The following is a 72,089-nucleotide window of genomic DNA, read 5'->3' on the forward strand; positions in this document are numbered from 1 at the left end:
ATCAGCAACTGAATCATCTCCCAAACATTCTCCTAAGAGAACTCGATATATCCCTGATGAGATGATTCAGACTCCGCCAACCCAACGAGTAACTAGATCTAGGACTTCGACACCTATCGTCCTCCAAACAGTTACTACAACCATTGGTGATACGGACCAAGACCTAGAACCAATTAGGTCACCTTCACCCATTTCCGTATCACATCCAATAATAATAGTAAGCCCTACGCTAAATGAAGCGCAAGCTTCGGTAGGCAAGAGATTTAAAAGCACGGATGGTAAAAAGACCACTAAGCCCATCCAATCTAAACAGGACTTAAGAATAAATCCTACTAAGCAAGGTGCTTCGGCATCTAAGGAAGTAAAGTGTTCCTCTGCAGTAAAGTCTGCGTTGACTCAATCGATTGAGGAAACTCAATCATTGAAGTCCAGAACGGCCGAAGGGGAGCCGAAAAATCTTGAAAAGGCACCCTGCGTATCGGCTGGAAATCCTCTTGTGCCTCAACGTAAAACAGGGTCTGGAGGTCCGGCTTATCTTAATGAGGGAGATCTGTCGCGTCCCATGAAAACGAGTCAACATGACAATCCTTCGGGATATTTATCAGACTTCCAGCAGACTGTTCCTTTGGTTCAAGAAATTGATCCTCTGGTTCAAACCACTTCTCTTTCGGATTCTGAAACTCAGAGTCTGGGGGAAAAGTCTTTAACTGAAAGAGATGTGCACCTCATGGTATATCGATGATTTCAGGAGTCGGAGATAGCAATATCTCTGTGAGAGCTAAACTGACGGGTAGTTCTGCTACTCTGTCAGAGTCCCATGAGACTAAAGTCATGGAGGCTGATGCTTCGAAAGAATCTTCGCCGGTGACAACTCCGGTTGTTGCCCAACCTCCATCAGAAGGGGATATCACGAATCTGACTAGTAGTATGTACAGCCCTACATATAAGAATAATACCGTACAATCATCCTTACATGCCCTCACGGCAACTCACACACTTCCACCGACATCGCCTTCAACCGATGTTGCTGCTGCTCATGGTTACACTGTTGTTTCACCAATTGGGTCACCCACCCGGATTTTGAATAAATATGGTTTTAGATATCTCTCTGATAATGCGATTGAGGAGCTCTATCTTGCTGAATTTTCATGAAGAACGGATCTTGACAAAATTCGTGAAACAGTGCTGCTTTATCTCGAACAAGCAAGGGTTGTGTATCCTCTTTCTCCTTGTAAATCACCTGACACACTTTATATGCCTGAACATGATGATTTCGATCCCGATAATCTTCATGAGGGGGAGAATAGACATGGTTCACGTTCACGGTCATGTGCTTTTCATCAATCAACTTATGAAGCTGGTGGTTCGTCTAGTCAACATATGGGAAAAGATGATATAGTTGATATCTCCGAATCTGAAAGTGATGAAATTGAGGAGATTCAATGTGGAAGTTTTCTAGATGAATTGGAAGAACAGAGAGAGGGTGACTCAGGGATGTTAATGATTATGGATTCAGCTGATCAAACAGAGAACAAGTCAACTCAAGCGGACAATCAAAACTTTGACAATATTGAAGATATTTTGAAGGGGTCGTCGAGTGTCGCCAATGAATTCAATGATCATCAATTTGTCAACTTGTCATCTCCAACTGATGAATTTGGAATACACTTCGAAAAGGAGATTTTCTCTAATGGCAAAAAAGATACTACGACTCCTCTAGATTTGAATGTTCCATTTCAAACTGCAGAGATTGTTCTTGAGCGTGATGCTGATTTCCAACTAAGTGAGGATGAGGAGAAGATGATTCTTCATTCACCATTCATTGAACAACAAGCGTATAGAATCTATGGTGATTCTGATCTCGTCCTTTCTGCATCAATGAGTGTTCTGGGTGCATGGAAATATCATAAGAAACCAGAATATCTCAAAGCTTATCTGAGTGTTCATGACAAATATAAATTGAAGAATGAAGAGAAACTTCAAGTTCAGCGAAATTCAGAGATCAAAAGCATAAATAAGATTTTGATGATTAACAAGGATGGAGCGAAGATGCCATTGTTTCAGGTAACAAGAATGGATGATGAAGATTATCAATTCTCTAAGACAGATTTTGATAGATTGAAGATGGACGACATTATTTTCCTTTACAACCACTTGATTAACTTGAATGAATCTGCAACAATTTATCATGCTACCGCGATGAAGGCAGTTTACAGATTTATTCTTGATTCGATGAGATGGATGTCCGTTCATGATTTTCAGATGGGATTAGAATCTGGACATAAAAAGCTCGGAATCAAACCGCCAAATCAATTGATTGAAGAGCTAAGATACATGTCCTTACTTGAAGTGAGCGACTGTCCATATGGGTTTGCATTTGTCAATTCTTACTATACAAAGGTCTTTATCAGAGTTTCAGACTTCAGAAGATATTCAGACGGAACATTGATGTATGCTTTCAAGTACTTACAATGGAAACTGATCAACAACTGTTATTCAACTGAAGATAATGAGATTGTCAAATATATTCTCACAAGATTGAAAAGTCGTCTCAAAACAAGAGTGAACATACGAAGATATGAGAATCTTAAAGGATTCAAATCCAAAGTTCACTTCAGAGGAACAAAGTTCCTTAAGATTTCACAATAGGATTATATTGTAAATTTCACAATTAACACTAAGGGGGAGATTGTTAGGACCCCGAAGTTGTATAGTGTTAATGTGAAACATGCTTAAATGAAGGTTCCTTAGAAGAGGGCTATATAAGGAACCTAAGTAGTCCTAATTAGATAGCCATTGTATTGTAACTGAGTTCTAGAAGATGTGGAATGTAAATTGTATCGATTCTCTCTCATACAGAATCTCCTTCTTACTTACCGAATCTCATTCTATCTTATCATTTCTCTCAATCTCAACATGATCTGACCTATCACTCACATTTGGTATTAGTGACTGGTTATACACTAAGTAAATGGGTGCAGTAAGATCGGGTCTACTTTCAGATATGTCAGCTATGAGCTGGTCAAGCTTGACATGAAATGTCCCGTTCTTATTGATTAAAAACGTTCCATATTAATTGATTTCGTTGCGAGGTAGCCCGATGTTCTTGTTCTCACTTTGGTGAGAAGCGAACATTACTAATCCGTAAGCATAACATGCTTCTTTATGTTGCATGTTAGCCGCTTTTTCTAAATCACGAAGTCCTATATTCGGATATACTGAGTCAAAATAATTTCTTAACCCGTTGCGTAAAATAGCATTTGGGTTCCCCGCAACTTATGGATTTCCCAATGTGATATCCCCCATCTTTCGAACTAAAGCCTTTTATAAACCAAGGCATTCTTGGAACGTTCTTCGAATGTCTTACAAACTGATCTCGCCTTAAATAGTTGTGCCGAGGAATTCTGACCGACTCTAGACAAGATTTCATCAATCATGTCTCCGGGTAGGTCTCTTAAAATATTGGGTTGTCTATCCATTTTGTGTTTTTATACTGTAAAATAGACAAGAGTTAGATTCATAAAAAAAATACTTATTAATACAAGCAATTTTTACATATATCATAAAGCATAAGCACACTATATTACATATATTACACCACACGAATAAAACTATCTTATTCCGACTCGCTCGTTTCTTCTTGTTCGGTTTTGGTTCGTTTTGCCAAGTTTCTAGGGATATATGATGTTCCCCTAATACGAGCCGTCGTTGTCCACATTGGTTTAGAAAAACCTGGTGGTTTAGAGGTTCCCGGGTCATTGTTACAACTTAAGGACTTCGGGGGTTGACGATACATATAAAGTTCATCGGGGTTGGAATTAGATTTCTCTATTTTTATGCCCTTTCCCTTATTATTTTCTTTTGCCTTTTTAAATTCAGTTGGGGTAATTTCTATAACATCATCGGAATTCTCGTCGGAATCCGATTCATCGGAGAATTGGTAATCCTCCCAATATTTTGCTTCCTTGGCGGAAACACCATTGACCATAATTAACCTTGGTCGGTTGGTTGAGAATTTTCTTTTACTTAACCGTTTTATTATTTCCCCCACCGGTTCTATTTCTTCATCCGGTTCCGATTCTTCTTCCGGTTCCGATTCTTCTTCCGGTTCCGACTCTTCTTCCGTTTCCTCTTCGGGAACTTGTGAATCAGTCCACGAATCATTCCAATTTACATTTGACTCTTCATTATTATTAGGTGAGTCAATGGGACTTGTTCTAGAGGTAGACATCTATCACATAATATCAAACACGTTAAGAGATTAATATATCACATAATATTCATATGTTAAAAATATATAGTTTCCAACAAAAATGTTAAGCAATCATTTTTAAAGAAAACATGGTCGAAGTCCAGACTCACTAATGCATCCTAACAAACTCGATAAGACACACTAATGCAAATTTTCTGGTTCTCTAAGACCAACGCTCGGATACCAACTGAAATGTCCCGTTCTTATTGATTAAAAACGTTCCATATTAATTGATTTCGTTGCGAGGTTTTGACCTCTATATGAGACGTTTTTCAAAGACTGCATTCATTTTTAAAATAAACCATAACCTTTATTTCATAAATAAAGTTTTAAAAAGCTTTACGTAGATTATCAAATAATGATAATCTAAAATATCCTGTTTACACACGACCATTACATAATGGTTTACAATACAAATATGTTACATCGAAATCAGTTTCTTGAATGCAGCTTTTACACAATATCATACAAACATGGACTCCAAATCTTGTCCTTATTTTAATATGCAACAGCGGAAGCTCTTAGTATTCACCTGAGAATAAACATGCTTTAAATGTCAACAAAAATATTGGTGAGTTATAGGTTTAACCTATATATATCAAATCGTAACAATAGACCACAAGATTTCATATTTCAATACACATCCCATACATAGAGATAAAAATCATTCATATGGTGAACACCTAGTAACCGACATTAACAAGATGCATATATATAAGAATATCCCCATCATTCCGGGACACCCTTCGGATATGATATAAATTTCGAAGTACTAAAGCATCCGGTACTTTGGATGGGGTTTGTTAGGCCCAATAGATCTATCTTTAGGATTCGCGTCAATTAGGGTGTCTGTTCCCTAATTCTTAGATTACCAGACTTAATAAAAAGGGGCATATTCGATTTCGATAATTCAACCATAGAATGTAGTTTCACGTACTTGTGTCTATTTTGTAAATCATTTATAAAACCTGCATGTATTCTCATCCCAAAAATATTAGATTTTAAAAGTGGGACTATAACTCACTTTCACAGATTTTTACTTCGTCGGGAAGTAAGACTTGGCCACTGGTTGATTCACGAACCTATAACAATATATACAAATATATCAAAGTATGTTTAAAATATATTTATAACACTTTTAATATATTTTGATGTTTTAAGTTTATTGAGTCAGCTGTCCTCGTTAGTAACCTACAACTAGTTGTCCACAGTTAGATGTACAGAAATAAATCGATAAATATTATCTTGAATCAATCCATGACCCAGTGTATACGTATCTCAGTATTGATCACAACTCAAACTATATATATTTTGGAATCAACCTCAACCCTGTATAGCTAACTCCAACATTCACATATAGAGTGTCTATGGTTGTTTCGAAATATATATAGATGTGTCGACATGATAGGTCGAAACATTGTATACGTGTCTATGGTATCTCAAGATTACATAATATACAATACAAGTTGATTAAGTTATGGTTGGAATATATTTGTTACCAATTTTCACGTAGCTAAAATGAGAAAAATTATCCAATCTTGTTTTACCCATAACTTCTTCATTTTAAATCCGTTTTGAGTGAATCAAATTGCTATGGTTTCATATTGAACTCTATTTTATGAATCTAAACAGAAAAGTATAGGTTTGTAGTCGGAAAAATAAGTTACAAGTCATTTTTGTAAAGGGAGTCATTTCAGTCGAAAGAACGACGTCTAGATAACCATTTTAGAAAACATACTTCCACTTTGAGTTTAACCATAATTTTTGGATATAGTTTCATGTTCATAATAAAAATTATTTTCTCAGAATAACAACTTTTAAATCAAAGTTTATCATAGTTTTTAATTAACTAACCCAAAACAGCCCGCGGTGTTACTACGACGGCGTAAATCCGGTTTTACGGTGTTTTTCGTGTTTCCAGGTTTTAAATCATTAAGTTAGCATATCATATAGATATAGAACATGTGTGTAGTTAATTTTAAAAGTCAAGTTAGAAGGATTAACTTTTGTTTGCGAACAAGTTTAGAATTAACTAAACTATGTTCTAGTGATTACGAGTTTAAACCTTCGAATAAGATAGTTTTATATATATGAATCGAATGATGTTATGAACATCATTACTACCTCAAGTTTAGTAGGTAAACCTACTGGAAGTGACAAGAAATGATCTAGCTTCAAAGGATCTTGGATGGCTTGAAAGTTCTTGAAGTAGGATCATGACACAAAAACAAGTTCAAGTAAGATTTTTACTCGAATTAAGATAGTTTATAGTTATAGAAATTGAATCAAAGTTTGAATATGAATATTACCTTGAATAAGAAAGATAACCTACTGTATATAACAAAGGTTTCTTGATCTTAGATGATTACTTGAAATGGATTAGAAAGCTTGGAAGTAAATTAGTAAACTTGAAGGGATTTTTGAAGTGTTCTTGAAGTGTTCTTCCTATGATGATTATAGCTTGATTCTTGAAATGATTTTTGATGAAGATGATGATTAACTACTGGAAAAATACGTTCATAATAGTGTGTGTGTGTGTGTTGAGAGAGAATTAGAAAGAGAATTGGAAGTGAAATGGAGTGAATGATGAGTGGTAATTGGTGAGTGGTGAGTGGGGTTAAAAGGAGTTCTAGTTAGTTGACTAGCTCATGGTAGAAGTTAAAATTGATTAGTCATACATGACATAATCAAGAGTGGAATCCCATGCTAGTTCCTATTGGTATATACTCATAGTAAGTACGTTTTGAAGCTGTGTATAATACGGGTAAGAATACGACTAGAATTCTTGATGAAAGAAAAGAATGGAAAAGTAACTGTAACCATTTTCGTTAAGTATGAGTGTTTTGATATATGTCTTGAAGTCTTCCAAAAGTATTTTAATACATCTAAATACACTACATGTATATACATTTTAACTGAGTCGTTAAGTCATCGTTAGTCGTTACATGTAAGTGTTGTTTTGAAACTTTTAAGTTAACGATCTCAATTAATATTGTTAACCCATTGTTTATTATATCTAATGAGATGTTAAATTATTATATTATCATGATATTATGATATATTAATATATCTTAATATGATATATATACATTTAAATGTCGTTACAACGACAATCGTTACATATATGTCTCGTTTCGAAATCCTTAAGTTAGTAGTCTTGTTTATATGTATATAACTCATTGTTAATATACTTATGGAGATACTTACTTATCATAATCTCATGTTAACCATATGTATATCCATATATATATCGTCATGTCATTTTTACAAGTTTTAACGTTCGTGAATTGCCGGTCAACTTGGGTGGTCAATTGTCTATATGAAACATATTTCAATTAATCAAGTCTTAACAAGTTTGATTGCTTAACATGTTGGAAACATTTAATCATGTAAATATCAATCTCAATTAATATATATAAACATGGAAAAGTTCGGGTCACTACATGACAGTCATTATCTCAGTGATAGATGACTCAGCACATGATTCCACAATTTGGTTCACTTTAGCTTTTCCCTTAAGGAGAGCTTTCTTTTTGGAACCAGTACCATAATCATGGTAAACTTCTTTGCCTTTGTTGTTCGATGAGCCAGTGTGGGAAGTTACTGACCCGTCAGCTGATGCTGGACGATTCGTGTGAATCTTGATTGCTGCATTTGACTTGCCAGTATTGCGTTTTGCTGGCTTGTCAGTAGCTACTGGTTGACCAGTACAATTTTCATCTGCTGGCTCAGCATTGGTGGATTTTGAACATGAAGGGGAATCAATTGTTTTTGACTTTCATTGGTTGTTTTCAGTGATTTCCCATTTAATGCGTCTTTCCTTTGGAGTCATATAGTAAATGCTTGATGGATCAGTAGTTTCATCAATTGAAGTACTGATTTGCTTGGCTTTTACTTCATCCTCCAAAATTTCTTTCATGGACGGTGGTGGGGTCACTGTAGGTCTGACAAACTTATTTGCTAAGACCTTTTTACCCTTAACTATCTTGCAAAAGTATTTGGCAAGACAGCTTCAGGATCATTTTCGAGAATGGGGTCCATGTAAGTAACTTCTGCAAGAGGAGTAGCAGCAGCATAGTCACCAGCAAAGAATGCTTCCACTTGGGCAGGTACCTGCTCATTTACACACTTAGCTGTGCGTTGAGCAGATGTATACCATGAAGCAACAACCTTCTTGAGGTCGTTTAGCTGGTTCTTAACATCTGCTGCCTCAACATGAAGAGACTTTAAAGCAAAATTTTATTTTTCAAGTTTTGAAATTTCATCCTTCAAGATCTTAATTTCATCAGTTTTGCTTTTAAGTTTATCATTTAAAGATTTGTTATCATTTTTTAAAACTTCTTCACGTTTACTGCCTCTACATAAATCAACTCTTAGGTAGTCAAACATTTCAGCTTTTTCATCATCAGTATAAGTTCGAAAATTATCAACCTTATACAGCATTTCAGATTTCCATTGAGGTGAATCCTTTTTCCGATCAGCTTCCCTCATATCATCCACAAACGTACTACCATTATCATCCTCATCAGACTCCTCGACCTCCTTGGCCATCAAACACAGCTTTTTACCAGAAGCATAACCATCATCATCATCATCAGTATTGTAGCGACCCGAACCTTTCCATGTTTATATATATTAATTGAGATTGATATTTACATGATTAAATGTTTCTAACATGTTAAGCAATCAAACTTGTTAAGACTTGATTAATTGAAATATGTTTCATATAGACAATTGACCACCCAAGTTGACCGGAGATTCACGAACGTTAAAACTTGTAAAAACGACATGACGATATATATATGGATATACATATGGTTAACATGAGATTATGATAAGTAAGTATCTCCATAAGTATATTAACAATGAGTTATATACATATAAACAAGACTACTAACTTAGGGATTTCGAAACGAGACATATATGTAACGATTATCGTTGTAACGACATTTAAATGTATATATATCATATTAAGATATATTAATATATCATAATATCATGATAATATAATAATTTAACATCTCATTAGATATAATAAACAATGGGTTAACAACATTAATTGAGATCGTTAACTTAAAGGTTTCAAAACAACACTTACATGTAACGACTAACGATGACTTAACGACTCAGTTAAAATGTATATACATGTAGTGTATTTAGATGTATTAAAATACTTTTCGAAGACTTCAAGACATATATCAAAACACTCATACTTAACAAAAATGGTTACAGTTACTTTCCCATTCTTTTCTTTCATCAAGAATTCTAGTCGTATTCTTACCCGTATTATACACAACTTCAAAACGTACTTACTATGGGTATATACCAATAGGAACTAGCATGGGATTCCACTCTTGATTATGTCATGTATTACTAATCAATTTTAACTTCTACCATGAGCTAGTCAACTAACTAGAACTCCTTTTAACCCCACTCACCAATTACCACTCATCATTCACTCCATTTCACTTCCAATTCTCTTTCTAATTCTCTCTCAACACACACACACACTATTATGAACGTATTTTTCCAGTAGTTAATCATCATCTTCATCAAAAATCACTTCAAGAATTAAGTTATAATCATCATAGGAAGAACACTTCAAAAATCCCTTCAAGTTTACTAATTTACTTCCAAGCTTTCTAATCCATTCCAAGTAATCATCTAAGATCAAGAAACCTTTATTATATACAGTAGGTTATCTTTCTTATTCAAGGTAATATTCATATTCAAACTTTGATTCAATTTCTATAACAATAAACTATCTTAATTCGAGTAAAAATCTTACTTGAACTTGTTTTTGTGTCATGATCCTACTTCAAGAACTTTCAAGCCATCCAAGATCCTTTGAAGCTAGATCATTTCTTGTCACTTCCAGTAGGTTTACCTACTAAACTTGAGGTAGTAATGATGTTCATAACATCATTCGATTCATATATATAAAACTATCTTATTCGAAGGTTTAAACTCGTAATCACTAGAACATAGTTTAGTTAATTCTAAACTTGTTCGCAAACAAAAGTTAATCCTTCTAACTTGACTTTTAAAATTAACTAAACACATGTTCTATATCTATATGATATGCTAACTTAATGATTTAAAACCTGGAAACACGAAAAACACCGTAAAACCGGATTTACGCCGTCGTGGTAACATCGCGGGCTGTTTTGGGTTAGTTAATTAAAAACTATGATAAACTTTGATTTAAAAGTTGTTATTCTGAGAAAATGATTTTTATTATGAACATGAAACTATATCCAAAAATTATGGTTAAACTCAAAGTGGAAGTATGTTTTCTAAAATGGTCATCTAGACGTCGTTCTTTCGACTGAAATGACTACCTTTACAAAAATGACTTGTAACTTATTTTTCCGACTATAAACCTATACTTTTTCTGTTTAGATTCATAAAATAGAGTTCAATATGAAACCATAGCAATTTGATTCACTCAAAACGGATTTAAAATGAAGAAGTTATGGGTAAAACAAGATTGGATAATTTTTCTCATTTTAGCTACGTGAAAATTGGTAACAAATCTATTCCAACCATAACTTAATCAACTTGTATTGTATATTATGTAATCTTGAGATACCATAGACACGTATACAATGTTTCGACCTATCATGTCGACACATCTATATATATTTCGGAACAACCATAGACACTCTATATGTGAATGTTGGAGTTAGCTATACAGGGTTGAGGTTGATTCCAAAATATATATAGTTTGAGTTGTGATCAATACTGAGATACGTATACACTGGGTTGTGGATTGATTCAAGATAATATTTATCGATTTATTTCTGTACATCTAACTGTGGACAACTAGTTGTAGGATACTAACGAGGACAGCTGACTTAATAAACTTAAAACATCAAAATATATTAAAAGTGTTGTAAATATATTTTGAACATACTTTAATATATATGTATATATTGTTATAGGTTCGTGAATCAACAGTGGCCAAGTCTTACTTCTCGACGAAGTAAAAATCTGTGAAAGTGAGTTATAGTCCCACTTTTAAAATCTAATATTTTTGGAATGAGAATACATGCAGGTTTTATAAATGATTTACAAAATAGACACAAGTATGTGAAACTACATTCTATGGTTGAATTATCGAAATCGAATATGCCCCTTTTTATTAAGTCTGGTAATCTAAGAATTAGGGAACAGACACCCTAATTGACGCGAATCCTAAAGATAGATCTATTGGGCCTAACAAACCCCATCCAAAGTACCAGATGCTTTAGTACTTCGAAATTTATATCATATCCGAAGGGTGTCCCGGAATGATGGGGATATTCTTATATATGCATCTTATTAATGTCGGTTACCATGTGTTCACCATATGAATGATTTTTATCTCTATGTATGGGATGTGTATTGAAATATGAAATCTTGTGGTCTATTATTATGATTTGATACATATAGGTTAAACCTATAACTCACCAACATTTTTGTTGACGTTTTAAGCATGTTTATTCTCAGGTGATTATTAAGAGCTTCCGCTGTCGCATACTTAAATAAGGATGAGATTTGGAGTCCATGCTTGTCTGATATTGTGTAAAAACTGCATTCAAGAAACTTATTTTGTTGTAACATATTTGTATTGTAAACCATTATGTAATGGTCGTGTGTAAACAGGATATTTTAGATTATCATTATTTGATAATCTACGTAAAGCTTTTTAAAACCTTTATCTATGAAATAAAGGTTATGGTTTGTTTTAAAAATGAATGCAGTCTTTGAAAAACGTCTCATATAGAGGTCAAAACCTCGCAACGAAATCAATTAATATGGAACGTTTTTAATCAATAAGAACGGGACATTTCAGTTGGTATCAGAGCGTTGGTCTTAGAGAACCAGAATTTTGCCTTAGTGTGTCTTATCGAGTTTGTTAGGATGCATTAGTGAGTCTGGACTTCGACCGTGTTTACTTGAAAAATGATTGCTTAACAAATTTTGTTGGAAACTATATATTTTTAACATGTGAATATTATGTGATATATTAATCTCTTAACGCGTTTGATATTATGTGATAGATGTCTACCTCTAGAACAAGTCCCATTGACTCACCTAATAATAATGAAGAGTTAAATGTAAATTGGAATGATTCGTGGACTGATTCACAAGTTCCCGAAGAGGAACCGGAAGAAGAGTCGGAACCGGAAGAAGAATCGGAACCGGAAGAAGAATCGGAACCGGATGAAGAAATAGAACCGGTGGGGGAAATAATAAAACGGTTAAGTAAAAGAAAATCCTCAACCAACCAACCAAGGTTAATTATGGTCAATGGTGTTTCCGCCAAGGAAGCAAAATATTGGGAGGATTACCAATTCTCCGATGAATCGGATTCCGACGAGAATTCCGATGATGTTATAGAAATTACCCCAACTGAATTTAAAAAGGCAAAAGAAAATAATAAGGGAAAGGGCATAAAAATAGAGAAATCTAATTCCAACCCCGATGAACTTTATATGTATCGTCAACCCCCGAAGTCCTTAAGTTGTAATAATGACCCGGGAACCTCTAAACCACCAGGTTTTTCTAAACCAATGTGGAAAACGACGGCTCGTATTAGGGGAACATCATATATCCCTAGAAACTTGGCAAAATGAACCAAAACCGAAGAAGAAGAAACAAGTGAGTCGGAATAAGATAGTTGTATTCGTGTGGTGTAATATATGTAATATAGTGTGCTTATGCTTTATGATATATGTAAAAATTGATTGTATTAATAAGTATTTTTTTTTATGAATCTAACTCTTGTCTATTTTACAGTATAAAAACACAAAATGGATAGACAACCCAATATTTTAAGAGACCTACCCGGAGACATGATTGATGAAATCTTGTCTAGAGTCGGTCAGAATTCTTCGGCACAACTATTTAAGGCGAGATCAGTTTGTAAGACATTCGAAGAACGTTCCAAGAATGCCTTGGTTTATAAAAGGCTTTCGTTCGAAAGATGGGGGATATCACATTGGGAAATCCATAAGTTACGATGTGTTTACTTTGACGCATATATTGCGGGGAACCCAAATGCTATTTTACGCAATGGGTTAAGAAATTATTTTGACTCAATATATCCGAATATTGGACTTCGTGATTTAGAAAAAGCGGCTAACATGCAACATAAAGAAGCATGTTATGCTTACGGATTAGTAATGTTCGCTTCTCACCAAAGTGAGAACAAGAAGATCGGGCTACAACTATTAAACAAAACGTTCCCACAAGTGACAGAGTCGGTAATTAGGGTAAGAAACGAGGTTTTTAGATTGTTACGGGACTGTTGGACATTACGTAACCCTCGTCCCTTTGATGACGTTACAACACGCTGTCTTATCAACGGCCATAACGGTTATGTTCCACAAGACCAAGGATGAGAAGTAATCCTAGTAAAACCAGAATGCATGACTTGTTTCTGGACGTATGAATTACGTGTCTTTATTGCCTTTGCTGAACGACTTGTGTACTAGCTAGAATTATCTTCACAACCATCTTGTATCAAATTTATTGTGTGCTATATTTCATGCTATTTGTAAAATAAGCGGTATTGTAAGTTTATAAAATATTGTGTAAAAGTTTGAACGCGAAATATTATTATAATCAGTTTTTCATATAGAATTGTAGTAGTTGAATTGTATATTAGCTACTAAGTATGAACTTAACGGGTAGGTACTACCCGAATTTAACTTATAAAACGCTAATATGAAGAAAAAGCTTTTATAAATGAGTTCATATTATGCTAGGAAATACTATTAACTACTCTTAATATTCTGTATAATTAACTTGTTCCATTTGACTATTTTGAAGGAAATGGCACCGACTACTCGACACACCGTGAATATGAATGAAGAGGAATTCCGTACTTTTCTAGCTTCAAACATAGCCGCAGTACAGGCTGCACAACATACCAACAATAACCTTGGATCTAGCAGTACAGGAAATCGTGTAGGATGCACCTACAAAGAATTCACTGCCTGCAAACCTTTGGAATTTGATGGAACCTAAGGACCGATCGAATTGAAACGGTGGACCGAGAAGGTCGAATCGGTGTTTGCCATAAGTAAGTGTACTGAAGAGGACAAAGTGAAGTACGCTACGCATACCTTCACAGGTTCTGCGTTAACATGGTGGAATACCTATCTAGAGCAAGTGGGACAAGACGAAGCGTACGCACTACCGTGGTTAGCATTCAAGCACTTGATGAACGAGAAGTACCGTCCTAGAACCGAGGTCAATAAGCTCAATACAGAACTTAGAGGGTTACGAACCCAAGGATTTGATATTACCACGTACGAAAGACGATTCACAAAATTGTGCCTATTGTGTCCGGGAGCATTCGAAGATGAGGAATAGAAAATCGACGCGTTTGTGAAAGGATTACCGGAAAGAATCCAAGAAGATATAAGTTCACACGAGCCCGCCTCCATACAACAGGCATATAGAATGGCTCACAAACTAGTGAACCAGATTGAAGAAAGAATTAAAGAACAGACTGCTGAAGAGGCCAATGTGAAGCAAGTCAAAAGAAAGTGGGAGGAAAACGGTGATAAGAATCACCAATACAACAACAACAACAATTACAACAATAATCGCAACAATTATCCCAACAATCGCAACATCAATTGCAACTACAACAAACGGCCCAACAACAACAACAACAACAACAACAGCAACTACAACAATCATCCCAACAACAATAATAACCGCAACAACAACAACAACAATCAGAAGCAGCTATGCCAAAGGTGTGAAAAGTATCACTCGGGGTTCTGCACCAAATTTTGCAACAAGTGTAAAAGAAATGGTCATAGCGCGGCGAAGTGTGAGGTCTACGGACCAGGGGTTAATAGAACGAAAGGAACAAATGGTGTCGGAACGAGTAATGGCGGAGCAAGTAGTGTCGGAGCAAGTTATGCCAATGTAGTTTGTTATAAATGTGGAAAACCGGGCTACATTATTAGAAATTGCCCGAACCAGGAGAACACGAATGGAGAAGGCCGCGGAAGAGTTTTCAATATTAATGCGGCAGAGGCACAGGAAGACCCGGAGCTTGTTACGGGTACGTTTCTTATTGATAATAAATCTGCTTATGTTTTATTTGATTCGGGTGCGGATAGAAGCTATATGAGTAGAGATTTTTATGCTAAATTAAGTTGTCCATTGACGCCTTTGGATAGTAAATTTTTACTCGAATTAGCAAATGGTAAATTAATTTCAGCAGATAATATATGTCGGAATCGAGAAATTAAACTGGTTAGCGAAACATTTAAGATTGACTTGATACCAGTAGAGTTAGGGAGTTTTGATGTGATAATCGGTATGGACTGGTTGAAAGAAGTGAAAGCAGAGATCGTTTGTTACAAAAATGCAATTTGCATTATACGAGAAAAAGGAAAACCCTTAATGGTGTACGGAGAAAAGGGCAACACGAAGCTAGATCTTATTAGTAATTTGAAGGCACAAAAACTAATAAGAAAAGGTTGCTATGCTGTTCTAGCACACGTCGAGAAAGTACAAACTGAAGAAAAGAGCATCAATGATGTTCCCGTAGCAAAAGAATTTCCCGATGTATTTCCGAAAGAATTACCGGCATTACCCCCACATCGATCCGTTGAATTTCAAATAGATCTTGTACCAGGAGCTGCACCAATAGCTCGTGCTCCTTACAGACTCGCACCCAGCGAGATGAAAGAACTGCAAAGCCAATTACAAGAACTTATAGAGAATGGTTTCATTCGACCAAGCACATCACCGTGGGGAGCTCCTGTTTTGTTTGTCAAGAAGAAAGATGGTACATTCAGGTTGTGTATCGACTACCGAGAGTTGAACAAACTTACCATCAAGAACCGCTACCCATTACCGAGAATCGATGACTTATTTGATCAACTACAAGGCTTGTCTGTTTATTCAAAGATTGACTTACGTTCCGGGTATCATCAAATGCGGGTGAAAGAAGATGATATTCCAAAGACTGCTTTCAGAACACGTTACGGCCATTACGAGTTTATGGTCATGCCATTTGGTTTAACTAATGCACCAGCTGTGTTCATGGACCTTATGAACCGAGTGTGTGGACCATACCTTGACAAGTTTGTCATTGTTTTCATTGATGACATACTTATTTACTCAAAGAATGACCAAGAACACGGTGAACATTTGAGAAAGGTGTTAGAAGTATTGAGGAAGGAAAAATTGTACGCTAAATTTTCAAAGTGTGCATTTTGGTTGGAAGAAGTTCAATTCCTCGGTCACATAGTGAACAAAAAAGGTATTAAGGTGGATCCGACAAAGATAGAAACTGTTGAAAAGTGGGAAACCCCGAAAACTCCGAAACACATACGCCAGTTTTTAGGACTAGCTGGTTACTACAGAAGGTTCATCCAAGACTTTTCCAGAATAGCAAAACCCTTGACTACATTAACGCATAATGGGAAGAAATTTGAATGGAAGGATGAACAAGAGAAAGCGTTTCAGTTATTGAAGAAAAAGCTAACTACGGCACCTATATTGTCATTGCCTGAAGGGAATGATGATTTTGTGATTTATTGTGACGCATCAAAGCAAGGTCTCGGTTGTGTATTAATGCAACGAACGAAGGTGATTGCTTATGCGTCTAGACAATTGAAGATTCACGAGCAAAATTATATGACGCATGATTTGGAATTAGGCGCGGTTGTTTTTGCATTAAAGACTTGGAGGCACTACTTATATGGGGTCAAAAGTATTATATATACCGACCACAAAAGTCTTCAACACATATTTAATTAGAAACAACTGAATATGAGGCAGCGTAGGTGGATTGAATTGTTGAATGATTACGAATTTGAGATTCGTTACCACCCGGGGAAGGCAAATGTGGTAGCCGACGCCTTGAGCAGGAAGGACAGAGAACCCATTTGAGTAAAATCTATGAATATAATGATTCACAATAACCTTACTACTCAAATAAAGGAGGCGCAATAAGGAGTTTTAAAAGAGGGAAATTTAAAGGATGAAATACCCAAAGGATCGGAGCAGCATCTTAATATTCGGGAAGACGGAACCCGGTATAGGGCTGAAAGGATTTGGGTACCAAAATTTGGAGATATGAGAGAAATGGTACTTAGAGAAGCTCATAAAACCAGATACTCAATACATCCTGGAACGGGAAAGATGTACAAGGATCTCAAGAAACATTTTTGGTGGCCGGGTATGAAAGCCGATGTTGCTAAATACGTAGGAGAATGTTTGACGTGTTCTAAGGTCAAAGCTGAGCATCAGAAACCATCAGGTCTACTTCAACAACCCGAAATCCCAGAATGGAAATGGGAAAACATTACCATGGATTTCATCACTAAATTGCCAAGGACTGCAAGTGGTTTTGATACTATTTGGGTAATAGTTGATCGTCTCACCAAATCAGCACACTTCCTGCCAATAAGAGAAGATGACAAGATGGAGAAGTTAGCACGACTGTATTTGAAGGAAGTCGTCTCCAGACATGGAATACCAATCTCTATTATCTCTGATGGGGATGGCAGATTTATTTCAAGATTCTGGCAGACATTACAGCAAGCATTAGGAACTCGTCTAGACATGAGTACTGCCTATCATCCACAAACTAATGGGCAGAGCGAAAGGACGATACAAAAGCTTGAAGACATGCTACGAGCATGTGTTATTGATTTCGGAAACAGTTGGGATCGACATCTACCGTTAGCAGAATTTTCCTACAACAACAGCTACCGTTCAAGCATTGAGATGGCGCCGTTTGAAGCACTTTATGGTAGAAAGTGCAGGTCTCCGATTTGTTGGAGTGAAGTGGGGGATAGACAGATTACGGGTCCGGAGATTATACAAGAAACTACCGAGAAGATCATCCAAATTCAACAACGGTTGAAAACCGCCCAAAGTCGACAAAAGAGCTACGCTGACATTAAAAGAAAAGATATAGAATTTGAAATTGGAGAGATGGTCATGCTTAAAGTTGCACCTTGGAAAGGCGTTGTTCGATTTGGTAAACGAGGGAAATTAAATCCAAGGTATATTGGACCATTCAAGATTATTGATCGTGTCGGACCAGTAGCTTACCGACTTGAGTTACCTCAACAACTCGCGGCTGTACATAACACTTTCCACGTCTTAAATTTGAAGAAATGTTTTGCTAAAGAAGATCTCACTATTCCGTTAGATGAAATCCAAATCAACAAAAAACTCCAATTCATCGAAGAACCCGTCGAAATAATGGATCGTGAGGTTAAAAGACTTAAGCAAAACAAGATACCAATTGTTAAGGTTCGATGGAATGCTCGTAGAGGACCCGAGTTCACCTGGGAGCGTGAAGATCAGATGAAGAAGAAATACCCGCATCTATTTCCAGAAGATTCGTCAACACCTTCAACAGCTTAAAATTTCGGGACGAAATTTATTTAACGGGTAGGTACTGTAGTGACCCGAACCTTTCCATGTTTATATATATTAATTGAGATTGATACTTACATGATTAAATGTTTCCAACATGTTAAGCAATCAAACTTGTTAAGACTTGATTAATTGAAATATGTTTCATATAGACAATTGACCACCCAAGTTGACCGGCGATTCACGAACGTTAAAACTTGTAAAAACGACATGACGATATATATATGGATATACATATGGTTAACATGAGATTATGATAAGTAAGTATATCCATAAGTATATTAACAATGAGTTATATACATATAAACAAGACTACTAACTTAGGGATTTCGAAACGAGACATATATGTAACGATTATCGTTGTAACGACATTTAAATGTATATATATCATATTAAGATATATTAATATATCATAATATCATGATAATATAATAATTTAACATCTCATTAGATATAATAAAACAATGGGTTAACAACATTAATTGAGATCGTTAACTTAAAGGTTTCAAAACAACACTTACATGTAACGACTAACGATGACTTAACGACTCAGTTAAAATGTATATACATGTAGTGTATTTAGATGTATTAAAATACTTTTCGAAGACTTCAAGACATATATCAAAACACTCATACTTAACGAAAATGGTTACAGTTACTTTCCCATTCTTTTCTTTCATCAAGAATTCTAGTCGTATTCTTACCCGTATTATACACAACTTCAAAACGTACTTACTATGGGTATATACCAATAGGAACTAGCATGGGATTCCACTCTTGATTATGTCATGTATTACTAATCAATTTTAACTTCTACCATGAGCTAGTCAACTAACTAGAACTCCTTTTAACCCCACTCACCACTCACCAATTACCACTCATCATTCACTCCATTTTACTTCCAATTCTCTTTCTAATTCTCTCTCAACACACACACACACTATTATGAACGTATTTTTCCAGTAGTTAATCATCATATTCATCAAAAATCACTTCAAGAATCAAGCTATAATCATCATAGGAAGAACACTTCAAGAACACTTCAAAAATCCCTTCAAGTTTACTAATTTACTTCCAAGCTTTCTAATCCATTCCAAGTAATCATCTAAGATCAAGAAACCTTTGTTATATACAGTAGGTTATCTTTCTTATTCAAGGTAATATTCATATTCAAACTTTGATTCAATTTCTATAACTATAAACTATCTTAATTCGAGTAAAAATCTTACTTGAACTTGTTTTTGTGTCATGATCCTACTTCAAGAACTTTCAAGCCATCCAAGATCCTTTGAAGCTAGATCATTTCTTGTCACTTACAGTAGGTTTACCTACTAAACTTGAGGTAGTAATGATGTTCATAACATCATTCGATTCATATATATAAAACTATCTTATTCGAAGGTTTAAACTCGTAATCACTAGAACATAGTTTAGTTAATTCTAAACTTATTCGCAAACAAAAGTTAATCCTTCTAACTTGACTTTTAAAATTAACTAAACACATGTTCTATATCTATATTATATGCTAACTTAATGATTTAAAACCTGGAAACACGAAAAACACCGTAAAACCGGATTTACGCCGTCGTAGTAACATCGCGGGCTGTTTTGGGTTAGTTAATTAAAAACTATGATAAACTTTGATTTAAAAGTTGTTATTCTGAGAAAATGATTTTTATTATGAACATGAAACTATATCCAAAAATTATGGTTAAACTCAAAGTGGAAGTATGTTTTCTAAAATGGTCATCTAGACGTCGTTCTTTCGACTGAAATGACTACCTTTACAAAAACGACTTGTAACTTATTTTTCCAACTATAAACCTATACTTTTTCTGTTGTGTTTCATAAAATAGAGTTCAATATGAAACCATAGCAATTTGATTCACTCAAAACAGATTTAAAATGAAGAAGTTATGGGTAAAACAAGATTGGATAATTTTTCTCATTTTAGCTACGTGAAAATTGGTAACAAATCTATTCCAACCATAACTTAATCAACTTGTATTGTATATTATGTAATCTTGAGATACCATAGACACGTATACAATGTTTCGACCTATCATGTCGACACATCTATATATATTTCGGAACAACCACAGACACTCTATATGTGAATGTTGGAGTTAGCTATACAGGGTTGAGGTTGATTCCAAAATATATATAGTTTGAGTTGTGATCAATACTGAGATACGTATACACTGGATCATGGATTGATTCAAGATAATATTTATCGATTTATTTCTGTACATCTAACTGTGGACAACTAGTTGTAGGTTACTAACGAGGACAGCTGACTTAATAAACTTAAAACATCAAAATATATTAAAAGTGTTGTAAATATATTTTGAACATACTTTAATATATATGTATATATTGTTATAGGTTCGTTAATCAACAGTGGCCAAGTTTTACTTCTCGACGAAGTAAAAATCTGTGAAAGTGAGTTATAGTCCCACTTTTAAAATCCAATATTTTTGGGATGAGAATACATGCAGGTTTTATAAATGATTTACAAAATAAACACAAGTATGTGAAACTACATTCTATGGTTGAATTATCAAAATCGAATATGCCCCTTTTTATTAAGTCTGGTAATCTAAGAATTAGGGAACAGACACCCTAATTGACGCGAATCCTATAGATAGATCTATTGGTCCTAACAAACCCCATCCAAAGTACCGGATGCTTTAGTACTTCGAAATTTATATCATATCCGAAGGGTGTCCCAGAATGATGGGGATATTCTTATATATGCATCTTGTTAATGTCGGTTACCAGGTGTTCACCATATGAATGATTTTTATCTCTATGTAAGGGATGTGTATTGAAATATGAAATCTTGTGGTCTATTGTTACGATTTGATATATATAGGTTAAACCTATAACTCACCAACATTTTTGTTGACGTTTAAAGCATGTTTATTCTCAGGTGAATATTAAGAGCTTCCGCTGTTGCATACTAAAATAAGGACAAGATTTGGAGTCCATGTTTGTATGATATTGTGTAAAAACTGCATTCAAGAAACTGATTTCGATGTATCATATTTGTATTGTAAACCATTATGTAATGGTCGTGTGTAAACAGGATATTTTAGATTATCATTATTTGATAATCTACGTAAAGCTTTTTAAACCTTTATTTATGAAATAAAGGTTATGGTTTGTTTTAAAAATGAATGCAGTCTTTGAAAAACGTCTCATATAGAGGTCAAAACCTCGCAACGAAATCAATTAATATGGAACGTTTTTAATCAATAAGAACGGGACATTTCAAGTATCACTGTCAGAAGATGAAGAAGAGCTGGTTTCATCCCAATCATGATGCTCAGCAACTAGAACCTTTTCTGACTTCTTTTCCTTCTTATCAGCCTTTGCACTTTCCTTCATCCGAGCCTTCATAGCTTTATACTTGTTCTTGTACTTATCAGCTTTTGAGAAGGAGTTAGCATGTGATGTTGAAGGTTTCCTGGACATGCATTCAGCAGCAAAATGTTCAACCTTCCCACAATTGTAACACTCAGATTTGGGACCCTTGACTGATTTGCTGCTATACCTAGCACTTGGTTTCTTACTCCCTTTATATGACTTGCTGGTTCTATTACGATTAAACCTTTTGAACTGCCTAGCCAGCAAAGCCATACCTTCAGCAAAACCTTCCACATCATCTTCATCATCACTGCTTTCTTCAGACCCAGTACCACTATCCACATCATCTTCAGCTGAATCTTCTTCTGCTGTCAAATTTTGAACCAGTAAAGCCTTTTGAGCTTTCTTTTTAGCAGCAGCAATAAGATCAGTATCATCTGTCTTAGAAGATTTTGAAGTGGTGGGGGCAGACTTAAAGTTTTCTTTTATGTTAAGCTCAAACTTTGCTTCTGCCTTCTCATGGTTCCAAAGTGTACCATAAAGAGAAGACATGTTGAAGTTCTTTAAAGTCGGGGTGGTTCTTAAAGGGTCAGTAACATGTTTTCATTTAGCAGGCAGTGAGTCAATGAATTTGTTTACTTGTTCAAAATCAGTATAAGTGATTTTTAAAGTAAGCAGGTCAGCAACTAAGGAGTTAAACCTAATAAAGGTCTGCATAAGGGTTTCACTCTTGTAGGCAAAGAACATTTCATACTCTCTTTTTAAAGAACATTTCAAGCCCTCATAGGTAACATCTAGATAGTCCAACATAAGCTTAGCATTTAGCTTTCCCTTAATCAGTTTAAATAGTGTGTTGGGCAAAGTTATAGGTAGCATAGTTCTGATTTTAGGGTCAAGTCCAACACGACGTTTGTCCTCAGCATCTCATTCAGATGCAAGGAGAACAACCTCTTTGCCTGGGACAGCAGGAGCATCTGCAGTAGCTGGAACACTTGCAATGGTTTCAGTTGGGACATATGGACCATCTGTTGCAATACCAGGCATTAGTGGATCAATAGACTCAAGATGAAGCATGAACCTTGCCTTTCAAGTTTCATACTCCTCTTCATCAAACTTGGGTGGTCTATTGGATGAGCTATTTTCAAGGTAAGCTGTATTTGAATATGCAGCCATATGAGAATTCAGATCCAAGATATTAAATTATCAAGATTGAAGCTCTGATACCAGTTGTTGGTCCCTTGAGTAACAACAGGAGTATTGTAGGGGGGTTGAATACAATTTCTTTTAAATTAACTTACCAATTAATCACAGTTTAGTATTCAAGCATGTAATTTAAGTAGAGTCAAAGGTAATTTTTCAACTGTTATTCTTTATTGATTAAATCACAAAGAATTACAACTATCCTTGGCGGAATGATAGTTGGTTGATACAGATTTACCTAGATTATAGCTATGAGGATAAACTTAAAGCTATTACACGTTTTGGACTCTAAATAACAAAACTCACACCACTAGTTGTTACAATAGTGGATACACCAATTTATAGTAGTCCTATTAACCGTGTAATGGTTCTATTATTCACTGGTACATAGGATGTCGGTACTTGTGGGGACAACTGCATCAGAGAGCGTGCTCTCCTCTTTCCTCTTTGGTAGCTATTTGCAGGAACGCCCCAATTTGGTTTGGCACCACTATTCGTTTAAACAAATAGAATGTTGTGTTCCCTAAGCATTGACAAAGTATAGCACATGTCTGCACATGCGTTAAACTTCTGCATTTCCACGTGGTCTTGTAAGGTCACTTATCAGCCGCCGACGCGTGTTCTTTCCTGTTCAACTTTGTCTTTGACTTCTGTTGAATAGTACAATTGACGTAGACCACTCAGGAAACCACCGTGCTTGTAATGGAGCATGGCTGTTTTGTGTTGTATGCTGCTTACCAGGTTTACTGGTTCTTCTTATACTGAGTCACTTGATATTCTTGAATTGCTGGGTACTCATCATGTGCTGATTCTAAGAATGCGCTCTACCTTGTGCTAGTAGACTAGGCAGCATACTGAACACTTAACATAGCAATGTTTGCTGTCTATATATAAACAAACTTGTGCTGGCTGCACATAACATTTTAGTGCAAATAAATTGCAGTTTTGTCATAATTAAATCCTTAATTATTTTGGGGACTCAACAGAAACATCAAACCCGGCACAATGATTTGTAAAGAGACGCTTCCAATGAGTATAATTCAACTTTGTAAGATCAAGTTTAACAGGGACCAAGTGATGAACGGAGGTTACAGTATATATTTTGTCGAATTTATTTGGTGCCATGATTTATTAAAAGGCTGTGAGATGAAGAAGATGAGAGGCAGGAGGCAGGAGGTGTAAAAGGAATAAGAAGGAGAACATATGCAATTCTGATCGTAAAAAAAAGGGTAGAGAGATTATCGTGTAGTTAGGGTTTTGGGGTTTTTGATACTGCTTGATACCATGTTGTAAGATATATACGACATATTGATGTAATTGATTTCATTGCCTGCTAATAGAGATCACTAGTACATTATATAGGATTACATGGATTATTCTAGAAGTGGGCTTATAACCCTTACAATGCAAATGGGCCTTATGGCCAAATACAAATGAGGCAGTCGGCTAACAGATAGATGGGCAGTATACTATCTTATGTCTTATACAGGTAGCATACAACTTTGTTTATGGTTCATATATGGTCTTGATGCTCGTCTTCAATTTCGTGCAATATCGTGTCTTCTATATTTGCGCATGATCATGTCTTATGTTTTCGCTATGAAATCTTCGACGCTTGTCCAATTCTTGCGATTCAAACCTCCACCCATTTGTAATGTAATTCACACTTTATAACATATGCCAAGTTTTAGTTTCGGTTCCAACATCTACAGAAAAGATATCATAAAGCTAAGAAAATCGTTCTGAGTTATTTTCTCGGTTGGATTTGTCTTTTAAGCCCAATATATTAGCACATTTTAAAGTGTTGTATCAGTTGTAACCACTTTGACAAATTATAAAGGATAAGTGACGTTAGAGGACGGACATGTTATTTAGGTTAAAAGGAAAAGATAACGTTCATAAAAACATGACTTTTTACGTGTTATCAGGCACCGACCAAGAGAAACTCATTGCGTGATTATGATTTGTTGTTGTGGTTGTGGTTTCGGGTCTGAGGGATTAGATGCGGTTTTGAATGATTTTGTAGTTTAACTTAGCTTGTGGATTGGAGTGGCAGCTAGGGATGACAATGGATCGGATATGGAGCGGGTGATGCCGTATCCATATCCATATCCATTTAGTTTTTGTTCATCCATATCCATATCCATATCCGTTTAGTTTGATGTCATCCATCCATATCCATATCCAGTGGATTAAGCGGGTTAATGGATATCCAATGGATATTTAAAAAATGTTATGATATTTTCTAATATGCGAGTAAAATAAAAATGTAGTATATCAGAAATAAATATAACATGATATAATTAAAATCTATCCATAAGAATATGTAATCTTTATCGAAGATATAACAAAATTTGTTAAATTTTACTATAAAACATGAATTATGAAAAATTAAATATGAAATTTGTAAGTTTATTTTATTATATATGCGTGTTTTATTGTAATATATTATAGTTATTTCATTATAAGGTTGAAAGCAAAATATAAATCTAACGGTAAATGAACTTGTAATAGAAAATATGTAAGCATATATCCATATTTATATATTTGTATATGTATTTCGGGTGGTAATAGATATATCCATGGATGAAACTTTTCATCCATGTCCATATCCATATCCATTTAGGTTTATTCATATCTGTATCCATATCCATTTAAGTTCGTCCATATCCATCACAAAGCGGGTGGATCGGGTGGATATCCGCCGGATCGGGTGGCCATTGTCATCCCTAGTGGCAGCCATCGATGGCCTTCTGCTATTCTAGGTTGATTTAGAATTTCCGACGGTGTTTAATTTGCGATTTGACAGAGTCTGATGGTTCGCACGTTACAATTAGCTTGCTTTTTCGTTCATACATGAATTACTTCACGTGCTTTTTTCTTCGCTCCAGTATTTTTCACATTCTTCATCAAATGGTCACATGCTCATTGCCATCAAATATAGTTATGCGAGTTACTTTTGATTTCGTGAAGTACAAAGACGTGTGTTTGGTTGTTTTTTGTGTTAGTGAAAAATATTGTATGGGTTTTGTTTTGGCATAAGTGTAATTTCACTTAGAATCGAGCTCAATTGTTAGTATCAAATAAATCGTCTTGTCAACTAAAGCAATTATAGTTTCTGAAGGGGGAAAAAATCTAACAAAAAGATACTCTATTCGTTACATCTTAAGTGTCTACTGTTGACTTTCAAAGTTTTTCTTTGCTAACTTTAGTTTTAAATTTTTTTACTTATGTTATATAATATCTGATGAAAATTATATGAATGAAAACATATTTAAAATTCAATTTATTCATATAATTTTTATCAAATATTATATATCAAAAATAAAAATATTTACGGTCAAAGTTGATAGAGAAAAACTTTGAAAAGTCAACAATGGACACTTAAGATGAGACGGAGGGAGTAGTATTGTAGTACGAGTAGTATTTTGTCATAAAATAAAGATGATATTACGCCTTTGATCCTTAATGTTTGCCCAAAGTTTTATGATTAATTTTTTTATGTGGATGACCCTAGTGTTTGAAATGTTGCATCGTTGGTCCTTGTATGTAAATAACGTTTTTTTTTTCTATCGTTGGTTTGTATCACGTGAGTTGCACATAAGGCTTTTTAGTCATTTTACATATGTAACAAACATTATTTCTCCATCGTTAATGTACATGACGTGAGTGAGCATCATTCTTTTCCTATCGTTAATGACTAAAAGTCCCTGTGTCCATCTCACGTGATGCACACTAACGATGGGGAAAAATAATGTTTGTTACATTCATGGACCAACAACACAACATTTTCAAACATTAGAGTCATACAAGTAAAAAAATACTTTAGGTCCATTCTAAAACTTTGAACAAACATGAAGGAACAATAACGTAAATTTGTCTAAACTAAAATTAAAAATAAAATAAAATTATATAATTATATAATTATAATTATAATTATAATTATAATTTATTTATAATAATAAAATAAAAAATATAGGTAACAAAAAGAGAGGTGATACTTACACACCAGTTTTTGATCCATACACACTTTTTACCATAAAACTTACAATAATAACCTTCAATTTATCTTGGGACTTGAACCTTTATTATTATAAGTAAGGACATAATAGTCAATTAGGTGTGTATGGATCAATATTGAGTGCATCCCCTAACAAAAATAATTACTCCCTCCGTCTCATTCCAATAGTGCACAGACAAAAAACACGCAGTTTTAGGAAATTTCACTAACTTCATTTCTTCACCAATGAAATATCTTCTCTCTAGATCCACCAATGAAATATCTTCTTTCCTTTCTATTTATAGAAGTGAATCAGAATGGGACAGCCCAAAATGGAATAGATCTGGTATAATTACCTCTCCATATAATTACCTCCAATAGAATAGATCTACCATTGAAAAAGCAGTCGGTGTGATTTCCACCAAGTTGGATCTACTCTTCTCCATGTTCTCTTTCACATCAATTAATTAATTCACACCCAATCCGCGTTCTGTATATATCTATATATCTATATCTATTTATATCTATTTATATCTATATATGGGTGGGTATCTGTTCTTGAGTAGCAAGCACTAGGTTCTCATTACACTGTGTGTTTACCATTCCTTGAAGCTGCTGATGAACTTGAAAGTTTAAAACACTACAGACTCATATCTTCAACAGTTATTTCAAAAGGTGAAACTTTATTTCATCTTTCCAAATACCCATCAATATCAATTCTAAATTTCTGTTTTTGTTTAAAAAGATTGTTAATCTTATTAACTTTATTATGTTTTGAATACAATAGTTTGATGGGTCATGTTCCTTTTTTGATTTCATATAAGAGATTTGATAGATAGATTTGTATATTGTATTCTTAAGTTGATTACTGATCTAATGTTTTGTAGTCTAATTTGTAAATGAATAGTGATAGTGATTTTTAGTTGTGATCTCCAGTTCTTTTTTAAGTAGAGGAGTAATAATATACATATACATCTATACTTAAATGATGAAGTTTACTGTATTGTGATTTATGTATATGTATGTGTGTGTATGATATTGTGTATAGATCAGGGCAATATTGTTCATTTCAGCTGTTGATCTAGTGGTTTATGATATTGTGTACAGATCAGGGCAATAGTTGAAATTCAAATCTTGTTCTCTAAGTGGTTTCATGGTCTCTTTTTACTTGGATCTATTAAATCATTTCACTGGTATTGATTAATTGTCTGATTATTTATAATTTTATATGTTGAAATTCAAATATGTTTGATTTACAACTTCAGATTTGATTTTACGTTTTCGGGTTCTTGCGTTGTTTTATACATAGATCAGGCTGATCTTCAACAAACTGAATTTGTTATTGTTGCTACATTTTATTAATTTAATTTGTATATTGGTAATGCCGTAAAGGCCTGTCTTTTGCTGTTTTTTAATGGAATGCCGTCCGGATTTAGAGTTTTTTTTTTTTTTTTTTTTTGTATTATGTACGGCAGGTCTCTATCGTTGCATTTTTTTTAGGTGTACTTAATGTTAACTCTATTTTTTGTCCCTTCAGGTTTACAACACGAATACCGCTGAATTATGGCGCAGGGAAAATATTCCCGTGTCGATGGCAAGAAATCGTCCTGTTCTGCAGCTACAATTGTTGTTATCGTCGGTGTTTGTTTAGTTGGTGTATGGATGTTTATGTCATCATCTGCTGCACCTGGTCAAAGTCAAAATCAAACTTTGCCTAGAGTTACAGAATCGAACCAAAAAGCTTCCACGAAAGTGTCGTCCCAATTTGAAGATAATTCAGGCGATCTATCGACAGATGATTCAGTCAAAGACGAGGTTAATCAAGAAAACACTCAAGAAAATACAACCGAAGCTGAGACAAACACAGTAGATGAGTCAAAGTCAAACTCAGAAGACACAACCTCAACTCCTGATTCCAACGATAGCGAGAATTCGAATTCCGAGTCAAAAGAAAGTGAGAATTCTAGTGGAAACGAGAATTCGAATTCTGGTGAAAACGAGAATTCAAATTCCAGTGAAAACGAGAATTCGAATTCTGACACAAATGAAAACGAAAAGACTGAAGAGAAGGTTGAAGAAAAACAAACAGAAGAAAGCTCAAGTGACAACAAGACTGAAGACTTAACGGCTGCAACACAATCTGAGATACTCAAAGAAACAACCGTTCAAAACGGAGCGTTTTCAACACAAGCGGATGAGTCAGCAAGCGAGAAAAAGTCACAAAAGCCATCGTCAAACAGCAACGGTTACAACTGGAAGACTTGTAATTCGACAGCGGGCCCCGATTATATTCCTTGTTTGGATAATTATGAAGCCATTAGACATCTTCATGGAAGGAGTCATTATGAACACCGAGAGAGACATTGTCCAGCTGAGTCACCTACGTGCCTTGTACCGCTTCCCGAAGGCTATAAAAAAACCCTCAAGTGGCCTAGAAGCAGAGAACAGGTCAAATTCTATAATTCAATTATTAAATTTTATAATACTCATGAATCGGTCATAATTCTGATTACGTATGTTTTATAAATTTTACAGATATGGTACAGTAATGTTCCCCACACTAAGCTTGCTGCTGTAAAAGGACATCAAAATTGGGTCAAAGTTGATGGAGAATATCTTACGTTCCCCGGTGGTGGTACCCAATTCAAGAACGGAGCCCTACACTACATAGATTTCATCCAAAACGTTAGTCTCGTTATCTCTTGCGGTTCAACGTTTTCACAATGTGGCCATTTTCGTTAAAGGTGTCAAATTTAGCATGTCACATACGGTGGTAAAAATGGGTTTGGGTCAAAATATGATTTTTTTTATGGGAAGGGGGTACCTTTTTGTCCCATATAATTATATTTAGCATGTTAAAAAAGCTTAAAACAACTTTGTGATAATATTAAATAAATTGATTTGGCCTGATTGTACATGGATTTCATCCAAAATGTTAGTCTCACAATCTATCAGGGTTCAACTTCCTCACAATGTGACCGTTTCTGCTAAAGGTGTTAAATTTAGCAGGTCATATACGGTGGTCAAAATGGGTTCGGGTCAAAAAATGAATTTTTTTTTTTACGGGATGAGTCAGATTAACAGTTTTGTCCATTTAATCAAATATACCATGTTAAGTATGCTTAAAAAAACTTTGTGATAATTTAGAATAAAATGATTTGGCCTGTTTGAGGTTAACAGAATGAATGAACTTGTACTGTCAGCTATTAAATTTGTAATTGTAATTTGGAATCTATAATTTCAGTCACATCCTGATATCGCATGGGGTAAAAGAACCCGAGTTATATTAGACGTTGGATGTGGAGTTGCTAGTTTTGGCGGTTATCTTTTCGAGAGAGACGTGGTTGCAATGTCGTTTGCGCCAAAAGATGAACACGAAGCTCAAGTTCAATTTGCACTTGAAAGGGGTATTCCTGCCATTTCAGCTGTTATGGGTACCATAAGGCTGCCGTTTCCTAGTAAGATCTTCGACGTTGTTCATTGTGCGCGTTGCCGAGTCCCTTGGCACATTGAAGGTGATACTTCAAGTTCTCCCTTTTTCAGCATTCTGAATTTCTGATAACTGATTATTATTAGTTGTTAAATTATTAAAAATATTAAATCTTAATTAATATAAAATATGTTTATATAGGTGGCAAACTTTTGCTGGAGCTCAACCGTGTGTTGCGACCTGGTGGTTATTTTGTATGGTCTGCTACACCTGTTTACCAAAATAAGCCAGAAGATGTGGAAATATGGGAAGGTATATAATGATTACTAATGGTCTTGGATTAAAAAACACATAACGAAAATACAAAAAAGATATTTCGAACTTGTCGGATGGAAGGATTAATTGTTTTAAATGTGTTATGGCAGCTATGTCTAAATTAACCAAGGCTATGTGCTGGGAACTGGTGGTTGTTAACAACGATAAATTGAACGAAGTTGGTGCAGCGATATACAGAAAGCCAACATCTAACGAATGCTATGAAAGCAGACAACAAAATGATCCACCCCTATGTGAAAGCAAAGATGACCCAGATGCAATCTGGTAAAGCTTTCGCTTTTGTCTACTCTTTATTATATATTGGCATAAATTATATTATATATTGTGATCAGCAATAAACTTCATCCGTTTACCTACAATAAAAGGAAGATATTACTAAAATTCAGGAGGTTGTGTGCATTATAAATAGAGTATGGGCTAGCTTTAGTGAGTGTTGCAAAACTCGGAATTACTCGTCGAGTACTCAGAATGTCAAACTCGGCCAAAACTCGGGCAAACTCGACCAAAACTCGGGATTACTCGGAAAATCGGTTGAAACTCGGCCAAAACACAAAAAAATCAGTCAAAATTGCTCAAAATCGGTCACAGTCATAACTTAGTCAACATTTCATACTCCCCAAGAGTACTCCCTAAAAAGTCCCGACCGAGTACTCCTTAAAAAGTCCCGACCGAGTACTCCCTAAAAAGTCCCGACCGAGTACTCCCTAAAATGTCCCGACCGAGTACTCCCTAAAATGTCCCGACCGAGTACTCCCTAAAAAGTCCCGACCAAGTACTCCCTAAAAGGTCCTGACCGAGTACTCCCCAAGCAGCGATTTTTGCAACTTGGCTTTAACTGGCTGCCATTTTTTAGCAAATAATATGCATGTTTTGTGTGCAGATTATTTATGTCCAATATAATGATGTTTACTATTACTATGATTTGTGAGTGCAGGAACGTACAACTACAAGCATGCATTCATAAAGTACCTGTTGATGAATCAGTCCGTGGTGCAAAATGGCCCGAGATGTGGCCACAGAGGTTGGAATCACCACCATCATGGTTAAAGAGTAGTGACGTTGGAGTTTACGGTAAACCAGCACCAGAAGATTTCACTGCCGATTACGAGCACTGGAAACGGATCGTATCCAAATCTTACTTGAAGGGGTTGGGAATCGATTGGTCTTCGGTCAGAAACGTTATGGACATGCGATCTATCTATGGAGGGTGAGTAAATTTAACGGATAAGTTTTACAATTGTGTGCCACATGTTAACTCTTAAATATTCGGTCTTAATTGTTTTTTCACAAACTTGCTATAGATTTGCGGCTGCATTGAAGGATCTGAAGATTTGGGTGATGAATGTTGTACCTCTTGATTCGCCTGACACACTTCCGCTTATTTACGAACGTGGACTCTTCGGTATATATCATAACTGGTGTGAATCGTTCAGCACTTACCCACGATCGTATGATCTTCTTCATGCCGATCATCTTTTCTCCGATGTTAAGAAAAGGTAATATATATACTTTAAAAGTGTAATGCTAAATATGCCTAAAAACTTGATCTAATCTAATCTATTCGTTATCTGACGCACTACATACCCTGTTGTAAAAATCCCCGATTACTTCCGATTAAACCCGGATTACTCCTTTTTACGAATGATCTGATTTTTCAAAATTATCAAAATCCATTAAATGTCAGTTAATGGGTCAAAATCGAAATTATTGGTCAAAGTCGAATTTAGTCGGCTAAAGTGGTCAACATTTTAATATGAATTTTAGCTAAAATTTTGGAATTTTTGAACAAATAAACGATTATGTTTATGTTTGTAGACAATGATGTTAAAGTTATGTTCAAGTTTTTATGGTTTACTTCTTTACTTGCACATAATTTTGAAATTTGTTATTTTAATCTATCATTACATCTATCTACACAACCTAAAGGTGTTACTAATATTAATTTTTCTCTGGACAGGTGCAAGTTACAAGGATTAATGGCAGAAGTTGACAGAATTTTAAGACCGGAAGGTAAACTGATTGTGCGTGATAATGTTGAGACGATCACCGAAATAGAAAACATGGCGAAATCTATGAATTGGAATGTTCGAATGAGTTACAACAAGGACAACGAAGGGATGTTATGTGTTGAGAAAACTTTATGGCGTCCAACAGAGGTAGAAATACTACCATACGCCACCGAATAGATATCTGTCATACTTAAACAACAGCAGGGTATTATGTATCTTTCATTATCATTTCATTATATTGATTAAATTGCAATTGTAATTTGTTTAGCCACGTATAATTGTCGTTTTGATTTGTTTTTGTAACGATTTTGAACTTGGTCGGTGTTACCTCGAATGTACTCCCTTGAATAAGGGTGTGGGGTTTAGAACAGTTCACTGTAAAACCACTATATATGATATGTCATATCTAGCAATGAAATTATTTAATTTATAGATATAGATTTAAGAGTTGAAATGTATGTAGTATACTTATTTCTTAATTTATAGATTTAAGAGTTTGCAAGGTTATCCAATCCCGCCGAGACGGGATATGAATGGTAAGATCTAGAAAGTCATACCCTCAAGACGAAGAGACTGCTTCAAGAAGAACCTTCGGCCGTCCTGAATGCAGGTCGCAAACAACAAAACTTATATATTTGTTACCTCTAATAGCGAAAAAAATGGATTCAAGACCATTAAACAATTGCATGCACAGTGTTGCTTTTATCAACCATACTAATATAGGCTAGTAGTGGTTGGTCTGATAAGAGGTATCTGCATATTTTGGGGTAGCGAAAGAAAAGGTCTCAAACGGTCACAAAATAATCCAGTTAAACTGCATATATGTAAGTTAAAATTTTCGCCCTCCTAGCCTCGATATGTATTTTTCACCGCAAAAAGTTTTTACCAAAAACTTTCACTTTTAGGGGGAAAATACACTAATATCATTGGCCTAACGATATTGAATGAACCCCTTCAACTAAAAGATTGTGGTTGCGGTGCGACCCTTTTGACCCACACTTTGATGGATTTAAATATACTCAGTATTAATCTATCGACAATGCTCTTTTATGCACGGATGCATCATAGATTATTATACTTAGTTTTGTTATTTATATTTTCATTAACACTGATTACACATATCTTCAATTAGATATTACATGAAATGACACGTGTCACTTTAAACGACAAGAGAAATATTTAAATCTTAAAATATTAAGCTACCAGAATGAAAATCCAGTTTATGACAGTTGATCATATGGAGGGGCAGGCATTGACCCTTGATAGTTTCCAAGAGAAATGCTGATGCAACCAGGAAACTGATATTTGAGCCAGCCCTTTTAATATTATAAATAAAAAGTAAATAAATAAAAAACTTTTTAGTAAAAATAAACCATGTTCCTACTCTTGCAATAAAGGTAGCTACTATCCATTATTTATTCACAACTCACCAATGGTACAACCACCTAGTGCACAAACAATAATAACTTTCAAACAGTTCTAACTTGTAAGAATCATCCAAGTGGGTGCATAAGTGGATTAATTGTCTATCTTTAACAAAGTTTGACAACCAAATATATGTCCCACCAGTCCTAAGGTTTATTATAACAAATCATGTGTCCACTGTAGAGACATAGTTCCTTGAGTTGCTACACACTTTTTTAACTTTCCATTTATAAAGTAACAAACAACATAAACTGCTACTATTTTTATGGTTTAAAATTATATCATTGTCTGCCACTGTAACCTCTTTTTTAAAACACAACAGTTGTCATTCTTCACAATATCCTCTTCATTGTCTGCTGCCCCAGAAGCTATATTTTCAGCAAGTGATCAAGGCAACAAATTAAACAGTTAAATTCTCTAACCATTTTTCGTCACTCGATTATTAATCATGTCGAATTCTTGGAGATACAAGATTTTGTTGTTGACGATTGTTACGTTTCTTGTTTGCTCCGAAGCAACATCAAGATTCACATCGAAAAGTAGTTTGGAACAAATGTTGCCGAAGAAGCTTCCGACTCCAACTTCAGCTCCGTCAAGAGGGTCGAATTCAGTGGCGAATTCAGAAACGAAAGCAGAAACGAAACAAAGTCTGCCTTATGTTGACGGAAATGTCTAGTTTTTGCTGACGTGGCGATATACTGCATTACGATCCAAAGAAGGAGGTGCAGATGATTTTGTCACGTGTTTCGATCGTGTAATTGTAGATTAATTGTTGTGTAGATATTGGGACGTGCATATTAACCATTAACAAATGATCATTATACCATGTATTTTTAGTGTTGATCAACACCATTATTTGGTGATTCCAAATGTAATTTTTCCCATCATCCATCTTTGGTAATTATAGTTTCCACTTACCCCTTGTTTTTTTTTTTTTCTTTTCTAAAATGCAAATGCATTTTATTTTAGCTGGAGAATAAATAAACTTATCGCTTGAAATATATTTAGTAGGAAAAGTTTTAACTTGTTTTTACCCATATAAATTTACGTGCTTACCCAAACCTTTATTGATAATTTCAAAAGTTTGGTTGCAGAGAAAAGACATTCTTGATATGTTACATTGAATTGTTTGACTAATTGACTCACAAAAAAAAAAAAAATAATAACTATCATTGTTATTTATTGACTTAATTAAGTCCTTGGTTTCTAAAATTTTATCTTTTCTTTCATTATTGTCCCTAAAGTATTTTTGTTTCATCCTAACCCTTAAAGTTATGATATAATTTCATTTAGGTCCTCAGTTAACGGATTGAGTTAACGGTAGTTAACCATGGGGACCTAAATGAAACCATATCATTACTTTAAGGGTTAGGATGAACAAAAATACTTTAGGGACAAGGATGAAACAAAAATACTTTAGGGACCAAGGGCGTAATTAAGTCAAGCGAGAACGACATTTTAGGGAAATAAATAACAATTACTCCGTACTTACTTATATACGAGATGTTAACCGTAGAGGTGCATGATTGGTATTTGGTCTGTTACGGGTGGTTGGCTCTTTGCTTGCACAACAACTCCCACCTGGCCTACCTTTTGAGTTCTTTTTGTCAATGTCTTTCGGCTCTATTATTTGAGGCAACAGCAATCGTCGATTATTGGCGACTTGACTGCCGCTTAGAGCCTAGATTGAATGCTAGACATATTTAAAAACTCATAGAAATTTAACTCTACAATTTTCATGACGTCTTGTTTTTATTTTATTCTATCTTATTTAATTTATTTATTTTATTCTATCTTAAAAACTCATAAAAATTTGATTCTATCATATATGCTAAATGGGGTCTCAAATTTAGTGGTTGTACACTCCAAAATGCCAACAACAAATAAATTTGTAAAACACCCCCTCAAACTATGAAAAATTTACAAATTTTTCAGGGGTAGAAAGTGTAAAAATATAATTTTATTAAAAAAAAAAATCAAACTAACTCCACCCAAATTTTTAACGGGTCCTATCTTCTCGTTCGGTGCGAGTTAAATTTTTCGGACATTACCATTCAACTTGAAATAATTTTACGCACACAACGCAACTACTTACGTGCAAAACGGACTGTTTTTTAAAAAAACGCTAAGTATTTTCGGGCTACTTTTTATACATATACATACACGTATAATAAATAACCCAAACTAACCACCTCATATATATCGCTTGTGACGCCCCGTACAAAATCAACGTGTACGGATCATCAACAACAGGATCATTACAAGGTCAAACACTATATGCTGTTTAAAAACCAGTTTTGCATTCATGAAAAAAGATGACGTTTTACAAAAGATAACGTGACACAATGGTCATTACAAAGCCATTATTCAAAATAACATAAGTTGTGAATGCAAGATAAAAGTTCCATGATTGAGACATCTCTAAACAATGCAGCGGAAGTCTAACACAGCAGTCTAACAGCAAGCCTAACAGCAAGTCTAACACAACAGTCTATTACAGCGGAAGCAATAAGCGTCTTAGTTACCTGAGAATAAAACATGCTAAAAATGTCAACACGAATGTTGGTGAGCTATAGTTTTAGTAAACAACAATATAATGTAGACTACGAGATTTCGATTTCGTTTTCAAAACAGTATGAAAAGTATATGCTTATCCGTGGGCACCCGGTAACTAACTTAACGTAAATATAAATATCACCCCCTAAAAGTACACCTGACGAGTGCGTATGTTCTCGAAGTATTAAACACCCGTTAAATGCTAGCCCGATTAGCCCGAGTGGGGATGTCAAACCCTATGGATCCATATCTAAGATTCGCGTCTACCGGTTCAAAAACTAATAGTTAAACGTTACCGTGTTAAGGGGAAGTTTATGCCGTTATATAACCCACACATATGTAAAGTTTAAGTACTCGTGTCAAGTAAGTAAAACATAAAAAGTGCATGTATTCTCAGTCCCAAAAATAGTAAAGAAAAAAGGAAGCTATAACTCACAGTGATAAATGCGGTAAAAGTCGATATGAAAAGTATGCAAGTAGTAAGTCGGTCCGAAAGGTCCTCAACCTAAGTCAAAGGTTACTAAGTCAGTGTATTGTCCCAAAAGGTCTAAAGTAAATAAATTAAGTCATCATCATCATCATCATCATCATCATCATCATCATCATCATCATCATCATCATCATTCATAAAAGGTAAAATAAGTTTTCAACAAGAATAAAGATCGAAACAAAAGGATAACTTCGGACAGATGTTACGACCTCTATACAAACCAAAACGATGCGTGGTTAGTGGCCAAGGCTCCGTATGTGAGTCCTCTAACCGCTGTCCAATTTTCAGATCCTAACTCGATGTCGTTTGACCGTGGCGACGGTTCAAGCGCGAGTAGGTCAGAATTTTAAGCACGTCGTTACAAAGGCGTAGTGATTTTCGGAAGACTATAAATCCTAAACCATATATCGGATTTAGGTGAGTCTTGAACGAAAAGTCACCTACTCGAAATGAACTATCTGAAAATTAATTTTCCAGAAGCCCCAGGAGTCTGATCAGACCCTGAAAAACAGTAACCAAGCGCTCCGGTGGGTTTCATGGTGCTTGATGCTCATCACGGTTCTCATCCTTGATGCGTGTAAGCTTCAAGTGTACAACTCTTTGATGTTTTAGCATCACTTTGACCAAGGTTCAACCATCAACACACAAATGTCAAGACTAAGAGAGAATACAACTCACTTAATAGTTTTAGAAGGATGATGAACCAAGGTTACATCATGTTCTTAGTCTTAACACAAATACAAGTTCTATTCACAACTAAAGCTACAAACTTTCATTCAATCAAACAAGAAAGACACATAGATTTGATCAATCAAGTAATGGAACCCTAAGCTAGAGAGCTTGGATCCTTTAACAAATGATTATGAGATTGCAAAGCTAGAAAGCTTAAATCTTTTATGTCCTTGAAGATCTTGAAAGCAAGAAGCTAGATCTTCAAGTTTCATGAAGACCATAAACACAAGTTTTGATCTTTTAGCAAAAACAAAGTGATCTTAAGCTATGAAGCTTAGATCCATTCAAGTAATGAAGATCCAAAGCTAGAAAGCTTGCATCTTTTATGTTCTTGAAGATCTTTAAAGCAAAAGGCAAGATCTTCAAGTTTCATGAAGATCATAAACACAAGTTTTGATCTTTATAACAATATAAAGAGATCATAAGCTAGAAAACTTAGATCCAACAAAAGTAATGAAGATGCAAAGCTAAAAAGCTTGAATCTTTTATGTTCTTGAAGGATTCAAATCAAAGTTTGAATCTACAAGATATAACAAGATCAAAAAGCTAAAAAGCTTGATCTTATAAAGATGATGATGATGTCGTGACCTAGAAGAAGAAAAGAAGAAGAAGAAAATTTGAAACTTACACTTTTTAGATTTAGAAAGACTAGAGAGAAAATTAGAGACTAAGTGTGTGTAAAATTTGAATGAGATCAAGTGTGAAATGGGTGGAATAAGATTGGTATTTATAGTGGAATTGGTGGTGGTGGTCGTGGGTTTACATGGGGGACAAGGGGGACACCTTTTTATTTTTTGGTTAGTGGTGGTCTAAAGGTGGTGCTTATTGTTGGTATCCCATGCAACATTTGTGATAATGGTAAACAAAAAAGCTAGTATATTGGCTTAACTTAGTGGGTTTTTGTCCTACATTATAATGGGTCATAATCCACTTAAAATTGGGCTAATTAAATGGTCCAATAGCTAGAGTAGGGTGGGCTAAAGTCCAACAAGGTAGAAAGTCCAACAAGACTAACTAGTGTGCATTAGCAAATTACTAAGCGTAATTAAGCATCCAAAAACTAAGTAATTGTTATTAGAAAATAATAATTAGTATTACGTAGTCATAATATTCCAATTACGACAAAAGTTAAATGTGTACCAAAACATATAGCTCGTTCTAAACGTCAAGTGACACTAACGGTCATAAAAGCATTAGGGGATCAAGTCAAGTAACTAAGTACTTAATAGCACGTTCTAAAATATAAACGAAAGTAATCAACATGAAATAAGATCCCGAAATATAATCTAACACAGTACGCACAAATACGCAGTTTCGTGAGAATATAAAGCACAAGTATAAGTCGAAAAAGTCGGGTCGTTACATTACCCACCTGTTAAAGAAAATTTCGTCCTGAAATTTTAAGCTGAGGTAGACGGTATAGTAGTGAAGAGGTGAGGATACTTCTGCTTCATTTGATCCTCTCACTCCCAAGTAAACTCGGGTCCTCGTTTTGCATTCCATTGAACTCGGACGATCGGAATCTTGTTGTGTTTCAAGGTCTTGACCTCGCGGTCCATAATTTTGACAGGTTCCTCCACGAAGTGGAGTTTTTCATCAATCGTAAGCTCCTCGAGTGGTATGACGAGTTCTGGTTCAGCAAGACACTTCTTCAGATTCGACACGTGGAAAGTGGGATGAACAGCACTCAACTGAGTCAGAAGATCCAAACGGTAAGCAACGGGTCCAATGAAATGTCCCGTTCATATTGATTATAAAATTTCCATATTAATTGATTTCGTTGCGAGGTTTTGACCTCTATATGAGACGTTTTTCAAAGACTGCATTCATTTTTAAAACAACCATAACCTTTATTTTATCAATAAAGGTTTTAAAAACATTACGTAGATTATCAAATAATGATAATCTAAAATATACTGTTTACACACGACCATTACATAATGGTTTACAATAGAAATATATTACATCGACATATGTTTCTTGAATGCAGTTTTTACACAATATCATACAAACATGGACTCCAAATCTTGTCCTTATTTTAGTATGCAACAGCGGAAGCTCTTAGTATTCACCTGAGAATAAACATGCTTTAAACGTCAACAAAAATGTTGGTGAGTTATAGGTTTAACCTATATATATCAAATCGTAACAATAGACCACAAGATTTCATATTTCAATACACATCCCATACATAGAGATAAAAATCATTCATATGGTGAACACCTGGTAACCGACATTAACAAGATGCATATATAAGAATATCCCCATCATTCCGGGACACCCTCCGGATATGATATAAATTTCAAAGTACTAAAGCATCCGGTAATTTGGATGGGGTTTGTTAGGCCCAATAGATCTATCTTTAGGAATCGCGTCAATTAGGGTGTCTGTTCCCTAATTCTTAGATTACCAGACTTAATAAAAAGGGGCATATTCGATTTCGATAATTCAACCATAGAATGTAGTTTCACGTACTTGTGTCTATTTTGTAAATCATTTATAAAACCTGCATGTATTCTCATCCCAAAAATATTAGATTTTAAAAGTGGGACTATAACTCACTTTCACAGATATTTCCTTCCTCGGAAATAGGACTTGGCCACGGATCGATTCACGAACCTATACAAATATGTACATATATATCAAAGTATGATCAAAATATAATTACAACTATTTTTATTATGTTTTAAAGATTTGAGTGTATTAAGTCAGCTGTCATCGTTAGTAACCTACAACTAGTTGTCCACAGTTAGATGTACAGAAATAAATCGATATATATTATCTTGAATCAATCCACGACCCAGTGTATACACGTCTCAGGCTAGATCACAACTTAAAGTATATATATTTTTGGAATCAACCTCAACCCTGTATAGCTAACTCCAACATTACTGCATATAGAGTGTCTATGGTTGTTCCAAATAATATATATACATGGGTCGATATGATATGTCAAAACATTTGCATACGTGTCTATGGTATCCTAAGATTACATAATATATTAGAATAAATGTATAAAACAATATAAGTTAGCTAGGATATGATTTGTATAGATTTGTTAAACATTTTCCGTAGCTAAAAAGATCAAAAATATCCAATCTTATTTTACCCATAACTTCTTCATTTTAAATCCGTTTTGAGTGAATCAAATTGCTATGGTTTCATATTGAATTCTATTTTATGAATCTAAACAGAAAAGTATAGGTTTATAGTCAGAAATATAAGTTACAAGTCGTTTTTGTAAAGGTAGTCATTTGAGTCGAAAGAACGACATCTTGATGACCATTTTGAAAAACATATTTTCACTTAGAGTTTAACCAAGATTTTTGGATATAGTTTCATGTTCATATGAAAAATTATTTTTCCAGAAGAACAACTTTTAAATCAAATTTTATCATAGTTTTTAATTATCCAAACCAAAACAGCCCCCGGTTTCACTACGACGGCGTATATTCAATTTTATGGTGCTCATCGTGTTTCCAGGTTTTAAATTATTAAGTTAGCATACTATATAGATATAGAACATGTGTTTAGTTGATTTTAAAAGTCAAGTTAGAAGGATTAACTTTTGTTTGCGAACAAGTTTAGAATTAACTAAACTATGTTCTAGTGATTACAAGTTTAAACCTTCGAATAAGATAGCTTTATATGTATGAATCGAATGATGTTATGAACATCATTACTACCTCAAGTTTTCTGGATAAAACTACTAGAAATGAGAAAAATGGATCTAGCTTCAAAGGATCCTTGGATGGCTTGAAAGTTCTTGAAACAGAATCATGACACGAAAACAGTTCAAGTAAGATTTTCACTCGAAATAAGATTGTTATAGTTGTAGAAATTGAATCAAAGTTTGAATATGAATATTACCTTGAATTAGAAAGATAACCTACTGTAAATAACAAAGGTTCCTTGAGCTTAGATGATTACTTGGAATGGATTAGAAAGCTTGGAAGTAGACTTGCAAACTTGGAAGTATTCTTGATTTTTATGAAACTATACTTATGGAATTTATGAAGAACACTTAGAACTTGAAGATGGAACTTGAGAGAGATCAATTAGATGAATAAAATTGAAGAATGAAAGTGTTTTTAGGTGTTTTTGGTCGTTGGTATATGGATTAGATATAAAGGATATGTAATTTTGTTTTCATGTAAATAAGTCATGAATGATTACTCATATTTTTTGTACTTTTATGAGATATTTCATGCTAGTTGCCAAATGATGGTTCCCACATATGTTAGGTGACTCACATGGGCTGCTAAGAGCTGATCATTGGAGTGTATATACCAATAGTATATACATCTAAAAGCTGTGTATTGTACGAGTACGAATACGGGTGCATACGAGTAAAATTGTTGATGAAACTGAACGAGGATGTAATTGTAAGTATTTTTGTTAAGTAGAAGTATTTTGATAAGTGTCTTGAAGTCTTTCAAAAGTGTATGAATACATATTAAAACACTACATGTATATACATTTTAACTGAGTCGTTAAGTCATCGTTAGTCGTTACATGTAAATGTTGTTTTGAAACCTTTAGGTTAACGATCTTGTTAAATGTTGTTAACCCATTGTTTATTATATCAAATGAGATGTTAAATTGTTACATTATCATGATATTATGATATATAATATATCTTAGTATGATATATATACAGTTAAATGTCGTTACAATGATAATCGTTACATATATGTCTCGTTTCGAAATCATTAAGTTAGTAGTCTTATTTTTACATATGTAGTTCATTGTTAATACACTTAATGATATATTTACTTATCATTTAACATAATTAACCAAGTGTATCAATATCTTAATATGATTCATATGTACCTAGTAAGACGTTGTTATAACGATAATCGTTATATATATCGTTTTCGAGTTTCTTAATTTAATAGTCACATTTTTATGTATATAACTCATTGTTAAAATACCTAATGAGATACTTACTTATAATAAAATCATTTTAACTATATATATAACCATATATATGTCATCGTATAGTTTTTACAAGTTTTAACATTCGTGAATCACCGGTCAACTTGGGTGGTCAATTGTCTATATGAAACCTATTTCAATTAATCAAGTCTTAACAAGTTTAATTGCTTAACACATTGGAAACATTTAGTCATGTAAATATCAATCTCAATTAATATATATAAACATGGAAAAGTTCGGGTCACTACATCCAACACGCTCCAAGACTTCAAAAGGACCAATATACCGTGGATTTAGCTTCCCACGCTTTCTGAAACGGACTACACCTTTCCATGGTGCGACTTTCAACATTACGTGGTCACCTACTTGGAATTCGCGATCTTTACATTTAAGGTCGGCGTAACTCTTTTGACGATCACGGGCAGTCTTGAGCCTCTCTTGAATCTGGGCAATCTTCTCGGTTGTTTCATGGACGAGTTCAGGTCCGGTGATTTTCTTTTCAGGCCCAACAGATAGGAGAACGGCACTTGCGATCATATAAAGCTTCGAAAGGTGCGGCCTTAATGCTCGCGTGATACCTATTGTTGTAAGAGAATTCGGCTAGAGGCAAATGCTTCTCCCAAGCCTTTCCGAAATCAATTACACAAGCACGCAACATGTCCTCCAGGGTTTGAATCGTGCGCTTTCTTTATCCGTCAGTTTGCGGGTGATATGCTGTACTCATATCTAAATGTGTTCCCAAAGCTTCTTGTAAAGAACGCCAAAATCTAGAAGCGAAACGGGCATCTCGGTCTGAAATAATCGACAGGGGTACACTGTGACGAGATACAACTTCCTTTATGTATAGCTGCGCCAGTCTCTCCATTGTATCGGTTTCCTTCATGGCTAAGAAGTGAGTAGATTTGGTAAGACGGTCGATAATAACCCAGATCTTATCATAACCACCTACCGTCTCCGGTAGCTTCGTGATGAAGTCCCGTTATTCCTTCCCATTTCCATTGCGGGATTTCGGGTTGCTGAAATAATCCGAATGGCCTCTGATGTTCGGCTTTGATCTTGGAACAAGTTAAACACTTTCCAACATATGTAGCAACATCCTTCTTAAGGTTTGGCCACCAATACTGCTCCTTCAGATCGTGGTACATCTTGCCAGCTCCTGGATGAATTGAATATCTTGACTTGTGGGCTTCGTCTAGAATAAGGCTTCGTAAATCCCCATAACTAGGCACCGAAATTCTTCCGGTAAAGTATAGGAGTCCAGTCTCCTTAACCTCGAATATAGAGGCGAGAACGTTCAAATGCTCCTGAGAAATATTCTCCTCTTTGAGAGCCTCATCTTGAGCTATGCGGATCTCGCCACTGAGATTCGTGTGAACGGTGATGTTCAAGGTACGGACACGAAGAGGTACCATTCTCTCCTTTCGGCTCAAGGCATCAGCTACAATATTTGCCTTGCTAGGATGGTAACGAAGTTCACAATCATAGTCGTTCAGCGTCTCGATCCATCGTCGCTGTCTCATGTTCAGCTGCTTCTGATCGAATATGTGTTGGAGACTTTTGTGGTTGGTGAAGATAGTGCTCTTGGTTCCATACAGATAGTGTCTCCACAGTTTGAGCGCAAAGATGACAGCTCCAAGCTCGAGATCGTGAGTTGTGTAGTTTTACTCGTGAACCTTCAGTTGTCGGGAGGTGTAAGCAATAACATTCTTTTGTTGCATCAATACACACCCAAAACCTTGTTGAGAGGCATCGTAATACACAACGAAGTCATCACTGCCTTCGGGAAGGGATACGATAGGTGCGGTGGTTAACTTCTGCTTCAGGGTTTAGAATGCCGACTCTTGCTCGGTTTCCCAAACGAACTTCTTCCCCTTATGTGTTAATGCGGTCAAAGGACGCGCAATCAAAGAGAAACCTTCGATGAATCTTCGGTAATAACCGGCGAGGCCTAAAAATTGGCGGATATGAGTAGGAGTAGTGGGAGTTTCCCACTTGCTGATGGCTTCGATCTTTGAGGGATCGACTTTGATACCCTGATCGCTCACGATATGACCAAGAAATTGAACCTCCTTCAACCAAAATTCACACTTGGAGAATTTGGTATAGAGTTGCTCTTGTCTCAAGAGTTCCAGCACGAGTCAAAGATGTTGCTCATGTTCTGCTTCATTTTTGGAGTAGATGAGGATATCATCTATGAAGACGATAACGAACTTATCCAGGTACGGCTTGCATACGCGATTCATGAGATCCATAAACACGGCAGGTGCGTTTGTTAAACCGAATGGCATCACAAGAAACTCATAATGACCATAACAGGTTTTGAACACAGTCTTCAGCACATCGCTCTCCTTCACCCTCAACTGGTGATAACCTGATCGCAAATCGATCTTGGAGTAAATGCTGGATCCTTGCAGCTGATCGAAAAGATCGTCAATTCTGGGAAGGGGATACCGATTCTTGATCGTTAACTTGTTCAGTTCATGATAATCGATACACATGCGGAAAGATCCGTCCTTCTTCTTTACGAACAAAACAGGTGTGCCCCAAGGCGATGAACTCGGTCGGATAAATCCACAGTCTAGCAATTCCTGCAGTTGACTCTGCAACTCTTGCAGTTCGGAAGGTGCAAGTCGATAAGGTGCATGAGCTACAGGTGCAGCTCCTGGCACTAGATCGATCTGGAACTCCACTGGTCTCGGCGGCGGTAATCCTGGCAATTCTTCTGGAAAGACGTCGAGAAATTCGTTCACAATTCGTACATCATTCACGCTCTTCTCCTCAGTTTCTAGCTTCTTCACATGCGCTAGAATAGCAAAACGCCCCTTTTTCATGACCTTTTATGCCTTCATGCAACTAATAAGGTTCAGCTTCGGGCTACATCTCTCTCCGTAAACAATTAGTGGCTCACCATCTTCGCGAGGTATACGAAGAATCTTCTCTCCACAGATAACTTTGGCTCTTACCTTGGACAAACAATCCATACCGACTATCACATCAAAGCTCTCCAACTTAATGGGTATCAAATCAATCTCGAAATTCACTCCAGCTAAGTTTATAATACCTCCTCGACCAATTTGGTCAACTTTCTCAAGTTTTCCATTGGCCACCTCAACAAGAATACTCTCGTCCAGAGGAACTAATGACCAATATATCTTAAAGCAAAAGTGTCTACATACATAACTCCTATCGGCACCAGTATCAAATAAGACAGAAGCTAATAGGTTATTGATTGTGAATGTACATGTGACCAAGTCAGGATCTTCACGGGCATCTCTGGCATTCATGTTGAAGACTCTTCCACATGCTGGCCCGCCATCCTTCTTCTTGTTCGAACATTCATTCTTGAAATGGCCCTACTGACCACACTCAAAGCACTTCATCGGTCCTTTCGGGTTTGTCCTCACAGCTGGGATGGTGATCTTACAATCTCTGTCGACGTGTCCAGTCCTTTTGCACTTCTCACACACTACGTTGTAGTATCCAGTATGATGCTTGTAGCATCTCTTACACTGGGGAAGGGTGCCTTCATGTCATTTATTTCAGTTCTGAAGTATTATTGCAGATCTAGTGGTGTTTGGTATTTTTTCCGGCGGTGGTGATAGTTTCCGTCAACGTTAAAGATGCTCAGGCAAGATCAATATTTTTGTTTTAATTTACGTTATTCTAGGGGTCTTAGATCTATATTTTTGTTTATGATTGACTTTATGTTTTTCAGATTTGCTATGTTAATATCATATGTAATCGTTTTATATCTGTGTTTATATATACGGAGTTTTGGTGGCGACGGCTGTGATGGTGGCTGGTGGTGGTGTCGGCGACCTTTTTTTTTAATTTTTTTCTATTTAGTAACTTGTCAATTTTGGTATATGATATTGTTTATCAGATTTGTTTCAAGGTGTTTTTTTTAGGGTGTAAAAAAAAATACCCTTGTCTGTTACTGTTATACTGTAGCGGTGGTGGTGATGTGGCAAAATATGATTGGTGGGCGGTGTTTAATGAGTTAATATGATTAACAGTTTGTACGAAAGAATTTTTAATCACAATCTTTATGAAAAATATATATACATATATATTTTCTTCAGATGTAATCCTGGATTTAATGAGTTAATATGATATTAAACTCATATGATTTTCGGTTTGAGCTAGAATAAAAAATCTTTAAAACTTTTAGAAACCACATATTCTTCACAGAATATTTCTTCTTCACAGAATATTTCTTCAATGAAGTTATGGATCAATACTTCATCGTTCATTGTTGTTGGGACTACTTGGTATCTATGGTGCGTATGATGTTGATGCTTGTGGGACAGATTGTGATGTTGAGGTGTGGGAAGCAGTTGTTGATGTTCGTGGGACATTTTGTGATATTGAATCATGAGATGTGGATGGTGTGGTACTGGTTATGCTGTTGGTGCTGCTGATGGTGATACTGTTGCTGCCGGTGTTGCTGCTGGTGCTTGTAATCTTTGCACCATATTTTCCAAATTTATTACTTAAGCGCGAAGTTCGTTGACTTCTTATATTATTTCGGGATGATTGACGATCGGAACGAGTGGATGAATAAGGTTTAGAATTTTAGATAGAATATAATCGTGACGAGATATTCGAAAAATGAGGGTGAAAATGGTGTTTTGGATAGATTCGCCGGTAAGTGAATCAGGTTCTTTGCCAAGAGGAAAATGTGGTGGATGGAAGGGATCATATTCTTCTTGTCTCCAATGGTTAAGTAGATTACGAACCCATCAGATGAATTGGGGATGGCTGATTGGTTGATTCATTCTGGTGATGCTGCTTTCGAAGCTTAGGTGAACATCCATGTAGGAATAGCTGTCGGAATCCGAGGAATTCGAACTGGTTGAGAGATTCATCTCGTACGATCAGATGGAGGATGTTCGATATGAATTAGACTATAGGATGTAGATTAGTATCCTGCAATACATAATTTACAAATGCATATATAATACTAAAATCCCATAAGTTACGGAGGAATCTACGGAAACTGCCAGGCAAAGGTAACAATAACAGATACGCTAAGATATGAATTTATCTATACACTGTCTATGCAATAGATCCAGTAAGACGTGTCTAGACTTTGAGGATGATAAGCAAATAATTTTCGACACTAAATGTTAAGCAAAACTTTTGACATGCAGACACGGTAGAAGTCCAGACCCACTAATGTATCTAAACAACTATCAGTTAGACACACTAATGCAAGACCTGGTTCGCTAAGACCACCGCTCTGATACCAACTGAAGGGACCCATTCATATACATTATAAACGATTCACAATAGTTGATTACATCGCGAGGTATTTGACCTCTATATGATACATTTTACAAACATTGCATTCGTTTTTAAAAGACAAACTTTCTTTACATCGAAAATTGACAGGCATGCATACCATTTCATAATATCCACTATCCAACTATAAGTTGACTTAATAATAAACTTTGATGAACTCAATGACTCGAATGCAACGTTCTTCTAAATATGCCATGAAAGACTCCAAGTAATATCTTTAAAATGAGCAAACGCACAGCGGAAGATTTCTTTCAATCCTGAGAATAAACATGCTTTAAAGTGTCAACCAAAAGGTTGGTGAGTTCATTATTTTATCATAATCAACCATTTCCATAATTTTAATAGACCACAAGATTTCATATTTTCATTTTTCAATAACATGCAATCTTCATAAAAATCATTCATATGGATTGAACACCTGGTAACTGACATTAACAAGATGCATATAGAATATCCCCATCATTCCGGGACACCCATCGGACATGATAATTTCGAAGTACTAAAGCATTCCAAATTCCAGAATGGGGCTTGTTGGGCCCAATAGATCTATCTTTAGGATTCACGTCAATTAGGGGGTCTGTTCCCTAATTCTTAGGCTACCAAGCTAAAAGGGGCATATTCGGCTTCGATCATTCAACCATATAATGTAGTTTCGATTACTTGTGTCTATTTCGTAAAACAGTTATAAAAGTAGCGCATGTATTCTCAGTTCCAAAAATATATATTGCAAAAGCATTTAAAAAGGGAGCAAATGAAACTCACAATACTGTATTTTGTAGTAAAAATACATATGACGTCATTGAACAAATGTGGGGTTTGGCCTCGGATTCACGAACCTATATCATTTGTGTATATATATTAATACACATAATCGTAATCGAATAAGTTTATATATATAACTTATTAATGATATTATTTTTATATTAATAATTTATTTATATTTCATATATTCCTTTTATATAATAACATAGTTTGTTATGTTATAGGTGTTAAATATATATATTTATGTATTTCATTTGTTTATCAAAACAGTAGTTCTAAAAATAATGATATTAACATTAATAATATACTTATGTTAATAATAACAATTCTAATAATGATAATGATAGTTTTAATGATAAATAAATGATAGTGTTAATAATACTAATAATAATAATAATAGAAATATTAATTTTTAATAAAAAGATAATTTTAATAAAAATGATAAAAATAGTTATTAGTAATAATAATATTAAAAATGGTAGTTTTTAGTAATAATAATAACAATAATACTTACATTAATAATAAAAATAATAAAGTTAATAATAATAATAATAATAATAATAATAATAATAATAATAATAATAATAATAATAATAATAATAATAATAATAATAATAATAATAATAATAATAATAATAATAATAATAAATTTAGAATACAACCTTTGAAGAAACAAGCATTTAAAAAGAAATGCCACTGCCCGGGCTCGAACCCGTGACCTCTCGCTTAACACACAACCCCTTAACCATTGAACCATCTATTTCTTTCTATTTTATCTAGGATTTAAATCTTTAAATCTTTTTAACTAGCTTCCTGTTTTCATCTTCTTCCTAACATTAACTATAATAATCATTGATTATATTATCAAACCCGTATCATAATCATTATCAATAATGATCCTAATCTTCGAAATTATCATCATTATTGTAGTGACCCGAACTTTTCCATGTTTACATATATTAATTGAGATTGATATTTACATGATTAAATGTTTCCAACATGTTAAGCAATCAAACTTGTTAAGACTTGATTAATTGAAATATGTTTCATATAGACAATTGACCACCCAAGTTGACTGGTGATTCACGAACGTTAAAACTTGTAAAAACTATATGATGACATATATATGGATATATATATATAGTTAACATGATACTATGATAAGTAAACATATCATTAAGTATATTAACAATGAACTACATATGTAAAAACAAGACTACTAACTTAATGATTTTTAACCGAGACATATATGTAACGATTATCGTTGTAAAGACATTTAATGTATATATATCATATTAAGAGATATTCATACATGATAATATCATGATAATATAATAATTTAAAATCTCATTTGATATTATAAACATTGGGTTAACAACATTTAACAAGATCGTTAACCTAAAGGTTTCAAAACAACACTTACATGTAACGACTAACGATGACTTAACGACTCAGTTAAAATGTATATACATGTAGTGTTTTAATATGTATTTATACAGTTTTGAAAGACTTCAATACACTTATCAAAATACTTCTACTTAACAAAAATGCTTACAATTACATCCTCGTTCAGTTTCATCAACAATTCTACTCGTATGCACTCGTATTTGTACTCGTACAATACACAGCTTTTAGATATATGTACTATTGGTATATAAACTCCAATTATCAGCTATTAGCAGCCCATGTGAGTCACTTAACACATGTGGGAACCATCAATTGGCAACTAGCATGAAATATCTCATAAAATTACAAAAATATGAGTAATCATTCATGACTTATTTACATGAAAACAAAATTACATATCCTTTATATCTAATCCATACACCAACGACCAAAAACACCTACAAACACTTTAATTCTTCAATTTTCTTCATCTAATTGATCTCTCTCAAGTTCTATCTTCAAGTTCTAAGTGTTCTTCATATATTCTACAAGTTCTAGTTACATAAAATCAAGAATACTTTCAAGTTTGCTAGCTCACTTCCAATCTTGTAAGGTGATCATCCAACCTCAAGAAATCTTTGTTTCTTACAGTAGGTTATCATTCTAATACAAGGTAATAATCATATTCAAACTTTGGTTCAATTTCTATAACTATAACAATCTTATTTCAAGTGATGATCTTACTTGAACTTGTTTTCGTGTCATGATTCTGCTTCAAGAACTTCGAGCCATCCAAGGATCCGTTGAAGTTAGATCCATTTTTCTCTTTTCCAGTAGGTTTATCCAAGGAACTTAAGGTAGTAATGATGTTCATAACATCATTCGATTCATACATATAAAGCTATCTTATTCGAAGGTTTAAACTTGTAATCACTAGAACATAGTTTAGTTAATTCTAAACTTGTTCGCAAACAAAAGTTAATCCTTCTTACTTGACTTTTAAAATCAACTAAACACATGTTCTATATCTATATGATATGCTAACTTAATGATTTAAAAACTGGAAACACAAAAAACACCGTAAAACCGGATTTACGCCGTCGTAGTAACACCGCGGGCTGTTTTGGGTTAGTTAATTAAAAACTATGATAAACTTTGATTTTAAAAGTTGTTATTCTGAGAAAATGATTTTTATTATGAACATGAAACTATATCCAAAAATTATGGTTAAACTCAAAGTGGAAGTATGTTTTCTAAAATGGTCATCTAGACGTCGTTCTTTCGACTGAAATGACTACCTTTACAAAAACGACTTGTAACTTATTTTTCCGACTATAAACATATACATTTTCTATTTAGATTCATAAAATAGAGTTCAATATGAAACCATAGCAATTTGATTCACTCAAAACGGATTTAAAATGAAGAAGTTGTGGGCAAAACAAGATTGGATAATTTTTCTCATTTTAGCTACGTGAAAATTGGTAATAAATCTATTCCAACCATAACTTAATCAACTTGTATTGTATATTATGTAATCTTGAGATACCATAGACACGTATACAATGTTTCGACCTATCATATCGACACATCTATATATATTTCGGAACAACCATAGACACTCTATATGTGAATGTTGGAGTTAGCTATACAGAGTTGAGGTTGATTCCAAAATATATATAGTTTGAGTTGTGATCAATACTGAGATACGTATACACTGGTTCGTGGATTGATTCAAGATAATATTTATCGATTTATTTCTGTACATCTAACTGTGGACAACTAGTTGTAGGTTACTAACGAGGACAGCTGACTTAATAAACTTAAAACATCAAAATATATTAAAAGTGTTGTAAATATATTTTGAACATACTTTGATATATATGTATATATTGTTATAGGTTCGTGAATCAACCAGTGGCCAAGTCTTACTTCCCGACGAAGTAAAAATCTGTAAAAGTGAGTTATAGTCCCACTTTTAAAATCTAATATTTTTGGGATGAGAATACATGCAGGTTTTATAAATGATTTACAAAATAGACACAAGTACGTGAAACTACATTCTATGGTTGAATTATCGAAATCGAATATGCCCCTTTTTATTAAGTCTGGTAATCTAAGAATTAGGGAACAGACACCCTAATTGACGCGAATCCTAGAGATAGATCTATTGGGCCTAACAAACCCCATCCAAAGTATCGGATGCTTTAGTACTTCGAAATTTATATCATATCCGAAGGGTGTCCCGGAATGATGGGGATATTCTTATATATGCATCTTGTTAATGTCGGTTACCAGGTGTTCACCATATGAATGATTTTTATCTCTATGTATGGGATGTGTATTGAAATATGAAATCTTGTGGTCTATTATTATGATTTGATATATATAGGTTAAACCTATAACTCACCAACATTTTTGTTGACGTTTTAAGCATGTTTATTCTCAGGTGATTATTAAGAGCTTCCGCTGTCGCATACGTAAATAAGGACGAGATTTGGAGTCCATGCTTGTATGATATTGTGTAAAAACTGCATTCAAGAAAATTATTTTGATGTAACATATTTGTATTGTAAACCATTATGTAATGGTCGTGTGTAAACAGGATATTTTAGATTATCATTATTTGATAATCTACGTAAAGCTTTTTAAACCTTTATTGATGAAATAAAGGTTATGGTTTGTTTTAAAATGAATGCAGTCTTTGAAAAACGTCACATATAGAGGTCAAAACCTCGCAACGAAATCAATTAATATGGAACGTTTTTAATCAATAAGAACGGGACATTTCAGTTGGTATCAGAGCGTTGGTCTTAGAGAACCAGAATTTTGCATTAGTGTGTCTTATCGAGTTTGTTAGGATGCATTAGTGAGTCTGGACTTCGACCGTGTTTACTTGAAAAATGATTGCTTAACAAATTTTGTTGGAAACTATATATTTTTAACATGTGAATATTATGTGATATATTAATCTCTTAACGCGTTTGATATTATGTGATAGATGTCTACCTCTAGAACAAGTCCCATTGACTCACCTAATAATAATGAAGAGTCAAATGTAAATTGGAATGATTCGTGGACTGATTCACAAGTTCCCGAAGAGGAACCGGAGGAAGAGTCGGAACCGGAAGAAGAATCGAAACCGGAAGAAGAATCGGAACCGGATGAAGAAATAGAACCGGTGGGGGAAATAATAAAATGGTTAAGTAAAAGAAAATCCTCAACCAACCGACCAAGGTTAATTATGGTCAATGGTGTTTCCGCCAAGGAAGCAAAATATTGGGAGGATTACCAATTCTCCGATGAATCGGATTCCGACGAGAATTCCGATGATGTTATAGAAATTACCCCAACTGAATTTAAAAAGGCAAAAGAAAATAATAAGGGAAAGGGCATAAAAATAGAGAAATCTAATTCCAACCCCGATGAACTTTATATGTATCGTCAACCCCCGAAGTCCTTAAGTTGTAACAATGACCCGGGAACCTCTAAACCACCAGGTTTTTCTAAACCAATGTGGAAAACGACGGCTCATATTAGGGGAACATCATATATCCCTAGAAACTTAGCAAAACGAACCAAAACCAAAAAAGAAGAAACAAGCGAGTCGGAATAAGATAGTTGTATTCGTGTGGTGTAATATATGTAATATAGTGTGCTTATGCTTTATGATATATGTAAAAATTGCTTGTATTAATAAGTATTTTTTTTTTTAGGAATCTAACTCTTGTCTATTTTACAGTATAAAAACACAAAATGGATAGACAACCCAATATTTTAAGAGACCTACCCGGAGACATGATTGATGAAATCTTGTCTAGAGTCGGTCAGAATTCTTCGGCACAACTATTTAAGGCGAGATCAGTTTGTAAGACATTCGAAGAACGTTCCAAGAATGCCGTGGTTTATAAAAGGCTTTCGTTCGAAAGATGGGGGATATCACATTGGGAAATCCATAAGTTACGATGTGTTTACTTTGACGCATATATTGCGGGGAACCCAAATGCTATTTTACGCAATGGGTTAAGAAATTATTTTGACTCAATATATCCGAATATTGGACTTCGTGATTTAGAAAAAGCGGCTAACATGCAACATAAAGAAGCATGTTATGCTTACAGATTAGTAATGTTCGCTTCTCACCAAAGTGAGAACAAGAACATCGGGCTACAACTATTAAACAAAACTTTCCCACAAGTGACGGAGTCGGTAATTGGGGTAAGAAATGAGGTTTTTAGATTGTTACGGGACTGTTGGACATTACGTAACCCTCGTCCCTTTGACGAAGTTACAACACGCTGTCTTATCAACGGCCATAACGGTTATGTTCCACAAGACCAAGGATGGGAAGTAATCCTAGTAAAACCAGAATGCATGACTTGTTTCTGGACGTATGAATTACGTGTCTTTATTACCTTTGCTGAACGACTTGTGTACTAGCTAGAATTATCTTCACAACCATCTTGTATCAAATTTATTGTGTGCTATATTTCATGCTATATGTAAAATAAGCGGTATTGTAAGTTTGTAAAATATTGTGTAAAAGTTTGAACGCGAAATATTATTATAATCAGTTTTTCATATAGAATTGTAGTAGTTGAATTGTATATTAGCTACTAAGTATGAACTTAACGGGTAGGTACTACCCGAATTTAAACTTATAAAATGCTAATATGAAGAAAAAGCTTTTATAAATGAGTTCATATTATGCTACGAAATACTATTAACTACTCTTAATATTCTGTATGATTAACTTGTTCCATTTGACTATTTTGAAGGAAATGGCACCGACTACTCGACACACCGTGAATATGAATGAAGAGGAATTCCGTACTTTTCTAGCTTCAAACATAGCCGCAGTACAGGCTGCGCTACATACCAACAATAACCTTGGATCTAGCAGTACAGGAAATCGTGTAGGATGCACCTACAAAGAATTCACTGCCTGCAAACCTTTGGAATTTGATGGAACCGAAGGACCGATCAGATTGAAACGGTGGACCGAGAAGGTCGAATCGGTGTTTGCCATAAGTAAGTGTACTGAAGAGGACAAAGTAAAGTACGCTACGCATACCTTCACAAGTTCTGCGTTAACATGGTGGAATACCTATCTAGAGCAAGTGGGACAAGACGATGCGTACGCACTACCGTGGTCAGCATTCAAGCACTTGATGAACGAGAAATACTGTCCCAAAACCGAGGTCAATAAGCTCAAGACAGAACTTAGAGGGTTACGAACCCAAGGATTTGATATTACCACGTACGAAAGACGATTCACAGAATTGTGCCTATTATGTCCGGGAGCATTCGAAGATGAGGAAGAGAAGATCGACGCGTTTGTGAAAGGATTACCGGAAAGAATCCAAGAAGATATAAGTTCACACGAGCCCGCCTCCATACATCAGGCATGTAGAATGGCTCACAAACTAGTGAACCAGATTGAAGAAAGAATTAAAGAACAGACTGCTGAAGAGGCCAATGTGAAGCAAGTCAAAAGAAAGTAGGAGGAAAACGGTGATAAGAATCACCAATACAACAACAACAGCAATTACAACAATAATCGCAACAATTATCCCAACAATCGCAACATCAATCGCAACTACAACAAACGGCCCAACAACAACAACAACAACAACAACAGCAACTACAACAATCATCCCAACAACAATAATAACCGCAACAACGACAACAATCAGAAGCAGCTATGCCAAAGGTGTGAAAAGTATCACTCGGGGTTCTGCACCAAATTTTGCAACAAGTGTAAAATAAATGGTCATAGCGTGACGAAGTGTGAGGTCTACGGACCAGGGGTTAATAGAACGAAAGGAACAAATGGTGTCGGAATGAGTAATGGCGGAGCAAGTAGTGTCGGAGCAAGTTATGCCAATGTAGTTTGTTATAAATGTGGAAAACCGGGCCACATTATTAGAAATTGCCCGAACCAAGAGAACCCGAATGGACAAGGCCGCGGAAGAGTTTTCAATATTAATGCGGCAGAGGCACAGGAAGACCCAGAGCTTGTTACGGGTACATTTCTTGTTGACAATAAATCTGCTTACGTTTTATTTGATTCGGGTGCGGATAGAAGCTATATGCGTAGAGATTTTTGTGCTAAATTAAGTTGTCCATTGACGCCTTTAGATAGTAAATTTTTACTCGAATTAGCAAAATTGTAAATTAATTTCAGTAGATAATATATGTCGGAATCGAGAAATTAAACTGGTTAGCGAAACATTTAAGATTGATTTGATACCAGTAGAGTTAGGGAGTTTTGATGTGATAATCGGTATGGACTGGTTGAAAGAAGTGAAAGCGGAGATCGTTTGTTACAAAAATGCAATTCGCATTATACGAGAAAAAGGAAAACCCTTAATGGTGTACGGAGAAAAGGGCAACACTAAGCTACATCTTATTAGTAATTTGAAGGCACAAAAACTAATAAGAAAATGTTGCTATGCTGTTCTAGCACACGTCGAGAAAGTACAAACTGAAGAAAAGAGCATCAATGATGTTCCCGTCGCAAAAGAATTTTTCGATGTATTTCTGAAAGAATTACCGGGATTACCCCCACATCAATCCGTTGAATTTCAAATAGATCTTGTACCAGGAGCTGCACCAATAGCTCGTGCTCCTTACAGACTCGCACCCAGTGAGATGAAAGAACTGCAAAGCCAATTACAAGAACTTTTAGAGCGTGGTTTCATTCAACCAAGCACATCACCGTGGGGAGCTCCTGTTTTGTTTGTCAAGAAGAAAGATGGTACATTCAGGTTGTGTATCGACTACCGAGATTTGAACAAACTTACCATCAAGAACCGCTACCCACTACCGAGAATCGACGACTTATTTGATCAACTACAAGGCTCGTCTGTTTATTCAAAGATTGACTTACGTTCCGGGTATCATCAAATGCGGGTGAAAGAAGATGATATTCCAAAGACTGCTTTCAGAACACGTTACGGTCATTACGAGTTTATGGTCATGCCTTTTGGTTTAACTAATGCACCAGCTGTGTTCATGGACCTTATGAACCGAGTGTGTGGACCATACCTTGACAAGTTTGTCATTGTTTTCATTGATGACATACTTATTTACTCAAAGAATGACCAAGAACACGGTGAACATTTGAGAAAGGTGTTAGAAGTATTGAAGAAGGAAGAATTGTACGCTAAGTTTTCAAAGTGTGCATTTTGGTTGGAAGAAGTTCAATTCCTCGGTCACATAGTGAACAAAGAAGGTATTAAGGTGGATCCGGCAAAGATAGAAACTGTTGAAAAGTGGGAAACCCCAAAAACTCCAAAACACATACGCCAGTTTTTAGGACTAGCTGGTTACTACAGAAGGTTCATCCAAGACTTTTCCAGAATAGCAAAACCCTTGACTGCATTAACGCATAAAGGGAAGAAATTTGAATGGAATGATGAACAAGAGAAAGCGTTTCAGTTATTGAAGAAAAAGCTAACTACGGCACCTATATTATCATTGCCTGAAGGGAATGATGATTTTGTGATTTATTGTGACGCATCAAAGCAAGGTCTCGGTTGTGTATTAATGCAACGAACGAAGGTGATTGCTTATGCGTCTAGACAATTGAAGATTCACGAGCAAAATTATACGATGCATGATTTGGAATTAGGCGCGGTTGTTTTTGCATTAAAGACTTGGAGGCACTACTTATATGGGGTCAAAAGTATTATATATACCGACCACAAAAGTCTTCAGCACATATTTAATCAGAAACAACTGAATATGAGGCAGCGTAGGTGGATTGAATTGTTGAATGATTACGATGTTGAGATTCGTTACCACCCGGGGAAGGCAAATGTGGTAGCCGACGCCTTGAGCAGAAAGGACAGAGAACCCATTCGAGTAAAATCTATGAATATAATGATTCATAATAACCTTACTACTCAAATAAAGGAGGCGCAACAAGGAGTTTTAAAAGAGGGAAATTTAAAGGATGAAATACCCAAAGGATCGGAGAAGCATCTTAATATTCGGGAAGACGGAACTCGGTATAGGGCTGAAAGAATTTGGGTACCAAAATTTGGAGATATGAGAGAAATGGTACTTAGAGAAGCTCATAAAACCAGATACTCAATACATCCTGGAACGGGGAAGATGTACAAGGATCTTAAGAAACATTTTTGGTGGCCGGGTATGAAAGCCGATGTTGCTAAATACGTAGGAGAATGTTTGACGTGTTCTAAGGTCAAAGCTGAGCATCAGAAACCATCAGGTCTACTTCAACAACCCGAAATCCCGGAATGGAAATGGGAAAACATTACCATGGATTTCATCACTAAATTGCCAAGGACTGCAAGTGGTTTTGATACTATTTGGGTAATAGTTGATCGTCTCACCAAATCAGCACACTTCCTGCCAATAAGAGAAGATGACAAGATGGAGAAGTCAGCACGACTGTATTTGAAGGAAGTCATCTCCAGACATGGAATACCAATCTCTATTATCTCTGATAGGGATGGTAGATTTATTTCAAGATTCTGGCAGACATTACAGCAAGCATTAGGAACTCGTCTAGACATGAGTACTGCCTATCATCCACAAACTGATGGGCAGAGCGAAAGGACGATACAAACGCTTGAAGACATGCTACGAGCATGTGTTATTGATTTCGGAAACAGCTGGGATCGACACCTACCGTTAGCAGAATTTTCCTACAACAACAGTTATCATTCTAGTATTGAGATGGCACCGTTTGAGGCACTTTATGGTAGAAAGTGCAGGTCTCCGATTTGTTGGAATGAAGTGGGGGATAGACAGATTACGGGTCCGGAGATAATACAAGAAACTACCGAGAAAATCATCCAAATTCAACAACGGTTGAAAACCGCCCAAAGTCGACAAAAGAGCTACGCTGACATTAAAAGAAAAGATATAGAATTTGAAATTGGAGAGATGGTCATGCTTAAAGTTGCACCTTGGAAAGGCATTGTTCGATTTGGTAAACGAGGGAAATTAAATCCAAGGTATATTGGACCATTCAAGATTATTGATCGTGTCGGACCAGTAGCTTACCAACTTGAGTTACCTCAACAACTCGCGGCTGTACATAACACTTTCCACGTCTCAAATTTGAAGAAATGTTTTGCAAAAGAAGATCTCACTATTCTGTTAGATGAAATCCAAATCAACGAAAAACTCCAATTCATCGAAGAACCCGTCGAAATAATGGATCGTGAGGTTAAAAGACTTAAGCAAAACAAGATACCAATTATTAAGGTTCGATGGAATGCTCATAGAGGACTCGAGTTCACCTGGGAGCATGAAGATCAGATGAAGAAGAAATACCCGCATCTATTTCCAGAAGATTCGTCAACACCTTCAACAGCTTAAAATTTCGGGACGAAATTTATTTAACGGGTAGGTACTGTAGTGACCCGAACTTTTTCATGTTTATATATATTAATTGAGATTGATATTTACATGATTAAATGTTTCCAACATGTTAAGCAATCAAACTTGTTAAGACTTGATTAATTGAAATATGTTTCATATAGACAATTGACCACCCAAGTTGACCGGTGATTCACGAACGTTAAAACTTGTAAAAACTATATGATGACAAATATATGGATATATATATAGTTAACATGATACTATGATAAGTAAACATATCATTAAGTATATTAACAATGAACTACATATGTAAAAACAAGACTACTAACTTAATGATTTTTAAACGAGACATATATGTAACGATTAGACATTTAATGTATATATTTCATATTAAGAGATATTCATACATGATAATATCATGATAATATAATAATTTAAAATCTCATTTGATATTATAAACATTGGGTTAACAACATTTAACAAGATCGTTAACCTAAAGGTTTCAAAACAACACTTACATGTAACGACTAACGATGACTTAACGACTCAGTTAAAATGTATATACATGTAGTGTTTTAATATGTATTTATACACTTTTGAAAGACTTAAATACACTTATCAAAATACTTCTACTTAACAAAAATGCTTACAATTACATCCTCGTTCAGTTTCATCAACAATTCTACTCGTATGCACCCGTATTCGTACTCGTACAATACACAGCTTTTAGATGTATGTACTATTGGTATATACACTCCAATGATCAGCTCTTAGCAGCCCATGTGAGTCACCTAACACATGTGGGAACCATTATTTGGCAACTAGCATGAAATATCTCATAAAATTACAAAAATATGAGTAATCATTCATGACTTATTTACATGAAAACAAAATTACATATCCTTTATATCTAATCCATACACCAACGACCAAAAACACCTACAAACACTTTAATTCTTCAATTTTCTTCATCTAATTGATCTCTCTCAAGTTCTATCTTCAAGTTCTAAGTGTTCTTCATATATTCTACAAGTTCTAGTTACATAAAATCAAGAATACTTTCAAGTTTGCTAGCTCACTTCCAATCTTGTAAGGTGATCATCCAACCTCAAGAAATCTTTGTTTCTTACAGTAGGTTATCATTCTAATACAAGGTAATAATCATATTCAAACTTTGGTTCAATTTCTATAACTATAACAATCTTATTTCAAGTGATGATCTTACTTGAACTTGTTTTCGTGTCATGATTCTGCTTCAAGAACTTCGAGCCATCCAAGGATCCGTTGAAGTTAGATCCATTTTTCTCTTTTCCAGTAGGTTTATCCAAGGAACTTAAGGTAGTAATGATATTCATAACATCATCCGATTCATACATATAAAGCTATCTTATTCGAAGGTTTAAACTTGTAATCACTAGAACATAGTTTAGTTAATTCTAAACTTGTTCGCAAACAAAAGTTAATCCTTCTAAATTGACTTTTAAAATCAACTAAACACATGTTCTATATCTATATGATATGCTAACTTAATGATTTAAAAACTGGAAACACTAAAAACACCGTAAAACCGGATTTACGCCGTCGTAGTAACACCGCGGGCTGTTTTGGGTTAGTTAATTAAAAACTATGATAAACTTTGATTTTAAAAGTTGTTATTCTGAGAAAATGATTTTTATTATGAACATGAAACTATATCCAAAAATTATGGTTAAACTCAAAGTGGAAGTATGTTTTCTAAAATGGTCATCTAGACGTCGTTCTTTCGACTGAAATGACTACCTTTACAAAAACGACTTGTAACTTATTTTTCGACTATAAACCTATACTTTTTCTATTTAGATTCATAAAATAGAGTTCAATATGAAACCATAGCAATTTGATTCACTCAAAACGGATTTAAAATGAAGAAGTTATGGGCAAAACAAGATTGGATAATTTTTCTCATTTTAGCTACGTGAAAATTGGTAATAAATCTATTCCAACCATAACTTAATCAACTTGTATTGTATATTATGTAATCTTGAGATACCATAGACTCGTATACAATGTTTCGACCTATCATATTGACACATCTATATATATTTCGGAACAACCATAGACACTCTATATGTGAATGTTGGAGTTAGCTATACAGGGTTGAGGTTGATTCCAAAATATATATAGTTTGAGTTGTGATCAATACTGAGATACGTATACACTGGGTCGTGAATTGATTCAAGATAATATTTATCGATTTATTTCTGTACATCTAACTGTGGACAACTAGTTGTAGGTTACTAACGAGGACAGCTGACTTAATAAACTTAAAACATCAAAATATATTAAAAGTGTTGTAAATATATTTTGAACATACTTTGATATATATGTATATATTGTTATAGGTTCGTGAATCAACCAGTGGCCAAGTCTTACTTCCCGACGAAGTAAAAATCTGTAAAAATGAGTTATAGTCCCACTTTTAAAATCTAATATTTTTGGGATGAGAATACATGCAGGTTTTATAAATGATTTACAAAATAGACACAAGTACGTGAAACTACATTCTATGGTTGAATTATCGAAATCGAATATGCCCCTTTTTATTAAGTCTGGTAATCTAAGAATTAGGGAACAGACACCCTAATTGACGCGAATCCTAAAGATAGATCTATTGGGCCTAACAAACCCCATCCAAAGTACCGGATGCTTTAGTACTTCGAAATTTATATCATATCCGAAGGGTGTCCCGGAATGATGGGGATATTCTTATATATTCATCTTGTTAATGTCGGTTACCAGGTGTTCACCATATGAATGATTTTTATCTCTATGTATGGGATGTGTATTGAAATATGAAATCTTGTGGTCTATTATTATGATTTGATATATATAGGTTAAACCTATAACTCACCAACATTTTTGTTGACGTTTTAAGCATGTTTATTCTCAGGTGATTATTAAGAGCTTCCGATGTCGCATACGTAAATAAGGATGAGATTTGGAGTCCATGCTTGTATGATATTGTGTAAAAACTGCATTCAAGAAACTTATTTTGATGTAACATATTTGTATTGTAAACCATTATGTAATGGTCGTGTGTAAACAGGATATTTTAGATTATCATTATTTGATAATCTACGTAAAGCTTTTTAAACCTTTATTGATGAAATAAAGGTTATGGTTTGTTTTAAAATGAATGCAGTCTTTGAAAAACGTCACATATAGAGGTCAAAACCTCGCAACGAAATCAATTAATATGGAACGTTTTTAATCAATAAGAACGGGACATTTCAATTATCATCCTTAACAACATTTAAATGAGTTTCATCATCATAAACTAACAATCTATCATACGTATCATTATTAAATCGCCATCTTAATCATCATGATCCAATCATCATCATCTTCTTTATTATGCCTATCACCATCTATTTCATTATCATACACATATAACGTAATTGTAATATCACTCATCGTTCTTGAGCCAACTTCAAAACGCATGAATCGAATTAATGATGTCAACCATACGGTTCAACATCATTCTTTATCACCATTTCTGTATCGTTATTATCTCCTTAACATCATCTATTTAGAAGCCATCATTCACGGTCACCATTATTATTATCGTTTATCATTTTAATTAACATTAACATAAACGAATATGTTCACTTATGGCAAGTAGTTACCATATCATTTTCTTATCACCATAATCATTATGATCAACATAACCTCATTCTAAACATCATCATAATACATCATCGACATTTTCTTTATCACGTTATCATCATACATAAAACCCCGAATCACACTCAACTTTATTTTCATATCAGGATCGTCATCTATATGGAAATCCCATGTTTTAATCTATATTTAACTCGGCCCAACAGGCTTAAACATAACGACCCAACAATAAAACCAAATCCTAAGTGGCCCAAATTGATAAACCAATTCAAGATAGTCCGGTTACATTAGGAACCCGGTCCAAGATACCTAATTTGATAAATATAAAGAATGTACGTGGGGCTGTAAGATCCAAGAAAATATCCTCATTGTGACACCTCTACTTTTCCCTACAACTGTGACAACCCGGAAATTTTCAACCAAATTTAAACTTTAATCTTTATATATTTCCGACACGATAAGCAATATTTGTTAAGTTAAATTTCAAGAATTTTAAACTATGTTCATACATTCATTCAACCTCGACCAAGTTCCAGCGATTCACGAACCATTAAACGAAAGTTAGAAGTATATCGAGAATCAGAACTGGATGGAGCATATTGATGAATACTTTAAAATATGAGTTGAGGGGGAAAGAATAGAAGGTGATGAAACATGACTAGGAACTTAGAAACTAACAGATTTAACTCACACAATGGCGGAATAAGTGAATCAAACCCTCTAGTGAATAGGTTAAGTTTTTTTTGATTAATTTAGTCAAACCACAACTAAATCAAGTGTGATTAGATCAACACCTAGAGCTATTATTCACCACCTGAGTGATTTGGACTGAGAGAGAATCGGAGGAGCTCACTAGATTTGAGTGTGTGTAACAAATGAGAGGCTTAACCTAAAATGAAGAACATAAGACTTTATATACCCCTGCTGTTGACTCACCCATACGATTTATTCATCAAACGTACGAGTTGGCTTCATCAGCCGTACGGGTGATCACTCACTCGTGTCTTCTCATTTAGGTTGTAATTGTGACTTAGCTCAGCATCAACCGTGCGTATGAGCCTGTCAGCCGTACTAGTGAGGCTTCACTCGTACGTCTGACTAAGTCTAACATAGTCAAACATCTAAATCTCGTTCCTGCAGTTCCTGTAACAACATACAAACACGGATAGGATAATAACGAGCAATCATGGTGGCCTGTAAACTGTTGTACCTGCCATGGACGTGGGTTCATGTCTAGGGACTTGCATAAAATGCATCAACAGAAGGTGTGAGTTGTAAGGAAACGAAGGAGGTGAATTTATAAGAAAATCTCCGACAGAACAATTAAAATAGACGATCGCATTTAAAGCGGATCCTAATTTCCTTGATTACCGGAGAGTCAAATCTTATTAAGAAGATTTTCTTCAAATCCCTTGAAATCTGGGAATCAATCATATCTACGTCAAATGATAAGATGAATCTACACTTACTCATTTCACTCTTCTATGTTAGCTTCATTCGTACTCTTCATATAAATGGATTGTTTATCCAAATTATTTGCTGATGATAAAACTCTAATTTTCAGCCCGTATGCATCATGAAAACATACTTATTATCATTCACGACCTTTCCACTCAAATTTCGGGACGAAATTTCTTTAACGGGTAGGTACTGTGACAACCCGAAAATTTCCAACCAAATTTAAACTTTAATCTTTATATGTTTCCGACACGATAAGCAATATTTGTTAAGTTAAATTTCAAGAATTTTAAACTATGTTCATACATTCATTCAACCTCGACCAAGTTCCAACGATTCACGAACCATTAAATGAATATGATTATATATGTATATGTGTATATATATTATAACTTGAAACGTAAACAAAATATTAGATTAAATACTTTATATGATTGTATCTGTTTCAAAATGTTTATCAATAGAATTAGAAGATAAGATCAAATGATTGAATTATCAGATATATTGAATTATGATTACAAGTCTCTGTTGAAAGGCCCACGTTGATTTGAGAAATCTTTCCATTTTAACAATATTCGGAAAATGGTAAAGTGATTTATAAATAAGAACAAATTATCAATCATTGAGAACTAGACAAAGGATAGTGGAAGATTGAATCTCATAAAGACTCGATTGATCTATTTAGTTTCAAACGTACAAAAACGTTTTCAGTTTAAAAAGAACTTTATTATTAAAACGTATATAACTTTTATAAATATCTAGAACCACTTTTGACAACTCATTACTTAACTAGTATGATAAAGATAACGATATTTATATTTTATTTTATTAAATATATATAACGATTTAAATTAATATTATATATATTTATACGCGTATTATACGTACATAGTTTTATACGTTTACTATACTTAAACTTTACATTTACTTTGTTTTTACTTTACTTTAACTTTAATAATTCATACTTTAATAATTCACTTTAATAATTCATACTTTAATAATTTACTTTAATAATTCATACTTTAATAATTCACTTTAATAATTCATACTTTAATAATTCACTTTAATAATTTATACTTTAATAATTCACTTTAATAATTAAAAAATCTATTATAAATAGAATTCAATAGGTTTTATTATTTCATAGAAACTTGAAAAGATTTTTCTCTAAACTCTCTCAATCGATTTACATATATATATATTTACTCCGTATTATTTCAAGATATTATTAGTATACATAAAATATTACGACGGAGTGCTGTCCGAGTGATTTTGAAATTGTTTTTCGAGTAGGATAGGATTAAGGAAATTATGGGTTATAGCTATGGAGGTGATTGAGTATGGTTCATGGGTATGCTCGTGTGGTCAATATAGTGTTTATCATTTCTGTTGCGTCTACGTAACTTTCCTGCAATATTGAATCTCAATATTGATACGTGAGTACTCATAATTTAACTTTTATATACTAATAGTGTATCTCTAACTAGTGCTCGAGTATTTAGGATTATGCATGCTTGTACTTTTGATATTGCCCTTAGACAGGTTAGGTTGAATCTTGAATTAGTTACACTTGCAGTTGAGATAAGGTATAAGATATGCATGTCCTTGGAAAGCTAGCGAAAAATTAAGAACTTTTTCTTTAGATATCGAATGGTTTCGATGAACGGATTAGAAGTTATAATCAATTGAATTTTTGATATTTTTATTAAAAATGATTATTATTATCGTCGTTTTTATCGTCGTTCTAGTTTTATCTTATTATTATCATTATTATTATCTTTATCAATAAAATGGATTTATCATTAAAAATTGTTATTTTTTTTATTATTATTACTATCGTTATTATCGTTAAAGTTATAATTAGTATTATTATTATTATCCAATTATTATTATTATTATTATTATTATTATTATTATTATTAGTATTATTATTATTATTATTATTATTATTATTATCATTATCAATATATATATCATTATTTAAAAATGGTTATTGTTGTTATTATTATTATTACTATATTATCATTAAGATAATTATTAGTATTATCGTTAATAATGTTATAGTAACTATCATTATTAATATTAGTGTAATTAAAACAAATATTTGTAACACCTAATTATTTTGATTACTATTATTATCATTATTATGAACATGTTATAAAAGACGATTAAAAGCTATTAAACAAAACGATTAGGAAATAATGAGTAAGAGTATCATGATGAAATTAAAATATTATAAGATATTGATTTAGATAAAATTATCGTTCTTATTATTTTTATCATTACTATTATTATTAAAAGTATCGTTAGTATTAAAACTATCATTTTAACAAAAATTATCATTTTAATAGGAATGTCATTGTTACTATAAAATATCATTATTATTATTATTTTAAATAGAATTATTATTTTAAAGATAATATTAAAAATTATCATAAATATTAAAGTTATCATAATTAGAATTATCGTTTTATCATAATGTCATCTTAGTAATTATAAATATTGATATTTTTATAATAATAATTATTATTACAAAATAATACAACTTTTACTTACTATCATTATAGATATTATTTTATCAAATAAATATGTGATACAAACATATTTTACTACGTGTAATAACTTACTTTAATAATACCTATCATATTATCTTTATGATATTAAATGAACCCTATAAATTTTATTACTTAATATATATAAAATATATTTTATTATATAAATTTAATATAAATTTTTATTTATTAATAAATAAATTATATTATTTACTCTAATAAATCTTTTAAAAATATTTAAAAATATAAAACGACGATATTTAAACTATAGATTTTTGGAAAATATTTTGAGTCAAATTTACTTTTGTTGACTTTTGCATATTAGTCTCGAGCATTAGGATTGTGGTACACTATGACTTGACCTAATTTGTTAGACAAATATTGACTAACACATAAATATATATAATTAATTTAGGTTCATGAATCCGAGGCCAACCTTGCACTTGTTCAATGACGTTATATGTATTTTTACTACGAAATACAGTATGGTGAGTTTCATTTACCTTTTTACCCTTTATATTTTTGGGACTGAGAATACATGCGCTTTTATAAATGTTTGACGAAATAGACACAAGTAATTGAAACTACATTCTATGGTTGAATTATCGAAATCGAATATGCCCCTTTTTATTAAAGTCTGGTAATCTAAGAATTAGGGAACAGACACCCTAATTGACGCGAATCATAAAGAAGATCTATTGGGCCTAACAAACCCCATTCAAAGTACCGGATACTTTAGTACTTCAAAATTTATAGCATGTCTGAAGGAGGATCCCGGAATGATAGGGGATATTCTTATATGTATCTAGTTAATGTCAGTTACCAGGTGTTCACCATATGAATGATTATTTTTGTCTCTATGCATGGGACGTATATTTATGAGAACTGGAAATGTAATTCTTGTGGTCTATTAAAATGATGAAAATAAATGATTATGATAAACAAATGAACTTACCAACCTTTTGGTTGACACTTTAAAGCATGTTTATTCTCAGGTGTTAAAGAAATCTTCCGCTGTGCATTTGCTCATTTTAAAGATATTACTTGGAGTCTTTCATAGCATATTTCGAAGAACGTTGCATTCGAGTCATTGAGTTCATCAAAGATTATTATTAAATCAATTTATAGTTGGATAGTGGATATTATGAAATGGTATGCATGCCTGTCAGTTTTTGATGTAAAGAAAGTTTGTCTTTTAAAAACGAATGCAATGTTTGTAAAATGTATCATATAGAGGTCAAATACCTCACAATGTAATCAACTATTGTGAATCGTTTATAATGTGTATGAACGGGTCCTTTCAGTTGGTATCAGAGCGGTGGTCTTAGCAAACCAGGTCTGCATTAGTGTGTCTAACTGATAAGTCGATAGGATGCATTAGTGAGTCTGGACTTCGACCGTGTCTGCATGTCAAAAGTTTTACTTATCATTTTGTGTCGAAAATTAACTACTTATCATCCTCAGGAAATTACCTGCTTATCATTTTTAGTCTAAGACACGTCTTGCTGCATTGATTGCATGAATAGTGTATAGACAAAAATTCATATCTTAGCATATCTACTAAATCATATCTTATCGTATCTGTTACTTTAAACTTTGCCTGACATATCCCGCAAAGTCCTCCGTAATCTACGAAATCTTTTGATCTATATATATATATATATATATATATATATATATATATATATATATATATATATATATATATATATATATATATATATATATATATATATATATATATTCTATGTAATTAGAATACCATCCGTTAGCCAAAATCATTTCATATCGAAAAAAAAAAATCCTTTATCCAATCGTACGAAATGGAATTCGTCATCAGTTCAAGTCACTCAGATTCCGAAATAGAATCCCATTCAAGCTCCGAAAGCAGTGTGACCGGAATAGATCAACCAATCAGTCATCACCTATTCTGGATGAATTGGGGATGGGTTCGTAGCCTCCTCAATCATTGGAGACAAGAAGAAGGTGATCCCTTCCATCCACCACATTACCCTCTTGACGAAGAACCTGAAGCACTTACCGGCGAACCTGTCCGAAACACCATTTTCTCGCTCATTTCCAGAGTATCTCGTCACGATTATATATTACATCAAATTTTAGATTTTATTTATCCGCTCGTCCGAACCGACAATCACCCCGGTGTAATAGAAGAAGTCAACGAGCTTCGTGCTCGGGTAGTGGCTTTGGAGAATATGGTGCAGAGATTACAAACACCAGCAGCAACATCAGCAGCATAACCAGTACCACCATCATCAACGCCAACAGTACCATTACCACCTCCAACCACAACCGCGTCGTAAACCTCAACTTCACAATCTGTCCCACGAGCATCAACGTCATACGCACCATAGATACCAAGGAGTACCAACAACAATAACTGACGAAGTATTAATTCATAACTTCATTGGAGATACATTCCGCGGCGATTATGTAATCTCTAAAGTCTTAGAGATTATCTAATCTAGCCCTAACCATAAATCAGTTAAGCGAACCAAAATGATAGAAGGAAGATTAGAAACCCTGACAAAAATAGTGTGTGATTAACAAGCTAAACTTGCTTTACCAACAGCATCAACAGTACCGTCAGCGTTACCAGCATCGTCAGTACAGTCAACATCCGAATCAACAACACCGATAACATAACAAACTCCGTCAGTTCAAGAATCACTGTGGACATCATTACGAATCAATAACTTGTATATTGTATCAATGAGTTATGAAGAATTAACTCATTCCCTCTGAAGAAATTATATGTATATTATATATATATATATATATATATATATATATATATATATATATATATATATATATATATATATATATATATATATATATATATATATATATATATATATATATATATATATATATATATATATATATTGAAATAAATCTTTCCGTGCTAAGCTATTGTGTGTGAATCTTAACTACTCGGTTAATTCATATTACAAATATGCAATAATGTACGTCCTTCGCCCGCAACTTAACCAGCGTTAACTACAATCTCTGTCGCAATTCAACAAATTCCAATTCATAATAAATCAAGTATATATTTGATTTTACACTTTCATCATCGATGTACCCGAAACTTTTCAGATAACATCATTCGTACTTTGCGAAATTCACAAGAATTCCACGAACCGAACATCATACATCAACAAATAACGAAGTATTGATTCATAATTTCAATGTCATTAAAGAAATACTGCGTAAAAGTTATGTACTTTTTAAAGCCTTTAGGGATTATTCAATTCTAGTTTCAACCGTAAATCAAATGAGTTTAATTTAACATTAACTCATTAAATCTATGTTACATCTGAAGAAAATATACATATATATTTTCATAAAGACTGTAATAAAATTCTTTTGTACAAAATATTAATTGTGAATTTTTTTTAACGGGTAGGTAATACCCGAGAGATATATAAATTCACAATTAATATGTTACATTCTTCGAATCTGATTCAGCAAATCATCCATTATACTCCCTACTTTCACAACAATATACATTCTTTTATAGAAATCAAAATAACCATACTCATTCAAAATTTAATTACATATTCTGATTTTGAAATCTCAAAATTCAACTTGAGATATGACCAAAATCATCACTCTTAGATCCTTACATCTTTCACAAACTATATTTTGACTTCAAAACTGTGTTCAAACCCTTCGAAAATTTCTTAAGACACTTCGAATGATGAGCAATCGAGATGATGATCCAACCACATGTTACCCACAGTTATGTACCCGAAAAACTCTTGAAACCAAAGTAAAAGTTTAAACAACGTATCCGCGTCAGATTCTTTGGCATTTATTAGCAAAAATAACTTTGCAACTCCTATTCAAAGTAGCCAGTTTTGTCACAGCTCCAGCAAGTCAACTTCAATTTTTCAGTCAGACTAACCTTATTATAACCTTGAGATATACACCATCGTTACAGGGAACCTTTTACATTCCACCACATTATTAGCAGATGTACCAACAACTTCATTACCCTTTGACTTTAGCCTCTCCAAAAAGTCATTATAATTATTCATTGAAACCCCATCATTTACTCATTCGCATCTTGTAATGAGAACTGCCATACGAATCATTGGGAATTAGCAATCAGTATTTTGAAATCTCGCAGCATGTCTACGCCAACAGTTATATGTGTATATATAACGTCTATCTTCTGGACTTAATTTGAATGTGAAGTTTCTGAAAAACACTCCGAACTACGAATTGGTTCTCCGAAAATGGAAAAAATGCTGATGAAGCAGCAAAAACTATAAACGACTTTAAACGGTAAAAGCTGGATGATAATAATGATGTGTGCTGGCAAAGCGCAGAAAAAGAGAAGTTTTGGAATTGGAAAATGGATTGAGCAAAGTAGGAAGGAGGTTGTGGACAAATTACAAAGACTGAACCCGACTTCAATGGATCCAAATG

At 34.3% G+C, this 72,089-nt stretch overlaps 1 protein-coding gene across 1 annotated transcript; it reads left to right on the forward strand.

The window, feature by feature from the left end:
* Window positions 1-28,774: 28,774 nt before the first annotated feature.
* LOC139898923 (probable methyltransferase PMT24) lies at window positions 28,775-33,228 on the forward strand. Its single transcript, XM_071881727.1, has 8 exons — window positions 28,775-29,681; window positions 29,769-29,918; window positions 30,478-30,748; window positions 30,865-30,975; window positions 31,089-31,263; window positions 31,934-32,206; window positions 32,301-32,495; window positions 32,957-33,228. Exons 1-8 carry the CDS (start codon window positions 28,797-28,799, stop codon window positions 33,183-33,185), a joined length of 2,289 nt encoding a protein of 762 aa, XP_071737828.1. The 5' UTR covers window positions 28,775-28,796; the 3' UTR covers window positions 33,186-33,228.
* Window positions 33,229-72,089: the final 38,861 nt, after the last annotated feature.

This window comes from Rutidosis leptorrhynchoides, chromosome 3, assembly GCF_046630445.1.
Source record: "Rutidosis leptorrhynchoides isolate AG116_Rl617_1_P2 chromosome 3, CSIRO_AGI_Rlap_v1, whole genome shotgun sequence".
Classification (NCBI taxonomy): domain Eukaryota; kingdom Viridiplantae; phylum Streptophyta; class Magnoliopsida; order Asterales; family Asteraceae; genus Rutidosis; species Rutidosis leptorrhynchoides.

Excerpts from the sequence above, each read along its gene's own strand:
- LOC139898923 (XM_071881727.1), top strand. The coding sequence starts at position 28,797 with ATGGCGCAGGGAAAATATTCCCGTGTCGATGGCAAGAAATCGTCCTGT. Across the intron at positions 29,682-29,768 it reads GGCCTAGAAGCAGAGAACAG|ATATGGTACAGTAATGTTCC; the intron begins GTCAAATTCTAT and ends TAAATTTTACAG. Across the intron at positions 32,496-32,956 it reads TTCTCCGATGTTAAGAAAAG|GTGCAAGTTACAAGGATTAA; the intron begins GTAATATATATA and ends TTCTCTGGACAG.